Consider the following 65,718-nt stretch of genomic DNA (forward strand, 5'->3'; position numbering starts at 1 on the left):
GATAATCTGACCTAATGGAAGCATGTAGATTGAGAAGAGCAGCGGACCCAGGATAGAGCCTTGTGGAACACCATATAGGATATCATGTGTCTTTGAATTATAATTACCACAACTAACAAAGAATTTTCTCCCTGCCAGATAGGATTCAAACCAATTTAAGACACTGCCAGAGAGGCCCACCCATTGACTAAGGCGATTCTTAAGAATATTATGATCAATGGTGTCAAATGCGGCACTCAGATCTAAGAGGATGAGAACAGATAAATGGCCTCTGTCTGCATTTACCCGCAAGTCATTTACTACTTTAACGAGTGCAGTTTCTGTGCTGTGATTTGTTCTAAAACCTGACTGAAATTTATCAAGAATAGCATGTTTATTGAGGTGCTCATTTAACTGTATAATGACTGCCTTCTCTAGAATTTTACTTAAGAAAGGCAGGTTAGAGATGGGTCTATAATTTTCAAGAGCAGAGGGGTCGAGATTATTTTTCTTAAGTAGAGGTTTAACTACCGCAGTCTTAAGACAGACTGGGAAGACCCCCGTATCTAATGACGAATTTACTATGTCAAGAACATTATCAATAAGCACGTCCGATACCTCTTTGAAAAAATTTGTTGGTATTGGGTCAAGGACACAGGTGGAGGGTTTCATTTGAGAAATTATTTTATGTAAATCAGGTAAATCTATCCTAGTGAAAGAATTTAATTTGTTTATTATGGAGTACTGGGGTTTAGGAGGATCCTTAGTGTTGGGGAGATATACTATGTTATTTCTAATATCATTAATTTTTTGATTGAAAAATACAGCGATAGCCTCACAGGTTTTACTGGAGTACAGTACTTAGGAGGCATTCCTTTGAGTTACCTGGGTTTAACAGACAATCAATCGTCGAAAATAAGACTCTGCGATTACTAGCATTGTTATTTATAATCTTAGAGAAATAGCAGCGCCTCTCAAGACGGACTGTGTTATTGTATTCTGTCATTTTAACTTTTAATATTTCATAGTCAATAGTTAGTTTAGTTTTCCTCCATTTACGCTCAGCTCTACGGCATGTTCTCTTTAAATCAGACACTCTTTGGGTCTTCCATGGTATAACAATGCTAGAAAATTTTTTAACTGTCTTTTCAGGTGCAACTATGTCAACAGCAGCCCTCACTTTAGTATTAAATCTTTCCACCTTACTATTTACATTCTCCTCGCTATTTTAGTTGGCACTATAAAGGGACTGATTGGTCAGAATGTTTGTAAGTTTTAAAGTTGCTGATGAGTCAAAGAAGCGTTTTTTAACAATATGCTCCTCATGAGTGTTTTCTATCATCATTTCTATATTAAAAAGTAGAAGAAAATGGTCTGATAGACCCGTATCAATGACCTGTTTTATATCAACTTTTAGTCCTTTAGTAATTACTAAGTCTAACGTATGACCTGCTTTATGTGTAGGCTGATTAACGAGCTGTCTCAAATCAAAAGAGTCCAGAAGGTTCATAAATTCTTTTACTTTTTGGTCACATTGATTATCTATATGAAAATTAAAGTCGCCGACTATTAAGAGTGTGTCATAGTTCGTAATTAAGATTGACATCAAGTCAGAGAATTCCTCAAAGAAAGACGCGTTGAATTTTGGAGGTCTATACACGGATAATACTAGAACGTGAGAATCTCCCTGAATAACAATGGCGAGATACTCAAAAGACTTGAATGTACCGAAACTGACATTTTTACATTTTAACCTGCTTGAGTAAATGTTTGCTAGTCCGCCACCTCTCTTTCCTTGGCGATCTGCACGAGTAAAACTGTAATCCGGAGGCGCAGATTCGATTAAAACAGCTGCGCCATCTGAGCTAAGCCACGTTTCACTTAGTGCAATAAAATCTATTTTTTTATCACTAATAAGATCATTGATAAAAAAACGTCTTGTTAGGTAAAGCTCTAATATTTAATAGTGCCATATTTAATGTTTCGGAGGAGCAGAGATGAATACTATGTGCATTATTGATATATGGAACAGGAATTAAGTTATTTTTATTAGCGACGCTCTGTGTATATTTTTTGTTTAATCTATAATCTGTTTTTATAGTTTTAATACATTGTTCATCTAAACTAGTAACTTTAATTAAATTATTGGTGTTTATAGATAGATAGATAGATAGATAGATAGATAGATAGATAGATAGATAGATAGATAGATAGATAGATAGATAGATAGATAGATAGATAGATACTTTATTAATCCCAATGGGAAATTCACATTCTTCAGCAGCAGCATACTGATACAATAAATAATATTAAATTAAAGAATGATAATAATACAGGTGAAAAAAACAGACAATAACTATGTATAATGTTAAATATTAACGTTTACCCACCCTGGTGGAATTAAAGAGTCGCATAGTTTGGGGGAGGAACGATCTCCTCAATCTGTCTGTGGAGCAGGACAGTGACAGCAGTCTGTCGCTGAAGCTGCTCTTCTGTCTGGAGATGATACTATTAAGTGGATGCAGTGGATTCTCCATAATTGATAGGAGCCTTCTGAGCGCCCTTCGCTCTGCAACAGATGTTAAACTGTCCAGCTCCATGCCAACAATAGAGCCTGCCTTCCTCACCAGTTTGTCCAGGCGTAAGGCGTCTTTCCTCTTAATGCTGCCTCCCCAGCACACCACTGCGTAGAAGAGGGCGCTCGCCACAACTGTTTGATAGAACATCTGCAGCATCTTATTGCAGATGTTGAAGGAAGCCAGCCTTCTAAGGAAGTATAACCGGCTTTGTCCTTTCTTGCACAGCGCATCAGTATTGGCAGTCCAGTCTAATTTATCATCCAGCTGCACTCCCAGATATTTATAGGTCTGCACCATCTGCACACAGTCACCTTTGATGATCACTGGGTCTATGAGGGGTCTGGGCCTCCTAAAATCCACCACCAGCTCCTTGGTTTTGCTGGTGTTCAGGTGTAGGTGGTTTGAGTCGGACCATTTAACAAAGTCATTGATTAGGTCCCTATACTCCTCCTCCAGCCCATTCCTGATACATCCCACGATAGCAGTGTCATCAGCGAACTTTTGCACATGGCAGGACTCCGAGTTGTATTGGTAGTCCGATGTATATAGGCTGAACAGGACCGGAGAAAGTACAGTCCCTTGTGGCGCTCCTGTGTTGCTGACCACAATGTCAGACGTGCAGTTCCCAAGACGCACATACTGAGGTCTGTCTTTTTATGCCGTATTGCCTAGATTTTCTATGTGCATTAAGATTGGTTATTACAGTATTTATGTTGTGCACTTCTATGGAAGATTTTATTAAACAATTATCATGACCAAGCACAGGAGTGGCATTTCGGAAGGGGTTAAAAGCAGAGATAGATAGTCAAGACAAACGAATTACCTTGGATATGTTTTTGGAGACAATACGACTCTCCTCTATCACACCTAGTTCCAGCATATGCTTGGTTTCCAACTCCACTTCTGCTGTTTTTGCCTCAGGAAGTCGATATGGGCGTACTTGGACGATCTCCCCGGGCTCAGTCACAATGTCATGTGCAATCAGGGAGGTCTGTCCAGGTTTCTCACTCATCACTTCTGGGACAGACAGGATAACTGCTTCCAGCTGCTGGGTGGTCAAATTAGGGCTGAAGTTGAGGTGCATTTTATGAACAATGAGTGAATGAAGCTGTCTGGAGGAGGGGTCTGGTTTCCTATCCTTCCACAATTTCAGCAGGTTCACGTGATATACCTGTTTACTCGGCTGACTATTGGGTAGTTTCACCAAATAATCAACAATCTCATTACCTTCATAAAGGCTTTGCCAATATGCCAAATTTAGAGTGGGAGTTGGGAACAAGTACCATGACTCGATCATGGTACTCTGGCAGGCTTTTTTTGTGGTCTGCACCCCTTTTTGCCATCTTGTGTGCTGCAGTTCATAACAAGTGTCAGAAGTATTGCTTGGGGTTGGGATAATCTCTGTGGCTGAGGTTCCTCTAAACATTAATAGGCTCCACAGTAGCAAAGCCACAGTAATTGATGAGACCTAGCCAGAAATGACAAAAGCAGTGGATATCGTGAGGCTGATTTGGTTAACATATCTCAATGTTATGTGGAAGGTTGGGACATAGCCTTTGGGACTCCCACATTGGATTTTTGGTTCCCATTTTCAAAATGTAGGGCAGGAATGTTTGTTTCAGTTATTGAGGAATTCCATTTCTCAGCTACCCTGGAAAAGTCTTTGTCAATGTAATAGAACTGGGACTACCTGATAACTGACCACCAGATTTTGATAGAGCAATGTGGATTCTGTCCTAAAACAGTAGACTGACACGATGTTTTTGCAAATACTTCATTTCTTAATGTGCTGTATGGGCTTATAAATAAAGCTTATTACCACATATAAAATAGTGTCTTATGGAAGGTCTAGCAAGAGTAAGAAGTTCCTGGGGCTCTGCTGCCTGTGATCCAGTCCCTGTATTTGCAGAGTGATAGTTAATTGAGACTATTCAATTTGAGTGTTGAAAAGGACCAAGGGTGTGGCTAATATCTCTCAAGTTCATGATTTTCATGATCAGGAAATCAAGTGCACCTAAAGTTTGAGAGTTATTCAGTTTGGCAATGTAAGGGCTGTATCTATACCTCTTGTAGATGATGTTGTCCTCAGTCTCATCAGCCTGTGATCTTCACTGCTGTTTTGCATGGTTTATAGCATGTCAGGTTTGAGATGAGAATCAGCACCTCTAAATTCAAGGTAACAGCATTCTTCCAGAAAAACATGGCATGCTTCTAGCAAATAAATGGTAAGCAGTTGTCCCAAGTGGAAGAGTCCAAGTACCTTCAGATGATGTGAAGGTAGAGTTGCATGTTCCTTGTAGCAATATAACAAGCTAAAAGAATTGCAAACAAAAGAGGGATTTCTGTTTTCTCATCCAGCAGTTTTTTTAGCAGTGTACTTGAAAGTAAATTTTTAGATCTTTCAGGCTGCTATCTGGCACTCTAATGGAAATGTCAACTAAATGAACATGTGTGCTGGATATTCCTAATAAATAAAGCAAATGAATATCCTAAAGTACTATTTCACAAAGGTGCTAGTGACACAGCAGACTACATAAAATAGCATTGATTTCAGTATATCACATACAACACTTCAGCTACCCAATTATAAAAAAAAATCCTTTAATATTAACATCATACAGTAAATGGTAAATGGGTTAATTTCCCAGTCAATCATTCAGTCAATAATTTATATATAAAAATATTGCTACTGCAGGTGTTTTGAAAGTACATAAGCAGGCTTTTTTGGAGTCAATGCCTTCAGGTGTTTTGAAAATATATATCTGAAAAATAAGCTTATATTTCAAGAATAAATGCAACAACCAGCAGGCAGCACATTGATTTTAGCAGTGCTTTTCACTGATTTGAAATGTACCAGCTAGTCTGTATTCTTGCTGTACCTAATATGATCTCTTTTAAATAGGCCATGGTGATAGTGTGTTTACTGATTGGTTTCAACTTGTGGTTTCATGTACATGACTAGGCTATAGGTAATACATAGATTGAATAATATTTTATTATTTTAAGCACAGCAAAATCAATAAAAAATCAATTAATTTTATATTTCAGACTTTAAAACTGCCATTTTGTCCCACATACATCAGTTCTGTCTTGATTCATTTTTGAAAATCAATTTCTTTGCTGCTGGCTGCGACAAACCTACAATATAAGGGGTAGCTACCGCAAACCTTCACTGGCATGCAAAGTTAGTAAATCAGTGGAGATTTGACCCTGAGCAGCCAACCCACATGCAGGCATTTCTGTATGGGCTACAGCCAGGTGCTGACTAAGGCCAGATGAGAACACCGCCCCCCAGATAGTAGAGCAAATTGCCTATTTATTTTCTGAACGGCCTTCTGGAACATATAAACCAACAGGTCTGGGGACAACAGTTTAAAAACATGCTTGAGCTAATTGAGATCATCAAAGGACTTAGGGTGGCTGTACAATCTCAGAGGTCAGGACCATTCCTTTGTCAAACCTGGACAGAACACGTTCCGATTTATTGGCCAGACTGTCACCACTCGGAGCAAGCACCTAAGTCCCCGGATTCGTGGCTGTGTTTTCTGCTTGGTAAAAAGGGGAATGCAGGGGGATCGGGAAGGAAGGGTATTGTGCACTCACGAACCCCCTGACCTTTCCATGTGTTGGAGTCGTAATTGTCAATGGCCACAAAACAACTGCCTTGCTTGATGCCGACAGCAACATTTCCATTGTTGCCCGCAACAGTGGTTAAAGGGTAAGACCAGTCTAACCTGAAAACCTGCTGGTACAGATCTACCTCATGTTTCATCAATTATGGGGGGTCACTAAAAAACCTGACCATAACGGTCCTCCTAAACCCTCCATTCCTGGTGATCCTGAGGAGAGACTGGTCTAAAAGTAAAAGCGGTTTAACGTTATCCACTCCAAAACCACCTCTGAGTGTAATGATGGATGGAAAAAGTACATCCCAGACTGCCTCCACGGCATGTAAACAGCTGGCAGAGAGTGAAGACATAGCCACTCAGTGTGACATGGTGATCCCTGTGCAGTCGCGAAATAAAATGTCATCACCCGTCGTGGTAGTGATGTGTGATGAAACCATACACCTTGATGATGGCCCAGATCCTTTCTCCCAACTGCACTTCCAGTTTAGAGAGACACACTGGCTTCCTTTAAAAGGGAACAACGGAATGACAATTCCCTTAAATTTGTGAAAAATGCAGTGGTTCTCGTTAATGGCCAATTCACTCATCATCCGATTCCACAGTGCCCTGAAGAAGTCCTGATGGATCAAGGGACGCCTTACACCTCAGAGATGTTACACAGCTAAGTTACTAAAAATAAAACATTTAAAAACCTCTTTATATCATTCTCAAACCAATGGTCTAGTCAAGAGGTTTAATCAAACTCTCAAACAGATGCTACATATGGTAGCCAATGAGGATGGAAGGAACTGGGATCAGCTCCTCTCCCTTGTCCTTTTTGCATATCAGGAAGTCCCACAATTCTCCATGGGGTTCTCACCATTTTGAGTTATTATATGGATGACAACCCCGAGGTATATTAGATATCTTAAAGGAGGGTTGGGAGGAGAAGGCCTTTACCCTTTACCTCGGAGATATTAAGGGAAATGGCCAAATTACTGAGGATAAAGCATTTAAAGACCTTGGTGTATCATCCTCAAACCATTGGTCTAGTGGAAATGTTTAAACAAACTCTTATACAGATGCTTCGCGAGGTGGTCAGTGAGGGTGGGAGGAACTGGGTTCAGCTCCTCCCCCTTATTCTTTTTGCCTACTGGGAAGTCCCACAAGCCTGTATTTTTCACCCTTTGAGTTATTATACGGACAACAGATATTTTAAAAGAAGGTTTGGAGGAAGAGGGAATCCCTTCCACAAATGTTCTAGAATATATCGTGCAGTTACGTGATAGACTTGGAAAGATTCGCCCAATCCTAAAAAGTGACATGGAAGAGGTGCAATCAGCACAGGCCCGATATTACGACCAGGGCAGGTTTTTGCGAGAGTTCCGCCTGGGAGATCGTGTCATGGTTCTTTTTCCTACCTCTCACTCCACATTACTGGCCCGTTGGCAGGATGTTAAGGCGAGGAAAGGGCTTGTTGACCAAATGGTTAAACAACTCAATTGTCAACCGAGAAAATGGGTCTATCACATGAACATGCTGAAACTGTCAGCCCCGCTCACTCTTTGTTCATAAAAATAACAGTTAACTTCACACTCAATTTGACACCCCAACAACGACAGGAGCTGTAATCAGTTATCCTGTCTGTCCCAGAGGTAGTGAGTGATATTGTGCCAGAATCTGTGGTGATAGTTCAAGAATGGCTGTATCGTCTTCCTGAGGCAAAAAGAGCAGAAGCAGAACTAGAGATTAAGTGTATGCTGGAACTAGGAGTTACAGGGGAGAGTCATAGTCCCTGTTCAGCCCTATTGTCTTGGTCCCCAAGCCTAATGGGAGTTGGAGGAGTTGCAATGACTTCCGTCAGCTTAATCAAGTCTCACAATTCAATGCCTACCTGATGCCACGAGTGGACAACCTCCTTGAGAGGCTGGGGCAGACAGAATAATTTTGACCACACTTTACATGACAAAGGGGTACTGGCAGGTTCCTAACAGATACCACAAAGGCAAAGACCACTTTTAGTACCCCTAGTGGGCACTGGCAGTATCGTGTCCTTCCAACATCTGGTGGATAAAGTGCTCTGTCGTGATAACTTCTATAGTGCTGCCTACTTGGATGACGTGATCATCAATTCCAGCACATGGAAGGATTACCTACAAGTGGTGTTGTGAACATTAGGTGAGGCTGGTCTTCAGATTATTGGATTAAACAAAGCCAAATATTAAGGCTACCTTGTGGGCTGGGGCACCTTGAGGCTACAGTGTTCCATAGTTGATGCCATATTAAAATGGCCCCCGTCTGAGGACCAAGAGGTAAGTCCAAGCTTTTCTTAGCTTAGTGGGCTACTACTGTGGTATGGAATGATATTGCCGAAGCTGCATCTAGTGACTTAACATTAGAATCCCTGAAGACTACGAAACAATCATAATCCTGGGCCACCGTAAATTCCTTCACAACTCTTTTCATCAACATCTTTTGTTTTGCGAATGTGTCGAACAGCACAAGAAGCAAGCAGCCTGCTATTCCTTCCCCCACCAACAGAGCTCAACTCCAGCAAAAACTTTTCTAGCTCAAGTGTGTTTATTTGCGTCTGAGGTGCCTGGAGTTGTATAGGGTAAATAATATATCATTATTTGGAATTCATGCATTTTATGTGTGATCTGTGTCTACAACAACCTGTTTAAGTGTAAAATGAAAGGAAATGCTAAACACATACCTAGAGCAGAAACTTTTTCCATGTTATACTAATAATGATATGAAGTGTTTAATGTGTGAAGACTTTAGTCCAAATATCAAATAATGCGATTTTATTCAAGAATATAACCAAAGTAAAAAATGTATTCAATTTACATGTTGTTGTCAATGAGTTCAAAACCCCAGCTCAAATGTCAATCGACAGAATGTTGATATGTATTCTTTGATGGTGCAGAGGTAAGAACTGCTGCCTTAAAACCAAAAGGTTCCGGGTTCGAGACCAGGGTACCTCATGCATAATGCCGTGTGTAGAATTCACACTAAAACATGGCTTACGGACAAAAGCGTTAATGTGCGTACACACAAAAAAATCCAGATGCATAAATCTGTGCGAACGCCAACTTCCACATTCTTCTGTTCCATTAATCCCAGTCAGCATGAAAAGTAACACACGGGCACGCCCCTGCTACCCCACCCCAACTCCTCCCAGAAATATGCCTCTTTGAATATGCAGATCAATATAAATAGCCCTTAAACTCAGTGTTCTGTGAAAAGGCAATGGCAAAAGCACAGGGGGAAATAGAAGAATTTTAATGAATACCAAGTGGAGGTAAGGAAAAACGTACTATTTGTTAAACAGTATTATAAACAACGGAAGTTGCACATTGCCCGAAATAAAAGAGAAGTTGTCAGATATCAAAGTCGCTGTGAAAAGGCGAGTCGTAGCCCACTGTCTGAGTGTCATATGAAAACTTATTAGGGTACAGAGAAAAGAAAAAAAATAGGGACACAGTGGGAAAAAAGCTTGAAATGTCAACTTTAATCTCAAAATTTCCACTTTAATCACGTAGTTTATTTTGTCATTAAAGTAGAACATCATAAACTTCATCTTTACATCATTTAATTTACTAGTTTCTCAAATACCATCGTAATTAAAGTAGCACGTTAAATGCTTTGTTTTGCATGTGTTCTTCTATGTGCTCTATGTGTGTGAATCACTATGTGCTTCTTGAATGGGCTTTCTCTTCCTCCAACAGGACACAGAATCCATTACATTCGTGATATTACAGCTCTCTAAATAATTAAAATACTGAGGTGTATACTTGATATCATTTTCATGATGATAGGAGTTAAAACATGTTATTAAACATGGGAACATGGTAGCGCAGTGATAGTGACGAGCTGGTGCCCCATCCACAGATTGTTCCTGCCTCCCGCAAGATGCTTGCTGTGCCATGAGCAACCTTTGATAAAATAATTTATTGCAGCAGTACTGTCTCTTTTAAACATACTAATCTCCAATTCCTGTCATTCCTTTCCTTTCTCCAAGTAACCAATTGCCACACAATCAGCTCTGTAATAGATGTTAAGCCATCTTTAAGCTTATAACGCCGATTCTTCAAAACTTTTAAGGAACATTGAAATATCTTCGTAGTACATGTTTAATTATTCTATCTATCTATCCTTCTAGTGTCACACCAGCCCTAGCAAGAATACAGCACGAGGCAGGAAAAATCCCTGAACTAGCTAGCGCTGTGAAACCGTGTCCTCACATGTTTAATTATTAACAATATAGATTATTTAAATGATGTTAACATTTTATCTGTATAATGTAATAAACATACTGTATTTTGCTGCATTTCATCTTAAAAATGATATCATCATCATATTTAAATACGTGCTTTATAAAGTGGCTCAGGTTGTGCAATATTATCACTGTATCGCAAGTTTACAGTGAGGTAATTGTACTAATATGTACAAACAGTTCTACAAGGAGCACTTGATGGACTGATTGATTGTGTTTATAGTTCTTGGGATGAAACTGTCTCTGAACTGTGATGTTCCTACAGAAAAGGATCTGAAGCATTTGCCGTATGGGAGCAGTTCAATAGACAGCATGGCTGAGGCAGCGTGTGCTTGATGCTGTATACCGATAATTCTCTTTCCGATCAGCTGCTGTAGAGCTGTGATTCCATACTCAGATACAGTGGGTTAAATACTCAGTGGTGCAGTGAGAGTAACAACGCTAAAGCAGCTATGGTATTTGGAATAGTTTGGCCATTCTGTGGACCATTATATTGTTATAGATTAATTACAATCAGATGCCTTAAACTAATAAACAATATGCTGTTAATTTCAGTGTATTTGATAAAGCTATGTCAGAGATGTAGATCTAAAAAAGAAAGGGAAAACACACTGGAACAAAAGCACTGCTTTGATGCTGGGTGCCACCAGTTTAGAAAACCGAGCAGAGAATTTGTGTACACCAAGCATTTAGCTGGCATGAAAATGTGCGTGGCTTTATGCCAAGTTTAGGTTTTATACATTGTAATTTGAGCGTAGAAACCGGAGTACGCAACATTTTTGTGTGTACGCATCATTTATGCATGAGGCTTAGCATTTTGAGTATTGAGCTGCTGTTATTATTACTATAATATAATAAAAGCATACATTTAATTTGAGTGTGCAACACCCAGTGTAAATTTTGGCTACTTGTAAAAGTTAGTGTTTTTTTAATTATTCAGTTTTATTTTGTCAGTGACGTTCACGTGGTACAACAAACTTGCTTCTCCCACTCTGACTTGATGGCATTTATCTCCATTCTTTTCACAAGAGCAGCAGTGTCCCAAGACCGCTATTAAACTATCAAGCGGCATTTGTGCTTTGGCAACAAAGACACCTGTGTATGCATTTAGCTTCAACCTATCCCCCGTTTCGTTTGAAACTTACCTGTTTGTTCTCTGGACGCCTGAGCTGCCTGTGGCCTTGCCTACAATGTGGACTGGTAGGATATTTGCCTGGTTAATGTTTGTTTGGAGTCTTCTGTCGCTCGTTATCCAACCTGTGACTGGCCTCCTCCAGTACCCAACTGCTGAGCTTCTTTGACTGCGTCTGCTCCAGTCTGTGCCTCAGCTGTTGGTGCTGTATTTCGACCCGGATGTCATACTTCTCCCTCGTCTGAGATACATTCATCAAGGGTCCCACCGGAGATTCCGAACAGATGCCTCAAAAGGAATTAACTCTTTTTGGTCTGCTTTTCGGCACCCTCCACATAACACAGATAGGAATGCTGACCATAGCGTGTTGGCCAGCTTAGCTCGGTCGACTAACACCACTGTCAAATGCGACAGCAACATTGTTAGCTTTGGTCTACTGAACATCTGCTCACTCACAAGCAAGGGACATCTCCTTCAGGATCTCCTCATTGACCGTAAGTTTGACTTTCTCTGTTTAACCAAGACTTGGCAGCAACCTAAAGACTTTTCACAACTTAATGAATGCACCCCCACCCCCCCGGGGTTTGTTTACACTTGTCAACCCTGTGCCTCTGGCCATGGAGGAGGTGTTGCGATAATTTATCGCGAGAAGTGTAAAGTCCTGCCATTGCCTGCTCCTGCTGTTAGCTCTTTTGAATCAACTGTGTGTCAACTGTCTGGGCCAGTTCCTACCATCTTTACAAATGTTTACCATCCTCCTAAGTCAAACAGCAATTTTTTGAACGATCTTGCTACCTTCCTTAACCATTTATCTACAATTACTCCAAATATAATTCTGCTGGGGGATTTTAATATACATCTGGACAATATCAATATCTCTCTCACTAGAGACTTTTTATCTTGCCTGGAGAGTTTTGGATACCAGCAGCACACTGATATTCCTACCTATTGTAAAGGACATATCTTGGACCTGATCTGCTGCTCTGGTGTTGTTCCTCTCGATCTTACAGCAGATGAACTCACTATAACCGATCATTTTCTCCTTTCATTCAATGCCAAACTTACCTTTTCTGTTCCTAAGCTTTCACGTCTCATAGCCTTTCGTAACATTAAGAATATTAACTTGAATTTGCTGTCTTCTAGAATTGATTCCCAAACAGACTTTTATAATTTATCCACTCCCATAGAACTGGTCTCATATTATAACACTTGTCTTAATGGTATTCTTAATTCTCTTGCTCCGCTAAAAACCAGATCTGTTTCTTTTTCTTTTTCTGCCTCCTGGTTTATGCCTGAACTTCAGCTTCTGAAAGCTAAGGGCAGGCAACTTGAAAGGTTATATAAAAAATCTGGACTCTTTGTCCACAAAGAGATGCATAAAAATCATGTACTCTATTACAAGGATTGTATAGCCCAAACCAAATCTAATTATTACACTCAGTTAATTACTTGTAATACAGGTAACACCAAGTCTTTTTTTTCTTTACTTAATAATGTTACACAACCTCCAGACTCTTTACCATCTCACCTTTACTCAACTGCTTTCTGTAATTCTCTTATGTCCTTTTTCAATGAGAAAATCCAAAGGATACATCAGCACCTTGGTCCAGATCCTCTCTGTATTCCTTCTGAACTACACTCGCCTATTCACTTTTTCTCTTCTTTCCAGCTTCCCACTTCCTCTGAAATCTCAGATCTCATCTGCAAATCTAAGTTATCTACTTGTCAGCTGGACCCCCTGCCTTCAGTTCTGGTTAAAGCATGCCTCCCCTCTTTAGTCCCTCTCATTTCTGTTTCTATTTCATTTTCTTTTTTTCAATTCTTGAAAAAATAGTAGCTATCCAACTTCACACCCACTTATCTCATAATAATCTATATGAAAAGTTCCAGTCTGGTTTTCGCCCTCTTCATAGTACAGAAATGGCACTTGTTAAAATTACCAATGACCTCCTTATGGCTGCTGACTCCGGTCTAATTACTATTCTCATCCTCCTTGATCTGAGTGCAGCCTTTGATACTATTTGTCATACCACTCTCCTAAATAGATTATCTTTGATTAGCATTACTCACACTCCACTTGATTGGTTTAGATCCTACCTCTCAGGCCGCACTCAGTTCATACAGCTTAAAACCTTCACATCCCAGCCCACTGCTGTTACTTCAGGTGTGCCCCAGGGCTCTGTCCTGGGGCCTCTTCTTTTTATTATTTACCTTCTTCCCCTTGGCAATATTTTTGTAAATATAACATTAATTTTCACTGGTATGCTGATGACACCCAGCTCTACCTTGCTAGTAAACCCACCTCCTCTTTTCCACCACCTTCGCTTATTGACTGCATTGCTGAAATTATATCCTGTTTTTTTTTCGAATTTTCTTAAATTAAACAGTGACAAAACTGAGGTTCTCCTCATTGGTTCAAAATCATCATTATCCAAAACCAACAATCTTTCTCATATTATTGATAACTCTGTTGTTTCCCCATCATCTCAGGTCAAGAGTCTGGGTGTCATCCTCGACAGTACTCTATCTTTCCAATCTCACATTAATAACATCACCCGGTATGCTTACTTCCACCTACGTAATATTAATCACATTTGCCCCTCCCTCACTCTTCATACCACTGCCATTCTTGTTCATAGTCTTGTCACTTCTCGGACTACTGCAATTCACTCCTCTTTGGTCTCCCTAATAAATCTCTTCATAAGCTTCAGTTAGTCCAGAATTCTGTAGCACGCATCATTATTCAAACCCCATCTATTCACCATATTACTCCGGTCTTGCAGCAGCTTCATTGGCTCCCGATTAAGTTTCGAATTGATTTTAAGATTCTGCTATTAACATTTAACGCCATTCATAATCTCACCCTTCCATATCTGTCTGACCTTCTTCATGTTGCCATTCCCTCCCGTAACCTTAGATCCCCTTCCTTCAACCATCTAACCGTCCCTCTCGCCCGTCTAACCACCATGGGGAGCAGAGCATTCAGCCGTTCTGCTCCCAAGCTCTGGAATTCACTACCTACCGAGCTCAGAGATATCAAATCATATTCATTCTTCAAATGTAAACTTAAAACGCATCTGTTTAAAATGGCTTTTTCTTTTTCTTTATGATTACAGAGGTTTTGTTTGGTTTTAATTTTTAGATTTTCTGATGTTTTAAGTTGTTTATAATTGTGTCTTTTATTTATTTATATATTTATTGTTTGTTTGTTTGTTTGTTCGGTGTCCTTGAGTTCTCTGAAAGGCGCCTTGTATAAATAAAATGTATTATTATTACCTGTGCAGAACGTGTGAAAAACAACAGGTTTGCTACAATTTCAGACATCTAGCAACATTTTGTTGAGAGCTGTGTTTTGAGTTGCCACCCAAGGGCAAAGACTTTCCATGCCTGTGGTCATAAAGCTTATGGAGCCATTTCTGGGCAAAGGCAGAACCGTAACAACAGACAGCTTTTTCACTGGGCTTTCGTCGACTAATAGACTTCTCTGCTTCACTATGCAACTCTGCTTGGCACCATAAGTAAAATGGGACTTCCACCTGCAGCTATAGTCACTTTAGTATGTGAGCAATTCGCCACGCTAGTGTTTAGATCTGGCAGTTTCATGCTGATGGTGTATACGCCCAAAAGTCTGCCTGCATTTTCAGTACCATGCACCATAACATGGAGTAAAGGCAAGATTGAAAAAATAACATGTTCAAATAACATCTTGTGTACAAATGGCATACTGTTTTCAAATAGTCTCAAATATTTTTCATGTATGAATTTGTGTGCGCATGCATGAGAGAGGCAGAGACAGATTTGACCTCATTCAAGTGGTTGCTAGAAAATAAAATAAACAGTTTTGCAAAGATATAACGAAACAAGTGTGCTTTTATCTATACTAATAAAAGGCAAAGCCCTCACTCACTCACTCACTCACTCACTCACTCACTCACTCACTCACTCACTCACTCACTCACTCACTCACTCACTCATCACTAATTCTCCAACTTCCCGTGTAGGTGGAAGGCTGAAATTTGGCAGGCTCATTCCTTACAGCTTACTTACAAAAGTTAGGCAGGTTTCATTTCGAAATTCAAAGCGTAACGGTCATAACTGGAACCTCTTTTTTGTCCATATACAGTAATGGACTGCAGCTCGCTGGCCGTGGGAACTGGCCGTAATCACGTGAACTGACTGTGAAGGAGAAAGGATGGCCTTATATGGCGTTCGTTTATAAAACAGCGGACAGGCTGTGTAAAGGCAGCTTCACAAAAAAACAGATCCTTAACAAATTGTTATTGGTATATTTTCCCTCAATTTAAAAAGGTTTTCTTTTCTTCTTAATTAAAATTTAAAAGCAATACTTCACCGCTGCGAAGCCCCTCTAGCGCTGACATCCGAGGTTCGATTCCCGTAAGGGAGTGCAGTGAGTGTGTACGCCTGATGAGCCAAGAATTAGGGCGAAACACGTGTCGCGTACTCTTTGCATTATTTGACAGTAAACTATTTTCCACCATTCTATGATCTGCTTCTCACAACTGAAGGCACCGTGGCTGATGTTAGCTGACTTGCTGGCCAACCATAAGCGTTACCTGGTAGGTAACCACCCATACAATCAGATTGTGATTCAGACTACGAATGCCGTGAATGTAATTACCCCGATCTACATGCTGTCAAATAAACGAACCACACATCGTGCTGCAATGTTTGGGGCTTCGCCTCTAGCGCTGACGTCCGAGGTTCGATTCCCATAAGCGAGTGCAGTGAGTGTGTACGCCTGATTAGCCAAGAATTAGGGCGAAACACGTGTCGCGTACTCTTTGCATTATTTGACAGTAAACTATTTTCAACCATTCTATGATCTGCTTCTTACAACTGAAGGCACCGTGGCTGATATTAGCTGACTTGCTGGCCAACCATAAGCGTTACCTGGTAGGTAACCACCCATACAATCAGATTGTGATTCAGACTACGAATGCCGTGAATGTAATTACCCCGATCTACATGTTAGAGAAAACCTCAATGAAGAAGAAACAGTGTGTAAGAATACATATTAACACGTGCAATTAAACGTGTGCATTTACGGGGTGATTTCTCAGGCTTAAAAGCTCGCCTTTTATTAAAAAGGTAAATGCAAACTGTTTTCCTTCTGAAGGGCACAAACCACGTTGGATTTCAGCCGTTAAACGTGCAAAAATGTCGGTACACCAGATAAATAAGCGCAACATATTATCAGTTGTATTGTATGCTTACAATACATATAGAAATGTGTTAATCGTTAACTAATAGTATGGGATGGTGTTTTTCGACTCGCGCCTTGATTTAAACGATTCCATGTCTTGGTGGGTTTGCGTCGCTTATTGTCAATATCTTTACACCTGTTTTTAAGACTTATTGACTGAAACGGGCTTTCACGAAAAAAGTTAGGGCTTTGCTACAGGATACACCCTCCACAAGTTAAGGAAGTAAAAATAAAAGGGATATATTTCTGTTTTTTTTAAACCTTTTAAGTTTGTGTAAGCATACATATTAACACGTGCATTTACGGGGTGATTTTTCAGGCTTAAAAGCTCGCCTTTTATTAAAAAGATAAATGCAAACTGTTTTCATTCTGAAGGGCACAAACCACGTTGGATTTCAGCCGTTAAACAAGCAAAAATGTCGGTACACCAGATAAATAAGCGCAACATATTATCAGTTGTATTGTATGCTTACAATACATAAAGAAATGTGTTAATCGTTAACTAATAGTATGGGATGGTGTTTTTCGACTCAGCTACAGATGCCGATGGAGACCAGAACTGCTTTGGAAAAATATGAACGCCTTGGGGCCGATCTGGAAGAAAGTAGCGCAGCGCCTTGATTTAAACGATTCCATGTCTTGGTGGGTTTGCGTAGCTTATTGTCAATATCTTTACACCTGTTTTTAAGACTTATTGACTGAAACGGGCTTTCACGAAAAAAGTTAGGGCTTTGCTACAGGATACACCCTCCACAAGTTAAGGAAGTAAAAATAAAGGTATATACTGTATTTCTGTTTTATTTAAACCTTTTAAGTTCATATGCATAGCCCCATTTGGCTGTTTTAGTTTTTTTTTTCTTTCTTCAGTAATATTTAATCTCCTTAAAGATAAACAACATATGCATTTTACTTTTTTTGTATCTCTTTAGTAATATTTTAATGTAAAAGGATAACCAGTATTTAAACCTTTTATGTTACTTTATAAAGTTATTTTACACAATGTTGAAAAATTAATAAGAAAGCTACATATTTTGGCAGCCGCTGCTTTAATTTTCAATGAAATAAAAAAAGCTCTCCAAGAGAAAACCTCAATGAAGAAGAAACAGTTTGCACTATCTAAAAAGGAGAAACCCTCATTTATAAAGGTTTGCTGCAGATGACTTAACTGAAAATAAATGAATAGTTCCTATGTGTATAATACATATTTATCTATTTGACTTATGCCTTTATTCCAGCAACTTGCAACATCTGAGGTACAATTTGTACATTACTTTTGTTTTATGCAGCACAGGCAGGTGAAGTGACTTCCTCAGGGTCACACAGTGGTGTCAGTACAAGGATTTGAACTGACAAGCTCCGGGTTTGCTGAAATATTACTGAAGAAAGAAAAAAAATGAAAATGGGCAAATGGGGCTATGCATACAAATGTCCATCCATCCATTATCTTTAATGGATCTACCGCTATATCCTAAATACAGGAGCCAATCCCTGCCAACACAGGGTACAAGGCAGGAAACAAACCCCGGGCAAGGTGCCAGCCCACCGCAGGGCGCACACACCCACACACACCCACACACCAGGGACAATATAGAATTGCCAATGCGCCTAACCTGCATGTCTTTGGACTGTGGGAGGAAACCGGAGTACCCGGGGGAAACCCAGACAGACACGGGGAGAACATTCACACTCCACGCAGGGAAGCGAACCCGGGTCTCCTAACTGGCACCTTTCACTGCGCCACCATGCCGCCCGCATACAAACTTAAAAGGTTTAAATAAAACAGAAATATATACCTTTATTTTTACTTCCTTAACTTGTGGAGGGTGTATCCTGTAGCAAAGCCCTAAGTTTTTTCATGAAAGCCCCTTTCAGTCAATAAGCCTTAAAAACAGGTGTAAAGCTAAACTTGCAACACTGCTATTCAATTACACTTGCCTAACGCCTCTCCTAAGGGGAGATACTGTGGGATCTGGGCATCAGTCAAAGCACCAATCACAGGCCCGATTAGAAAGCGGGAAGCTGTGATTTGTTGTCTCCCTCCCATGTAACAATCACAGCCCGTGTTACAACGCACTATGTATGTATGTGTATATGTATATATGTATATGTGTGTGTGTATGTATGTGTGTATATGTATGTGTATATATATGTTGATATGTGTATATATATATATGTATATATATGTGGATGTGTATATGTGTATATATATATATATATATATGTATATATGTGTATATGTAGATATGTATATATATGTATATATGTATATGTATATATATGTTTACATAACCTCTTTAACACACTACTCCGCTGCGAAGCGCCGGCATTTTGCTAGTTCAAGAATAAAACTGAATAACAAAAAATTCAAGTGACAACAAGATACCAAGAAGGCATGATTCACCAGTGTTTATGTGTCTGATTATATCCCTTCAGCGATATCTTTTACAAGTAGCAAAACTTTACACCAGCTGAAACAGAATGATATCAAAGGCTTCTTCTTTTTGGGAGCATACAATATACAGGGTGGCTACCCCAAACCTTTTTGTGGCTTTTGGTCCTTTATTCTGACTAGGCACATCAAAGTCAAACAGTGAATAAAAGGATACATTACATATACTCCCTCAAATGGATTAAGCATGATCGATAATGGGTAAATGGATGGATTCAATTTCCAAACACTGGTAACAATCCTAGTCAAAAATGCAAAAAATACATTCAGTATTAAATAAAACATTTCAAGCAGAGTAGCCACTCTTTACAAGTGTGCATTGCTTTTATTGGATCAATATTTTAATCATATGCCAACTTTTGTCTTTTATCAGATTCCCTACTAGGCATTTTGTCTGTCACCTTCTACATTCGGGTTGACACCTATTCAGTGCATACACATTTGCTCAAATTTGATCTCTTGAGCTACAAAGAAAACCCAGGAACAAATAAAAATGACAATACATTGAGTGCTTCTCTGTAGTGTACATTGCACCTGTCTGGTCATATATGGTCTTTAAAATTTGTTAAGACCAGTGGGTTCCTTTTCAGCATATAAGAAAACTAAAAGGCTGCAAAAATGTGCAAAAAATTGTAATTTTGTTTTATTACTAATAATGTAAACACTACAGAGAATGTTGAATCCTATACTTTTTTTGAAAAAAAAGGAAGACAACAAGGCATTTCAAGAATGGAGGTGAACTTATTCAAAGTTGATCGATTGCTTCAAAAATCTGCCAACAGTGTAGCACTACAACTGATGACTTATGCATGTGCAATGCTTTATTTTTTATTTAATATATTAATAATAAAATTATTTTAATTACAGATTACATATTCTGGGATATAATAAAGCTATGTTGACATTCATCAACTCAGTATATTTTCTTTTTATAAAGACCGAATACTAACAATAGCTGACATTATTCATGTCCTTTTTGTCTTCAGTGCTGATGTAATTAAAATAGGAGGCTGGAGTTGTTGTTTAGCTGCTGCCTACAGTACATGGCTAGTTTGGCACGGCCTCAAGAGATGATATCATGCTAAATGATCTCATCCACATGCTGTTAGGTTCAGACTATGCCACTTACTGCAACTTGAAGGCAACAGAAAGCAAGCACTGCCCAGAATTGTGCTTCAGTATTTTTTTTCTATTAAATAAGGGCAGGCTGCAGTAAATGGAAGTATATCATTAGGAATTATTTTTTATTACATACACAGATTTTGAAAACTCAAATAGAGGTTTCTGATACCCACTTTAAAAAATAAAATTTCCAAGAGCAAGCATGATGGTTGGATAAAAAAAAAGTGACGTTCCTTAGAATTAGTGATTGTTAATTAGGTGAAGGATAAGTGACCTGGCCAGAATGACATGTCTGGTATTTGGGTAATTCACAGTGAGACCTGGAGCTTTGGAAATAAAGGGGAAGCCCTGTCCAGTTTTTAATAACAGAGCTGACCCTCATTCTTATTAATTTAACACAGTATATGTAGAAACACTGGTTTTAGAAGAGTTTATGCCTTTCCATTTCTAAGAGAATTGATTTGAATTTTTCCTTAGCAAAGGCACCTAAGATGCACACAGCTGACCAGGCAGAATAGCATAAGACAAACTAGAGAAGTATATTACAAATAACAAACTGGCTGTGTTAAATAGCATTCCTTCAAAGCTGCCAGGATTTGTTTTGGCTCATTGGTGACATTATAATTGTTAGAATGGATTTGGTAAGTGGATGGATATGGAGTATTTCATCAATATTAAATGAAAGGAAATCTGTTTGAATAAATATCACATATTTTTGATATTTTTTTCATTTAATTATTTAAGAAAGTTATGCAATACCCAGGATGAACCATAGTAGTTTAATATCACAATCCTTGTTTTCTGTAGCACAAATGTATTGTGTGTTTTTCACCCATCTACTTACATTGTAAAACTGCCATTTGAATTCAGCATTTTGTTGACATCAGACATGTGAGGTAACCCTAATAACACTATGGAAATAAAATAAAAAAGTGTTTATTAGTAAAATAATGACACAAACACAAATCTTCGCAATGATTCCAATTTGTATTGAACTCCCTGTAACACACTAAGCAGTTCAAGCAGGTTGCTTCACCAGCATACATAGACTTCAGTTTACAATCTTATTACTTATATTAACTTAACATGAAGTTTGTAGTTGGTGTTGTATCACCATTAGGGAATCCATTCTCAGGCTCCTGATTACCGGGAGCCCGGGATTCAGGGACATTTTTCATTCCCGCAGAAACTGCTGTAATTCCCTTGAAAACGAGAACAGCCAAGCTCGCATATATAGCGTGTAAAAGTGTAAAAATCGAGCAAGAAATAACAGAGTTAGGCCTATAGCTGAAAATAATTAAGTGTCACGGTTTTTTGACCCACGGTGTAGTGTGTTGCTCATTAATTCATTCAACAAAGACCAGCAGCAGTCAGTCTCCCGGCTCCCACTAAGACTGAGCACAGTGGACCAGAAGGTGTCTGCACTCTGCAGCTCACGAATGCCGGGATGGGGCAGAGTTCATTGACGTCTGTGCTGTTCACAGCTTTGAACAGACACTTGAAATTGCAATGCGTCAGTCTGTTGCATCCGCATTATCTCTGCCAAGAAACTTGCCATCACAGAATGATGACAAGAAACTGGATGCATCAGTAAAAGCTGAAATGGCTGTGTTTCAGAGCAATGGCAAGCGCGGGCGTTGTTTAGAACAAGTGTATCAGTATCTGATGATTGTGCCGCTTACTTAAGTGGAGGCAGAGCGTGCTTTCTCAGCGCCTGGCGCACTCTACACGAAGGTGCACTCTCACCAGGACGACCGCACGCTGGACACGTTGTGCTTTCTACGCTCTTATTACCGCAACTAAAGATACATGTACTTATTTGACAGCATGAAGTGCTTGTAGATAAGGTTAGTCTTTTATTTGTGTCAACATTTTGCAGTAGTTTTATTAAAAATAAGTGTCGGTTGTTCTAAAACCGTTCACATGTGAGATGCCCGTGCACTGTATCATCCCCAGGATTCCCGAATTCCCGGGAATGGATAAACCCGTCCGGGAATGGATTCCCTAGTCACCATGTGATTTGGTCTAGAATATATTTCAATATAAATGACAACTAGGAGATATCTGTTGGATGTTTTAAGTGCTAGGTTAAAACCAGTAAATTGCCATACACAGAAATTGCTGGTTATCTTGAAATATTAACTAAAATATATTGCAAAGTATATTATAACTAGAATTTACAGTATATTTAAAAACTAGCTGTGTTCACCCAGGAAAAGTTTCCAAGTCAATGGGCCTCAGTTATAGTGCCACTGTATTAAATAAATACTATGTAAGTAACTAAATACTTCTCTGTATACAATATAATTATTTTTACAAGAGGGTAAAATACATATACAGTGGATATGAATAAATATCTGACAACAAAAGTTAATATTTACTTTTTCTCACTCAAAAGCATCGTCCTGTTCTGTTCTTATCACATTCTGAAAAACATCATCTATAGAAAAAATCACATTTTATTCTATTCAGTTGTGGTGTGGCTCTATCAGTTAATTTGCAGTGTGTTTTGTATTTCTTTTTTATTTTCTCATTGATTTTTTTTAATTTCAAAAAGCGCTAATTACTGATTGGTATTAACAATTTATGCTGGTGTTAACCTGTGCTGACCTTTTTAAAAACACAAGGCTGTGCACTGATAAAAAATATAGTATAATCCATTTATCTCAGATTTATGGATGCATATGATGGACACAGGAAAATGAAGTGCATGTAGGGCCAACTGCATCTCCCCGTCATTGTCTAGGTGCCCAAACCTTACTTTATATATTACTAGCAAAATACCTGCGCTTCGCAGTGGCGAAGTACTGCTTTAAAATTTTTATTAAGAAGAAAAGTAAACCTTTTTAAACTGAGGGAAAATATACCAATAATTATTTGTTAAGGATCTCTTTGTATACCACGTTGTCAGTTCGGCCCTCCGGTTGTAATATGACCAAGCTGTGCGCTGAGCTTACTCTTGCGCATGCAATGTATAGTTGGCTATGTGAAAAGCAATCTTGCCTCAAATCAATGCCAACCTTTTGTAGGGTCTGTCCCTGAGACTTATTAATTGTTACTGCAAAGCAGAGCCTTACTGGAAATTGGAGGTGTTTGAATTGAAATGGGTTTCATCGATAACTTCGCATCCAGCTTTTGAGAGTTTAAACATTCATAAACATCAAAGTGTCCACTACTCAAATCGTCACCTGTGAATCTAAGATGTTTAAGAGGCATTGGCGGTTGTCCAAAGGTGTAAAGTATTTGGCCATTTCGGTACACTTGAAAGTGACAACCGAACAATTCAGCGGCAGCCATCAACTCACATGCAGAACCATAGGTGAAGGGCTTAAGCATTTCACTCTTATAGTGCTCCTGTGTAGTATAATTATCTTCTGTACCGTCATCAGTTCACACCTTGAACCTGTCCCAGTCATTCAATACACAAGACGCAATGTTCCTCCGGATATCATGAGTGAGCCTGATATGGCCGTGCAATATGTAACACAGAGAATGGAAAAGGCAGTCGCCATCTCCGGGCATGGAAACCACTCGGTAAGTGACAGTTCTTTGATCGATGGTGATCACCTCGATAGACATGTTAAAGGGGGTATGGTTGGAACGATAAAGGAAATGGGTACCTGAACAATGTAAACTAAGTCTAAAATACCTACACAATAACTATAATCGTAATAAATGAACAATAAAACAGTGGAGAAACTGTGGATTAAATAAAAAGGCTGCAGTTATCAGCAGGGAGACGTGAATACCGTGGCGAAGCAAGGAAAGGAATGAAGAGACCGGAGCGACGGACGGCCTTATATAGGCAGGCAGCCAACTACTTGGGAGGCGTGGGGATGGGGGACCCAACGATGCCTCACATGGTGACCGAGCTGCAGGCTATGGATGCTTATATGTACGTAAGTAGGATTCAGTTAGCGTTGGGAACCCGCGTACCAAATTTCTTGAAGATGGGCCCATAAGTAACAATGTCCGTTGGAAAGTTCAATATGGCGGCCGACAGTGGCGTCATACCACAGAAATAAGTACGTACATCAGTTTCGGTTAGCGCAGGGAAGTCGCCTACCAAATTTTGTGAACATGGAGCCATAAATAAGAAAGTTTAACATGGCGGACGTTGTTGACCGTTATGACCGTTACGCATAGAATTTCGAAATGAAACCTGCTTAACTTTTGTAAGTAAGCTGTAAGGAACAAGCCTGCCAAATTTCAGCCTTCTACCTACGCGGGAAGTTGGAGAATTAGTGATGAGTGAGTCAGTGAGGGTTTTGCCTTTTATTAGTATAGATAACAAATTTAACATCACAATAGGTAATAATAAGCAATACAAAAGTGTTTCCTTTTTAATACCTTACATTTTTGTGTGCTTCTTGGCAGTAGTGAAACTTAAAAAATTTAATTTGGGTTTGTGAGTTTTAAGGTTTTTGTAGTGGCAGGAAGGCAGGGGTAGGTGTAGAAATTAAAAAAAGAAACATAACTCTTTAAAGGTTTAACGACACTGCATAAACTAGGTTTGGCAACACATTTCTCAGGATTAAAATAAACAGGAGAAAAGTGTCTTTTTTAAATGCAACATGTCTAAACACAATTCAAGGTGAGACACAGAGATACACTGTAAGATAAATTAGGTAATCAAGTGTCACAATGAAATTATTATTTGAATTGATTGAAAAAAAGTCGAAGTTGCTCCTTTTGATGAAATACTGCTAATGAAATGATCTATGGAATGAAAAGAGAACAGAGGTTAAAGGAAGAGAGAGAAGAAGGCAGGAGGAAGAAGGAGCCGGTGTGAGCGTGCTCAAGATCAGGAGAAGGCAGTCAGCTAGGAAGGAGAACCCCTCGAGGGGAGTGGGTGGCCAATGCCCAGGGGCTGAAAGAGTGATCGCTCTGGCTGAGCAACTTAGGGAGCCAGAGTGATGCATGTAGGAAAGGACGACTCACTGAGTAAGTCCAGGAAGACAGCAGGGATCGATCAGGTTCAGATTAGGAGCCCCAGTGTGAGCGCCATGGACTTTGGTCCAAAGAGGGAGCCTTGCTATAGCCATGGAATGGCAGGGACCCAGACATGTGGAAGGTTGGCTGTGTTTGTTGGGAGGTCGACTCCTTTGCTGCGAGGCCCATATGGGATAAGTAGAGGAGACGTCAGTTTTATGAAGGATAAGAACCAGGATTTTAGAAAAGAACAGTTTCCTGCCAGATGGTTTTTAACCTTGTTTTTAATGGATTTATTTATTTGAATTTTAACCTCCACACACTTCTTTTATGGATTATTTATTTATTAACTTTGCACTACACACACGTTTTGGGACACTGTTTCTTTAACTGTTTTCTTTTAATAAAAGCACTGAGCTCTGTTTCACCTTCCCCTTACTTTATGTGGTGTCCTCATTTGTTTGGCTCATCCATTGGAAACATTATCGGCAGTGAGAGATTCTAGAGGCTCCCTGTAGGACCCGGTAGTGGTCAATTACCACCTGGAGCACTTTGGGGTGGGCTTTAAAAGAAACCTGCAGCCACTAATCAAGGTGCCAGAGTCGGGAGAACGACAAACGACGATGACGACAATGACTATGCTGCCTGGGAGGAGTGGAGGATATTTCTTTGGTTTTGGGTTGGTGTACTTGGGACTGTGCTGTGTCTGTAGGGGTCACGGGGAAGACATGCCCCACAGGTGAAGAGAAATAAAAGTTTTATTTATTTTTATATGTGCCTCCGGTGTGATTCTGTGTCGGGTCAGGCACCTATATAGCGCCTTTGTTAGATTGGCACCTCAGAAGGGACTCTGTGCCTGTTTCAAGGCAGGGACCCAGTAAAGAAATTTGTGTGACGACCCGGCACAGCAGCGTAAGGCATGCGCACGGTGCAGGAGCACGAAGAGTACACCCTGCGACAACACCGGAAAAAAAAAAGCTCCAAAGAACACCGCACCTGATGGGGAGGAGGAAGTCTGGGAGGGCTCACAGGCCAGTGGCCTGGTGTGGCCACGATGACCAGGACCACGGGATCCACAAGGAGGTAGGTAACGGACCCAGGGATGATTGGCCCTGGGAGAATTATTCCGTTTTTGCATCTGCCTACCTCCTAGGTGCCGAGGAGGTGGATCCCAGTTGGTGACCTGGAGACCCCTGTCCATGGCGTGACGGCACAGTGAGCTCTGACGGGAGCCATGTCAACCTGGGACCCCTGTTCAACACCAGACATCGGTCGGGTGATGAGAGCCTGGATGACCTCCCAGGTGTGGGTTTTCCTGCGGAGGAGCAGGATTTCCTCCCTGTGGCAGGTAAGGGGGTGGAGGGTGTGTTTCGGCTCCCCGGCGATAAAAGAATACAGGCGGGAGGACAACGAACCTCCACCCCGATCCCAAAGAACACCCGAGGGTACTGGCAAAGAAAGAGCAGGGCCTCAACGGCTCACGGTCGCCTGACGAAACTAATATCCTGTTGGCTGCACGGGACCTGGAGGATGTCCTCCAACCCATACAGACCTTATTCCAGGTCTTGGGGCTTCTGCAGGAGACGCTGGACAAGAAGGTCAGCGTGCCGTTAGGAGCCATTCTGGGTTGGCTGAAGCGGCACGACGCTGGATTCTCCAGCTTGTGTGATGCGGCAGTACAGGTAGGTGACCCTTGTAGCGTACAACAAAAGGGGGGGCTGAGCGAAGGGGGAATTGGTCAGTTCCACAGGCCGAGTAGCCACGCCCCCAACACAGGATGCCACAGTGATGACTGAGAGCGCGGCTGGGGCAGGGCTGACAAAAGAGCCTGCTGGCAGCTGACTGCTAAATGCCGGCTGTCAAACCGAGTCAGCCCGCAAGCCGGCGCCGGTCTTGCAGGCGTCCAAAAGGGTGCTGACGGCATGGGGTCCCTCTTTTTCCCATAAGGGGACCCAGACTGTCGGTGCACCCCAGAGCAAGAGGAGGACCCGGAGAAGGAAGACGGGGACTCCAAACAGTGTGCAGTGTGAGGCTGTCTACTTGAAGGCAGCGGAGGGCTAAGCTGCAGAGGGGCGGAGACACCACACACCCTCAGCTGGGCGGACATCGGGGCAGGGGTTTCCATCCTGTTTCCGGACCCGCAGGGATCGCATCAGAGGGGAGCAGAGTTGCTACGAGTGCAACAGCCATTGCCACAGCTGGAGGTCTTGTCCATGAAGGACGCCCAGTGGACGCGGGCGTCGGGGCAACATCTCCTAATCTGTGTTTTTCATTTCAGAACGGTGCCATGGACCAAAGGACGCCGACTCCCCATCCTGGAGGAGACCAGCCCTCGTGGGACAAGCTGGTGTGCCCGGCCAGGACGCCCCTTTGGCACTGGATCCGGGGGAGTGGCCATGGGATGCACGTTACAACACTTGGTGGCAGTCCTCCTGGGTTGCATCGGGGCCACAATTATGTTACACTGGAGTTCATCCCTGTTGGGCTCCGTAGTCCAATGCCAGGGGGAACTGCATACCAAACGAGCCCGTGTGGTCTGGAAAGCAGCCACACCCGGAAGTGCAACCTAATTAGGCCAATTACCACCTGGAGTGCTTCTGGGTGGGCTATAAAAGAAGCCTGTTAGCCGTAGGAGAAAGCTCAGTTACACAGTCTTCCTGTGTAGCAAGCTTTTGCTCCAAAATGCAGAGGGGTTTACTCTCAGACTTTTCATGCCACATGGTTGGTTTTGTTTTGATTTACTTCTGCATTTATGTGAAAATTCGAACAAGCACATAGAAAATATAGTCTTATCACAAGTAAAATAGTACCAGAAATATGCAATAGAATGATTATTTTCAGATACCTTTTGTTGTCACAAACATAAATTGGAAATGGAAGGCGTGGATCAGCACTGACAATGCTGTGTATTCCACGTAGTTCAAAGTACAATGAGAATTTAGCACCTATTCAGACACCATTTTAACTGTCAGGCAACATTTTTACTGTCATTTACATCATTAGAAACAAACCATGTTATTCATTTTTTAGTTTGTGCTAAACATGAATGCATACACTATTTTTTCATCTGAAACTACTTTCCAATTACAACCTTTCCAAAACTTGGCCAGGATTAAATCCCACCCAAAAGACATGCTATCATGTACAAATCTCCCACTGCAATATACAGTAACTGATTAAGACTTTGCTGCATCTATATTTTCCTATATTGTCTGAGGTTTTCGACAAGTTCATGCTCAACAGAACCCTCAACCAACTTCTACACAGAGATGGCTTAGGGTTGTACTATAGGAGTGGTTCTCAAGCTCAGTTCAGGGAACCCAATGTGGTTGCCGGTATTTCAATCTACCAGTTACACAAACTGTCTTTCTCTTGTCTTATTCTGCATTCAGAAAACCACAGTAGTGAGATTTTTACATTTATATGACATTTAAAAATATTTGTATTATTGCTATAGCTTTAGATAATTTGTCCTCTTTTGTGGTTTTACTTTTAATTTGCCTTTTTTTCTCAGTAGTTTGCTCTCTTAAATGTACTCAAATAATGACAATAAACAATGAGCAGAGTAGACATCTGGTCAAGCAATGCTGAATGCTGAAGGTCTGTACAGGTAACTGCTTTGGGACCAGACCCAGTAAGGTGCTCAAAAGTAAGTAATGGGAAAGCAGCATGAATATCGTGATGAAAGTCTCAAAAACCAAGCTAAAAAAATTAAATTGTCCCTACGTAACATATATAAGTGCTTGATGCTGTTGTGTTACAGGGAGAGTTTTTCCCCTAGATTGTATTTACTGTGTTTTATGGTAGTTTTTCTTAATTTTTAATAATTATTTTCTATGTTTTTATGATATTTTGTTAGATTTGTTCATTACTTGTTATATTTCACTTTAAATGTGCTGCCGTGCCATGTGGTATGTGGGTGGAGCTCCAGGATGTGGGGCCATCCTGGTGTCACTGCTGCTCGTCCCTCCTTCTGGTTTTATAAGTTGGCCAGAAAGAAGGAGCCAGAAGTGGAGTTCTGAATTTGTTTGGAGCTACTAAAGAATTGTTTTTTCATTTGGATATTCCATGTTTCTGTATTATTCTGCTTCAACCTTTGGATTTTTTCCTTCAGATTAGAGTATTGGGACTTGTTAACTTTCATTTGCTTTTTAGGGATCTCCTTTCTGCTCTTTTAAGAATTGTTATTATTTTTGCCATTTTTTGCCTTCTTTCAATAAATATTTTTTAATAAATATCCTTTAATTTGTATGATTGATGTCCCTTTTAAGGCATTTTTCTGAAATCTGGAACTTTTTAAGCCAGTTCCCCATTATAGTTCTGTCTAGGCTGAAGTCTGCAGGTAGTAGCTGGGAGACGTGCTGGCTTGAATGAGCTTTCTTCTGGGCTGGTCAGTGAAGGTTTCGGACTACTTATTGAATCATTTGGCATTGTCATACTCCCTTTTTGCCACGTCTGAAACTCTGTCTCATAACAGGTACATTCTAATAAAAAATTAACAGACTTAGTTTTGTTTTTTAATCCATTCTTATATTTAATTTTTTAAGGCTTTGCTGAAACTTTAAAATTATAAATCTTTTCCGGGATTAGCTAACACAGATAATATGTTTCGGATTCCTGTTTTTTATTTGGAGACCCTATTTAAAAGTTTATAACTTTAACATTATTTTAGATACCATTTATTTTTCTAATGGATGCCACCATTTTGAGGGTTTTGCGACACTCATTACCTTGGTACACATTCAACAGTGCATTGAAACAATGTGATGATGTCATCACCATTGCAAGTATTTAAAAATCACCTTGCAGCTGTATGTCTTCTGAGATTTAACTTATTTAGGATTACATGCTTTCTTCTGTGAATTTTTGGAAATAGACTTTTTCTTTGTACTTTGATTTTGGGCTAGTATTTCTGGTTTTGTTGTTTCCCTCTTTGATCATTGGTTTTAACGTATTATTGCTATATATACATTTTTGTCTTATCTCTTCTGGTCCTTGCTCATAAAAAATGTTTGGCTTTCAATTCAAAGTCAGAACAGTTTTGCAAGTTCTAAATTGATGACAAAATGTAAAAACAGTAAAAACAGAAGTTGGTTGGAACAAGAACCTGCAGCCACATGGAGTCTCCAGGACTAAATTTGAGAACCACTATACTACAGTGACTGAAAGCAGACGGGAACCAATGTGTAAGATAGGAAGATAGGTATGTGAGTATATTATGTAGTAATTATGGAAGGGGTAAAGGCTACTTCTGGCCACTTTATGTGGTAGTCAATCAGGGTCAAGGCATATCTACACTCCCATGCAGCAGTGTCAAAGGTCCTACAATGTCCAAATTAACTTTTTTCCATGGGCCATCTGGAAAAGGTGTAAGCTATAAGGGAGCGATGTGTGGATGAGCTGTTTTGTCATTCAACTGGCATGTCTGACAAGAACTAATGTCAGTACAAACATCAGCATCCATCTTTGGCCACCAGTAAAGCTCTCTGAGTCATTGTTTGGTGCCTACTACACCTTGGTGACTCTCATGTGCAATTGCAATTAGTGACAAACGAAGGCTAGCTGGCATAATCAGACGTGAACCACCAAACAAAAAGTTGTCATTGACAGAGAGTTCTAGATGGAGCTTGCAGTATGGCAGGAGATCAGCATTCAACGTCTTCGGAGAAGGAGGCCAGCTCTATGCGATCTGTGTACATAGCTTAGTGAGGTCTGGACATTCAGCACAACCAGATTCCAAGTAAGCAGGGGACAGTGTCTTACGTGCCACAGACAGGAGGGTGACAAACTGGTTCAGCATCGTCTGCAGCTGCAGGAACAACATTTAAGGGCAGACAAGACGCAGTCAGCAGGAGCATTCTGAGAACCTGGGCGATATATTATATCATATATCATATATTTTTTCTTTCTTCATCTTGTAAAGCACTTTGCACTACATCATTTGTATGAAAACGTGCTATACAAATAAATGTTATTGTTGTTATCATAGTTGTATTATAAAATAGTCTCTTGTGGTCCCTGGATCCTCTTAAGAAATGTATGGCACTCAATGACTATGTTAGCTTTAATCATAAAGAATACTTTCAAAGCTTCTACAGCGGTATGTGGTTCCTGTGTTAGGCAGGGTGTAAAAAATTTGCTGAAGTTCAGTCCCGAGAAAATGAAGTAGCACTGCTCTCTTCCTAGCGTCAGGCCAAGCATTCCCAGTAGCGTCGATGACAAGCAGCAGATACAGTAGTTATTGAGCATATGAAGCCACGTTGCAAATGGCACTGCAAGCTTAGGCTCGGAAGAAAAAAGCTTGGAAAAGGCACATTAGCAACATCTATTTTTCACTGCAAGCATGCACAATATAAAGAAGAGATCCTCATCGCCAATTTTGTTATGACTGGAGCAGTGTACAATAATTAGCCAGCCATGGGTAACTCAGAACATTCACTTCTTTATTTTACAACCAGCACACACTGATATTCAATAAAACAATGACATTCTTTTCCCCAAAACTAATTTCCTATCCTTTCATCAGGCAACCCACTTTTAAATACTCCCCTTAGCCTTCTGGCAGAAACTATAACTGAACACAACAGTTATCAAACAAAATTACAAAGTTATCAAACTACAAACTATCAAAGTTATCAATCTACATAGTGGTTATATCTAAGATGCGGTAAACCCTTTACAAAATGGCAAAAGGACTGATCGCATTTCCCATGCAATGTAATTTAATAAAATGTCTATTAAATTAGCAGGTTGCAAACTATGCTTAATGAAGTCAGAGAAGCTAACATGTTACCAAAAACATTAAGCTAGATATGAAACTCTTTCTGAAGACAAATAAAGACACATCATAAGTTTGCATCTTGCAGACTGATCTTGCTAGTGAAAAATGTTGTAAAGGTCCTGGGGGTAAATTTTAGGAAAATATAAGTGAAAGTGTTATACCACAATATCCTAACTTGATTTTTTAAACCTTTCACAATTATTTGATATTGTGTATTGTGGCACCCGGCTGGGGTTCATGCCCGGATGGGATGCCCAGGAGGACTGGAGGAGGGCTTGTGCCTCCTCCAGAACACGAGGGGGCGTCCTCCCTGGTTGCTTTGGGGACCACGGGTACAGAGCTTGGAAGCTCAACCCTGTAGGGGCCCGTGGTCACCGCCAGGGATGCCCCGATGCCTTGGGAGCCCTGGACCTCAGTACTTCCGCCACACCCGGAAGTGCTAGGGGGAAGAGTATTGGGGACACCCGGAGGACTTCCGGATACGCCGACAGAGCTTCCGCCACACAGGGGCGTGGCTACAGAAGCCCTCAGGATGCACCTGGAGTCCTTCCGGTGTGAATAAAAGGGGCCACCTCCCTCCAGTCAAGGGCAAGAGTCGGGAGGAAGAAGACGAAGCTTGGTGGAGAGGAGTGGAGGCGGACCAGAGACTAAGAAGACATTGTGAGTGTGGCCAAGGACTTAAAGGGGTGTTTGGTGCTAAGGCACTGGGATTGTGCACTTGAACTGTAAATAGAATGTATAATAAACGTGTGTGTGGTGATACCATCATGTCTACCTGTCTGTGTCTGGGCTGTTCCCCACAGTATATATCTTCAGTATTCAATCTTGCAATCTATAGATGCAGAAAAAGGTTATGATTTTACTGTATTTCACCAATTTGGTTTTGGACCCAAAATTTATATTTGGATAAAGTTATACATTACTTTAGCCAAAAAGTTTTTGCTTGTGCAAATAATACAAACTTTGACTATTTCATATTAAAGCACAAAACCAGACAGGACTATCCTCTATTGCCAATGCTTTTTGCAGTTGCTATCAAACATCTGGCTATCTCTGTTTGATAACATATATAGGGAATCATAAAGGAATTAATAGAATGAAAACAATCTCTCTGTGCTGTTGACATGATTCCTTTTTTAGAGATCCATACTTATCACTTGTCAATCTTAATAAATCTATTGGATTCATTCTGCCTTATTTCATAATTTATATTAGACCGTACTTTTTACAATTAACTCTCTTGCACACCATACTAAATTAATTTCTGTTTTGTTGACTCAGAACTACTCAAATATTCAGGAAATAGAGTCATAAGAAAATGTAAATTCTGCAATATGGTGGAAAATTAAAGTTGTTGAGATATCATTTCAAAACTCATATTTCTGTCTCAGGGAATTCATCTTCTTCTTCTTCTTTTGGCTACTCCCATTAGGGGTTGCCACAGCGGATCATCCTTTCCACAACCTGCATGTCTTCTTTCCACCATATCCATAAAACTCCTTTTAGACCTTCTTCTTTTCCTCTTACTTGGCAGCTCCATCCTTTTCCCAATATACCCAGCATCTCTCTTCTGCACATGTCGAAAGCAACGCAATCTCGCCTCTCTGACTTTGTCTCCCAACTGACCAAATTGAGCTGACCCTCTAATGTACTCATTTCTAATCCTATCCATCCATGTCACACTCAATGCAAATCTTAGCATCTTTAACTGTGCTACCTCCAGCTCTGTCTCTTTTCCTTTGGATCTCCTTTTACTCTATTCTTCCACCTCAGCTTCAGATGAGACAAGACTATTGCCAAGAGATTTTTTTCAAGTCCCATCCTCCTCTCAACCATTTCAGGTTAACGGTCCACACCCGTGGTCCTTTCACCTCTCATTTGTGTGAATGCTTTTGTCAGACACAGTTCCTTTGCTCTCAGCTCTTTTTACGATCAAATTGGCAAATTGGTTATATGTGTATCAATAGACTATACTGAAACAGTTGGTGGTGATGTTGTGGAAGATGAAAACATCTACTTACAATATCCTGTAGAATATCTACAACAGTTAATACTGTCCAGTCTTACACCGGCCGAAATAAACTTGCAGGCAGTTATATGTTGCATTGTTACAATATAACTCCAAACACAGAATAAAAATCCAGTGCAATATTGATAAAAAGTTAATTCCAAATATTGTTTTTACTGAAGTTTTACAGTAAAAATTTAAGTATAAAAAGTATTTGCGTATTAATTTCAAAGCCAAACAGAACAAAAACATATAATGCAACGAAACCTCTAAAATGAAACATAATTTTTTTTAAATTTATTACATTTTACTATTTTTTACTATGGTTAATTACTTGCTGTAATGTAAAATAGTAAGATCTATTATGCAAATGTAACAATTCCCATGAAAATAATAATCTGTTTAAATTGTACATCTGCTTCCCCATACACAAATAGGCAGAGCCATGAAGTGGCTAGCACATAACATCCGTCCGGGGGTTGGCGAGTGAAGCGAGCAGGGTCAGAACCCCCTAGTCTTTAAAATTACACTTTCAAAATTCCTTGGTATGTTATTCCATGTATCTATGGTTATGTCTGCATGAAAAAATACTTTGAAAATTACGCTTAGCCATCTTGCTTTTGTTCCTCTGTGTTCTTGTTGACGGAGTTATTTTAAAGTAACAGATCTAATCGAGTTATATCATTTTTTTCTTCTTATTTATGTACTGTATATGATTATTTCTTGTAAATAAATGACATAATTGGGCTTCAAACATAATTCTACCCAGATGTGTTTTACTTAACGAAGATTAATTAAGCTTCTTTAATTTAATACTCAGTCCCTTAATTGCTTTGTGATGTATGTATTTCATCCACAAAATCATGCCTAAATATCATATTTATTATACAAAAGGCACTAAAGATCAAAGTTTTGAAGCAAGCTGGTCTTGTTTTCCAGTTTCAAACAAAAGGGGGAAAAGTTCAGATATGCCTATGCTAGTGGAAACTTGCTTATAAACATCAGTCATGACAAAGGTTTCTCAGACGCTGCTTTCTCTGTGTTGTCAATGGGGTTAGCTAGAAATTCTAAATTTAGGGCCATTTTGAATATGCTGGCATGTTGACTTATAAATCCTCTGCCAGAACTTATTTTTTCTGTTGCACCATGGTTTCACATAATAGAGGGTTATTGTTTTTGTGATAGTATTGAGATAAAAAGAAAAAAAATTCAATGTGAAGGCCTTTTTAGCAGAGTTACACTCATCTATCAGTATGTTTCCATTAAATTATCATTGTAGTTTTTTACAGTTTGAATTATCTGTGAATTTACTTTTACTGGCACCACTTATTCATTCAATAATTAACTTTAAAGGAGCAAGTTATGGGCCTTCAGAAAAGCCAAGAAATAATTATCTTGTTTATGCCAACACAGTTCTAAACTGTTTAAGCAGCAATTTCTGAAAAAAGGGAAAAGTACATGGTCTTATAGTGTGTGCATGATAAATTACAATAATGCAGTCAGTCTATTATCTTTCTTCAGTACTATGGATGAAGTTAGGAGCAATTTTGTTTAGAAATAAAACATAAAAACTTTTTTTTCTGTGTATATTTTAAGTGCATGATGGCGCAGAGGTTATTACTGCTGCCTCACAGCTCTGGAGTACTGGTATTAAACCCAGTACCCAAGCATCCTGTATGAGGAGACTGCAAGCTCTTCCCATATGCCCATGTTTCTTCCAAGTACTCTCATTTTAATCTCAAAGACGCCTTAGGTCAATCGATGATTCTAAATCAGTGTGGAGGACTAAGTAATAATGGGTGCATGATTGTGCCCTGCCATGAACTAGCACTGTGTCCAGGCTTTGCTTCCCACCTGAATATGCTTCCCATGATTCTGAAACTGGTAAGAGGATTTCAAAATAGTAGTAGAAGTAGTAGTAGTAGTAGCAGTAGTTTGTCACAGTACAGAGAATTTCTTACTTTCATGTCCAACCAACACGCAATTTATATGTTGCCACTCTGCAGATGGAGTGATACCTTATACATGTTAACATTCTTAATTGTATTGTAATGAATTTACTCTGCTGCTCTGCACTGTTAACTGCAGAAACTTTTGACATATGAGTTTCCCCCTTTATTGAGGCAAACAGAATCATTAACCTAAAGGGGGAATGGGGTTGCTAAATTGGCCCCAGTGTATGTTTGAGAGTATGTGTGTGTGCGTGTGTGTGTGCGTGCGTGCGTGCATGTGTGTGTGTGTGTGTTTGTTCATCCTGCAATGCACTGGTGCCCTGTTCAGAGATTGTTCCTGTTTTACACCCTATGCTTGCTGGGATACATTCCAGCTACCCCTGACTTTGCTTAGAATAAAGCAAGTTTGAAAGATGGATGCAGTATAAATGAATAAGGGTATGTGCTTGAAGGTGCACTGCAAACACCTGAGTTCTCAAATGAGATTTTATTTAAATCTTTCATTTTTCCTTGCCACAATATGTTCCTTTTAGTCTGGAAAGACCCCATAAAAGGTGAAGTGATTTTGGAATATGACAGATACAGTATGACTTCCCAACATATACTGCATGTTGTATATCTAGGTGTGTGATTGCATGTGAGCTGTTGATTAATCCGACCACGTTAAGCAAGATATTAGTTCATTGCAAGGTGCTCTCATGCACATTCCCCACTCACTCAACAGGAGCCAATTTATAATCATCAGTTAATCTAAGTTGAATGTCTAGACAAACAACTTCCCTAAACTTTCAGAAAATAAAACACAAAACCAGTCAGCAAAAGTAAAACAATTTCCTAGTACTACCAAGCCATTATTATATGATTTACTTTTCAAACATTTCTTTTAGCAAATTATTACTATATTCAGCCCATCTCCTCTGCTACCCTTACATTCATAAAAAGAGACAAAGAGAGACAGAGAAAAATAAACAATTACATCATGGATGTAACCACTGGACCTTGCCCAGTGATTTTAGTCCAAAAGGAAATTCTGTGTAAGTATGGATCACCTGATTTTTTTATTTCGTAAGTTCAGATGAAGAGAATACAGCTACAGATTTCTCTTAAAGTCCTTTCAGATGTGATCGTTTCATTCAGATGGGGCTGCTGTTTGCAGTTGACCATTTAAATTCACAGCTACAAGAGATCATTTTGCTGCATTTTGCTGCTGGCTAACTGATGAGCAGGGCACAGCCATGCCCTGGTCAATGGCACTCACATGTCCCTGTCAGTCCTCCCTGGCTGAAAGTCTATTCCATACATCTTCTTTTAATTTTTCTGTACAATCTTTGAAAGTAGATGTGGTTTGATATGTACACGATCAAGCCATTATAGACACTGTTCCTCTATTAATGAGTGAGTTTTCAAGACCTCATGCTTGGGGCTTAGAAGCCAAATATGGAATTCATCAAAAAGTTCTACAGAAATTAGTATAAAAGTAAAATTAAAAGGAAGAATAAGAACACTGGAGTTCCTCACTTTGATGACATATCAAGACATGTTGACATGTCCATGACACTAATTATGTAATTGGCTGTAATGTATACATATTAGAAAGCATACAGTAAATATACTGTATATAATGTGTTTCTAGGTATCATTGCTAAAGTTTTTAATGTAAAATCTTTAAGTAAAAGCTATAGACACGACAAGCAGAATCTCAACAATTACTACTCAACCTGAGAGATCAATTTTGAACCTTTATTTCTCAATTAAAGAATTACAAAAAATAAACTGTCTCTGATCAGAATATCACTCCTGTATTTGTAATATCCACCATACCATGTGGAATCTAAGGAAGCATACTATGCAATATTTACTGTTAATTTGTGAAATCCTCAGTCAACAGGCATCATTTGCTTTATATGAAATTTTATGGCTTTCCCCAAGTATATGTTTTGTATAAATATTTTTGGGTGCATGTACTTTAGCAGTTGAAAAACTTATGATAGATTTTAGTGAGGTTTAAATTTTTGAAGTAGTGCTCCCAAGGGTATGATTTAAGTCATTGTTGATTTACACTGTTTCCAAACAAAAATTTACTATATATGACAGAATTGGTTCTCAATACATGATGGAACTACATACAAGTATTTTTTTCATTTTGTTGTTTAATTTAAATGCATGAATAATCCTATGCAGTTTAGGAGGTGCATGCTTCACTGATAAATGTAATTTCTGGAATTTGTGATGTGCAAATTATTTATAACAAAGTTTTGAAAGTATGCAGTTATTGAATAGCTCTATATTCAGTCTGACTGGTAAAAATGGCAGCATTTTGTCATGAAAGTGTCACAGCAAAAAATACTTTTTCCCATTTTAACAGGTTGCTGGTGCCCCGTGCAGCCTGAATGGAAGGACCTTGTATTGCCAGTGTCCACTAGGGGTGCTAAATGCTGTTTTTTCTCTTGTGGATGATGTTAATGGAATTTGCCAGTATCCCTTCGTCATGTCAAGAGTAGTCCCAGCCTCTCGAGGAGCTCGTCCACTTGGGGCAAGGGATAGGCATCAAATTTGGAGACCTGATTAAGATGTCTAAAGTCATTACAGAATCTCTACGACCCATCTGGCTTAGATACGAGGATGATAGGACTGGACCAGGGGCTATGGCTTTCTTCAATGATGTCCATGTTGTGACACCCAGCTGGGGTTCCTACCCAGACGGGATGCCCAGGAGGACCAGAGGAGGGCTTGTGCCTCCTCCAGAACACGAGGGGGCGTCCGCCCTGGTTGCTTTGGGGGCCACGGGTACAGAGCTTGGAAGCTCAACCCTGTAGGGGCCCATGGTCACCGCCAGGGGGCGCCCCGAAGCCTTGGGAGCCCTGAACCTCAGTACTTCCGCCACACCCGGAAGTACTGGGGGGAAGAGTATTGGGGACACCTGGAGGACTTCCGGATATGCCGACAGAGCTTCCGCCACACAGGGGTGTGTCTACAGAAGCCCTCAGGATACACCTGGTGTCCTTCCGGGGTGAATAAAAGGGGCCGCCTCCCTCCAGTCAGGGGCAAGAGTCGGGTGGAAGTGGACGAAGCTTGGTGGAGAGGAGTGGAGGCGGACCAGAGACTGAGAGAAGGCATTGTGCGTGTGGCCAAGGACTTCAGGGGTGATTGGTGCTGCGGCACTGGGTTTGTGCTCACGATAAGTGTAAATAGTAGTTGTGAATAAACGTGTGTGGTTTAAACATCATGTCTACCTGTCTGTGTCTGGGCTGTTCCCCACAAAGTCCAACATCCGTTGAACCTCTAGCTCCACCTCAGCATGTTTCGCCTCCGGGAGATGATAGGGCCATTCTCTGACTACCACCCCGGGTCTATCACGATGTCATGCTGAATCAGCAAGGTCCAGCCTGGTGCTTCACTGACCACTTCTGGGACAAGCAGGATCGCACTTTCAAGCTCCTGTTGCTGGTGGGAAGTCAAATTGTGGCCAAGGTTAAGTTTGGCTTTTTCTGAGAAAAGGGAGAGGGTAGGGCCGGAAAGAGGGCGTTGTTCCCTGTCCCTCCATGGGCTCAATAAGTTAATATGATATACCTGCTCGCTTGGTTGACGGTTTGGTTGACTCACCAAATAGTCAACGAGCCCTTTTCTCTCTTTAACCTCGTACGGGCCTTGCCAATGGGCCAGCAATTTCGAGTGAGAAGTGGGCACCATAACAAGCACCATTACACAATCTCCCGGCTGTAATTCGCGCAGGGAGGAGTTTCTGTTATAGTTCCAGGCCGGCGCTGCTTGAGCCCTGGACATATGTTCTTTAAGCAGGGGTTGAATTTCCTGTAATCTATCGTGTAACTGCGTGATATATTCTAGGATGTTAGTGGAGGGAAGTGCCTCCCCTTCCCAACCTTCTTTTAGCAAGTCCAAAATGCCCCGGAGTTGGCATCTGTACAGAAGTTCAAAAGGGGAAAACCCTGTGGAGGCTTGTGGCACCTACCGGTAAGCAAAAAGCACTAGGGGTAAAAGTTGATCCCAGTTCCTACCATCTGCACTGACTACCTTGCGGAGCATCTGTTTGAGGGTCTGGTTGAATCTTTCTACCAACCCATCCATCTGAGGATGATAGACCGACGCTTTGAGATGCTTAATGTGGAGTAACTTGGCAACCTCCCTGAATGTATCTGAAATAAAGGGTGTACCTTGGTCCATAAGGACTTCTTTAGGTATGCCCACTCGGGGGGGAAAAAAGATGTTTTTTGTATTAGCAGCTCGCAGGGGAACCACTTCTGGATATCGAGTTCCATAATCGACCATAACTAATATGTATTTATGGCCTCGCACCAAAGGTTCTAGGGGTCCTACCAGATCAACACTGATCCTCTCAAAGGGCATGTCTATAAGGGGAATCGGGACTAGAGGAGTGCAATCCCTCCTGGGTATCTGATGTAGCTGACAGACTGGGCAAGACTGACAGAAACGTCGGACCTCCTTGTTGATCCCGGGCCAATAGAACCAGAGCTTTACTCTCTCCAACGTTTTCTCAGCCCCGAAGTGGGTGCCTAAGAGGTGGGCGTGAGCTAGTTCCGGTAGGTCCGCGGGACTAACAACAACTTCCGTACCTCACCTTCGTGTTCAGCAACTCGATATAGCGGACACGATGGCATTCCAGGCAAACTTCAGGGAATCATCATTCCACTGTTCTCTTTTAAAGGATGCCGGCGTATACCGAAACTGATAGTCCATGCCGGTGAGTGGGTCAGGTGTCTGGTCCGAGGAAGCACCCATCCAACCCAGAACCTTATCCAGTTGAACTTCCGGGTCAAGGTCCGTTGCTGAGGAGGACCGTCCACGTCATCTATAGTTGCTGAGGAGCACGGCATGGGAGCAGCTGGGAGGGTCCCCTGACCTTCCTTAATCAGATCCAACCTAGGCTTAGGAGTGGTTGCTGCTCTACTTTCCAACCAGTCTTGTCCCAGTATAACCGAAAAGAGGGGTTCAGGTAACACAGTGATGAGCAGTTGTTTTGGGTTCCCCTTCCAGGTTATGAAGCACTTTGCGGACCTGTAAGACCTGGTCTCACCATGCACACGTTACGCTCATTCTTTGAACCACCCGCTGTCGTGGTAGAACATAACGGCAAGCAACAATGGTAATGTTACTCCCGGAGTCAAACAATGCCACTACTGAGTGCCCATTTATCAACACCACTCCCGTATTGGTGACCGCCAGAGGATTTCACAGAGCACAGTACCTCTCTCCCTTGGCCCAGCTGCAGTTCATCGGCTTGATATTGAGGGGGCAGGTGGTGAGGATATGCCCCATCTCGTTGCACTTGAAACAGCGCGGCGGGCAGGCATCCTGTCTTTCGCCTCCTCAGTGCGACGGGTGGGCTCAGGGGTGGCGAAATGTCCCTGTCGGACACCTCGAGCCGCTTCTCAGACCCCCCGAGTTGGGACACCGCCAGTTAGTGCTCTAGGACCACAGGAAGACCATTCATATCTTTGAACAGGTGTCTCCGGACCTGCTGGGCGAGATAGTCCGGCATGGCATTGACTAACCCCTCGCAGGCTACCTGTTCGACCACCTGGTGAGCCTGGCTGACATCTGGCCTTAGCCAGCGCCCGAGCTTGCCCCAGAACTTGAACGCCTGGGCTCTAGCTGGGTGGTTGGGGACAAATTTCCACTGCCACCATTCCCTCACCTGCTGGCCGGAGGTTACGCCATAGCGGTTAAATATTTTGGCCTTCAGGAGGTCATAATGGGCAGCTTCCTCCTCAAGGAGATCGTGACAGGCCCGCTGCGCAGGGCCATTCCATCCACGGCCATTGATTCAGAGTGGCAGTCCTCTCAAAAATCGACATATAGGACTCAATATCGTCAGAGAGAGGGACAATAGGAGGTAGTGGAGGCCATGCGGGCTCCGGCTTTACCGCTTCCGCCACCACCAGCCGTCTCTTGGTTTCCGCCAGCTCTGTCTTCGTGGCTGCCTGGTGCAGCTTGACAGCCTGGAGCTCATTTGCCAAAGTTGTAAGAACAGCATTCAGGTCCTGCCCTTCTGACATCTTCTCAGGCCTTTATCCTGCCGACTACGCCACTGTAATAAGAGACAAACACGAGCATAAAGATTTGGGGTTTTTAGCCCCGTATACTGTAAAGTAAGGTCAACAATTTTCAACTCAAAAATCATCAGACAAATGAGGGTGGGCAGATGGACAACTTATAGGGTCTGACCGGAAAAAAAAAACAGTGGGATGCTGGGAAAATCGTGGTGATGAATGAGTAACTGACGTCATCAAACAGAGACCAGAGGGTAGAAAGGGACCCGGAAGTGTTGCGGTTCTTTAGTCATCCGGACAAGATTATGGCAGCAGTGCTTTGTTCTTTCTGTGGTGCACATTGGGTCCTTAAGCTACTCCCCATGCACTCGTGCGTGACAATGTATACCAGTTATATTTTAATAATGACAACGAGAGCTAGACTAAATATTGTTTTTTTGGCATAATCGATGAGCATATACTGAAAGCCACTTTTACTCTTGGGAAACGGGCCAACAATATCTAATCCCCCCCTCTCAAAGGGGACTTCTAAAATAGGCATTGGTACAAGAGGTGCCCTGGCAGGTCTGTGAACGGAAACTATTTGGCAATAGGGACAGGCATTACAGAATTGCTTCACATCCGGGCCCATATTCCCCCAATAAAAGTGTTTCGAAATGCATTCCCTCGTCTTTTTTGCGCCAAGGTGGCCCCACAAAACATTACTGTGAGCAATTTGTAAAACCTTCTCCTTATGCCCACTTGGCACAACCAGCTGCTCAATACGCCCATCACCCAAGCAATCAGAAATCAACTGGTACAGGAAACAAATTCTTAATTCAGAAATGTGGTGTTTTAAAGTTCGGGTCCTCTCTCTCCAGATAATAAGTGTAATTTGTGTCATGCGCTTGTTTGAATCCGAAATCCAAGGTGTTATCGCCTCACTGCAGGTGAGCAAACTTCATCTGAATGGCAGCTGCTGCTTCTTCTGTGTTTGATCCAGCATCACACTCGCCTCCCACTGCTATGTCATTTTTGTCTGGGTCCGTACTGAGTGTCAATCTGGGGAGGCTGTTGGTGCAAGCAACAGTATAGAAAAGCCTGCCAGCTCACTGGCCAACTCAAACCCGGCTCCTTGCCTGCGGTGAGCCCCTCTCTGTCCATTACGAGGGGAGATGTCCTGCAGGTGGCCAAGACCTATGGGAAGAGGGTATTCTTTTTTCCTATTAAGAGTGGCCAGGGTGAGGTATCTGAAATGGCAGCCCAAACCTTAAAGCTTTTCCCTTTAAATTTCAGAGGGAGTAATATAGTCTCGTACGTTTTAATATCTCCATGGATGCAGCAGATGTGCACTTGCTCCATGGTCTTATAATGTGTCTGTCAGAGTAAGTCACGACAGAGGTCACTACCAGAGTCCAACAGTGCCGAGGTTTCCTGTCTGGCCAACGTAATAGAGACTTTAAAATTGTACTCATTTAACATCTTGGGGGAAACTTGCGAGCCGCATACCTGGGCCAGACTGATGATCATGGTCTGTGCAGGTAGGAGATGGCACTTATGAGCCAGATGTCCTGGTTTTTCACAGCGAAAGCAGCTGCGCTCAGTCCCACTAGGGTGTTCCTATGATGGCGTTTTCCAATTGTGGTGCTGGCTAGATTGAAGTAGGGGTCAAGCCTGGGTAACCCCGTTGTTTCCAATTGGCTTGTGCGCCCTCCAGTCACAAAGGCTCTTGTTTATCCCGGGCAGCATTGCATCAATAGCTAGCTTCTCCACAATGCGCTCAAAAGAGTCTCCACGGATCCAGCTTTGAATCAGGTCCACTAAGCCCTGGATATATCCTTGTACAAGGCGATCCTGATCAATATGCCTCAAACTAAACTGGCTCTCTTTGGCCACTGGGCTCACAGCCATGTGGAGGAGGATGGGAGATTCTGTACAATTTGGAGGGCTTCTCTGGTTGAAAACGGGACCAAAATAGCTGCCCAGACACCCCTGTCCCAGCGCATCAATTTTGCCATGTGTTCAAAGCAATATAGGAAATGCTCAGGGTCGTCTGCTGGAGCCATCTTCGGCAGGACATCTCATGGCAGCGCCAGGGCAGGGGCAGCCACCGGAGGCTCATCTTGCTTCAGGGGTTGCTGTACGTCTTGGGGATCCATCAGTGCAAGGACCCCACTTCTGGTACCATGTGACACGTGAGTCACTGTCTTGCACCCCAAAACACAAGGTTGAGTCTCATTACTTTAGGAAAACTAGCTTTATTCAGCTTGAAACAGGAACAGCACGGTTATTTTTTGTAGCGGGATTTACCACTCTCCTATACACAGACACAGCAGTCAGGCAGGGTCGTGGCCAAGTAATACTGTTCCGTGCATTTATAATGTTCCTTGCATCACCCATTGAGGACAGGCATTTATAGTGTGACCATGTTCGGCACGGAGTTGCTTCCACGGCGCTCCATTGCAGTGCGGTGAGCCTGCGGTTGCCCTGGCAATGGACAAGCAATCTTCCATAGACGTGGCAATTGCGCTTCGGGCCGCACTTTGGAGTGTCATCAAGGTGATCCCGAAAGAGTTCAGAAACCTCACTTTATATATAGTGAGTATAAGTATAATATACTGTATATATATATTATATACAGTGGTGTGAAAAACTATTTGCCCCCTTCCTGATTTCTTATTCTTTTGCATGTTTGTCACACAAAATGTTTCTGATCATCAAACACATTTAACCATTAGTCAAATATAACACAAGTAAACACAAAATGCAGTTTTTAAATGATGGTTTTTATTATTTAGGGAGAAAAAAAAATCCAAACCTACATGGCCCTGTGTGAAAAAGTAATTGCCCCCTTGTTAAAAAATAACCTAACTGTGGTGTATCACACCTGAGTTCAATTTCCGTAGCCACCCCCAGGCCTGATTACTGCCACACCTGTTTCAATCAAGAAATCACTTAAATAGGAGCTGCCTGACACAGAGAAGTAGACCAAAAGCACCTCAAAAGCTAGACATCATGCCAAGATCCAAAGAAATTCAGGAACAAATGAGAACAGAAGTAATTGAGATCTATCAGTCTGGTAAAGGTTATAAAGCCATTTCTAAAGCTTTGGGACTCCAGCGAACCACAGTGAGAGCCATTATCCACAAATGGCAAAAACATGGAACAGTGGTGAACCTTCCCAGGAGTGGCCGGCCGACCAAAATTACCCCAAGAGCGCAGAGACGACTCATCCGAGAGGTCACAAAAGACCCCAGGACAACGTCTAAAGAACTGCAGGCCTCACTTGCCTCAATTAAGGTCAGTGTTCACGACTTCACCATAAGAAAGAGACTGAGCAAAAACGGTCTGCATGGCAGATGTCCAAGACGCAAACCACTGTTAAGCAAAAAACATTAGGGCTCATCTCAATTTTGCTAAGAAACATCTCAATGATTGCCAAGACTTTTGGGAAAATACCTTGTGGACTGATGAGTCAAAAGTTGAACTTCTTGGAAGGCAAATGTCCCGTTACATCTGGCGTAAAAGGAACACAGCATTTCAGAAAAAGAACATCATACCAACAGTAAAATATGGTGGTGGTAGTGTGATGCTCTGGGGTTGTTTTGCTGCTTCAGGACCTGGAAGGTTTGCTGTGATAGATGGAACCATGAATTCTACAGTCTACCAAAAAATCCTGAAGGAGAATGTCCGGCCATCTGTTCGTCAACTCAAGCTGAAGCGATCTTGGGTGCTGCAACAGGACAATGACCCAAAACACACCAGCAAATCCACCTCTGAATGGCTGAAGAAAAACAAAATGAAGACTTTGGAGTGGCCTAGTCAAAGTCCTGACCTGAATCCAATTGAGATGCTATGGCATGACCTTAAAAAGGCGGTTCATGCTAGAAAACCCTCAAATAAAGCTGAATTACAACAATTTTGCAAAGATGAGTGGGCCAAAATTCCTCCAGAGCGCTGTAAAAGACTCATTGCAAGTTATCGCAAACGCTTGATTGCAGTTATTGCTGCTAAGGGTGGCCCAACCAGTTATTAGGTTCAGGGGGCAATTACTTTTTCACACAGGGCCATGTAGGTTTGGATTTTTTTTTCTCCCTAAATAATAAAAACCACCATTTACAAACTGCATTTTGTGTTTACTTGTGTTATATTTGACTAATGGTTAAATGTGTTTGATGATCAGAAACATTGTGTGACAAACATGCAAAAGAATAAGAAATCAGGAAGGGGGCAAATAGTTTTTCACACCACTGTATATACACAGTGCATCCGGAAAGTATTCACAGCGCATCACTTTTTCCACATTTTGTTACATTACAGCCTTATTCCAAAATGGATTAAATTAATTTTTTTCCTCAGAATTCTACACACAACACCCCATAATCACAACGTGAAAAAAGTTTACTTGAGGATTTTGCAAATTTATTAAAAATAAGAAAACTGAGAAATCACATGTACATAAGTATTCACAGCCTTTGCTCAATACTTTGTCGATGCACATATGGCAGCAATTACAGCCTCAAGTCTTTTTGAATATGATGTCACAAGCCTGGCACACCTATCCTTGGCCAGTTTCGCCCATTCCTCTTTGCAACACCTCTCAAGTTCCATCAGGTTGGATGGGAGCGTCGGTGCACAACTATTTTAAGATCTCTCCAGAGATGTTCAATCGGATTCAAGTCTGGGCTCTGGCTGGGCCACTCAATGACATTCACAGAGTTGTCCTGAAGCCACTCCTTTGATATCTTGGCTGTGTGCTTTGGGTCGTTGTCCTGCTGAAAGATGAACCGTCGCCCCAGTCTGAGGTCAAGAGCGCTCTGGAGCAAGTTTTCATCCAGGATGTCTCTGTACATTGCTGCAGTCATCTTTCCCTTTATCCTGACTAGTCGCCCAGTCCCTGCTGCTGAAAAACATCACTTGGCCTGGTGATGAGCGGTGCCTGGTTCCTCCAAACATGACGCCTGGCATTCACACCAAAGAGTTCAATCTTTGTCTCATCAGACCAGAGAATTTTCTTTCTCATGGTCTGAGAGTCCTTCAGGTGCCTTTTGGCAAACTCCAGGCGGGCTGCCATGTGCCTTTTACTAAGGAGTGGCTTCCGTCTGGCCACTCTACCATACAGGCCTGATTGGGGGATTGCTGCAGAGATGGTTGTCCTTCTGGAAGGTTCTCCTCTCTCCACAGAGGACCTCTGGAGCTCTGACAGAGTGACCATCGGGTTCTTGGTCACCTCCCTAAATAAAGCCCTTCTCCCCTGATCACTCAGTTTAGATGGCCAGCCAGCTCTAGGAAGTGTCCTGGTGGTTTTGAACTTCTTCCACTTACAGATGATGGAGGCCACTGTGCTCATTGGGACCTTCAAAGCAGCAGAAATTTTTCTGTAACCTTCCCCAGATTTGTGCCTCGAGACAATCCTGTCTTGGAGGTCTACAGACAATTCCTTTGACTTCATGCTTGGTTTGTGCTCTGACATGAACCGTCAACTGTGGGACCTATATAGACAGGTGTGTGCCTTTCCAAATCATGTCCAATCAACTGAATTTACCACAGGTGGACTCCAATGAAGCTGCAGAAACATCTCAAGGATGATCAGGGGAAACAGGATGCACCGGAGCTCAATTTTTTTGAGCTTCATGGCAAAGGCTGTGAATACTTATGTACATGTGCTTTCTCAAATTTTTTTATTTTTAATAAATTTGCAAAAATCTCAAGTAAACTTTTTTCACATTGTCATTATGGGGTGTTGTGTGTAGAATTCTGAGGAAAAAAAATGAATTTAATCCATTTTGGAATAAGGCTGTAATATAACAAAATGTGGAAAAAGTGAGGCGCTGTGAATACTTTCCAGATGTACTGTATACATATATAATTGGTATGTGCACAGAGAACAGCTGAGGGGCTCTAGTGGCTGCAATTCTATTGCTACTCCAGGGATTGGTGCTATGTCCTAATGTCTTTTTTCTTTCTCCCTCTGAATTCACTTCTGGTGTCTATCCACCTGGACCCACCTCATCATGCCAGAAGGACTGAAAAACGGAGCCTCTGTCATCATTGTCAGTTCTAACCTGAGCTTGCATATGAAAAGATGTCTCTGCAATTAGTTTTTTTTTGCTTTGTAGTTCAGTTATATGTGGTTACCAAGCTGGTACTCCAATTCTTTATTATTGTCATTTCTTGTCTCTAACAATATATATCTATAATAATAAAATTACATTTTATTTATATAGTGCCTCACCCATTCTCAAGTACATGTACAGTATTTGTGCTTATGATTCAGCTGTTCAGTATCCTTATGGGCAAGTGTGAATGGTCATGTATTGTTATTGATGCCTAATTTGTACCTATTTTTGACTAATACTTTGCCTTATAGTCAATGAAAGATTTGACTTTCCCTTAGGCTTCTGAGTTTCCTTTAATGGCATCTGTTGCAGCTAGTGTATATAAGGCACATTTGAATCCAGTTGTACAATATATTACAAAAAAGTCTGGAAAGTGAGGAGAAGCAGTTGCAAGTAAAAAAAAGAACTTACCTCCTCCATACTTTAGAAGTCATTGTCAGAATTCATCTGGCATTGAAGAAAATATTTTTTCAGATATTACAAATATGCTGCAGACCACCAATAATAATTGTTACAAAAAGATCAAACTAATTATACAGCACATAGTGCTACTGTCCTGGCCCTAATATAAACATTGAAAAAGAAAGCTTAAAATGCTATTCCTGTAGAACTTGGTTCACACAACAGACTCTACAATGTCAAAGTGGGTGCCTGCTAAAACAAATACTAAAACTAGTAGGCAGAGTAAATCACTGTAATACTATAAAACACCAAAGCCAAAGGGTATTCTGTTAAAATACCAGATAAATGGGACAGATTATCACACTCAGTGTTTCTGCATTAAAATTGTGTGTAGAAATGAAACCCAAGTAATCCCCCACATAATCAAAAAATCCAGCAAAAACAAATTAACTAGAAAAGTTGAGTCTTTATGCTTCCTTTAACATATGTGCCATGACAGTACATGTTGATACTCCACTGAAAAGGGCTGATGACTTCATGATTGTACGTCAATCTTGTAAACACAAAAGTTGCCAAAATAGTGGCATTCATCTAAAAAGCAGAAAATAAATCTTCATTGTAGAATGCCTGGATGGGTAAGAGGCTACACTGTGTGAGAGCTCAGGGAGAGACACAGAAGCAGGCTGTCAGGTATGTGAGACCACAGTAAGCAATGATCTGTAAAAAGAAACAAATAGCCCTTACAGTATTCAGATTTATAGCACTTAAAAGAATCTCAGAAATGCAAAAAACTATTAATATCGTTTAGATGTACCTTAATTACATATGTACTAACAATGTTGTTTTGAGATCAAGAATACATTTGTAGTTTTGACATTGACTTAAGACCAAAAGTAGCTGAGTGGATACTGCCTTTTTTATGTGTTTTGTGCTCGTTAATATACTTTTAATATCTGTGACATTGATGTACATTTTTTCATTTACAGTAAGAGGCTATTCAGTATTTTTTATATAAATTTACCCTTTTAGTAGGGTGTTTATTATTTTTCAGCTGCCCAGGAGTAAAGTGAAGCATATGACTACCTAAAGGGCTTGTAAATACTTTGCAGCTAGCAGAAGAGTAAGTTAAGTATCTCATCAAGCATCATCCATAATTGAACTAAATAAGTAAGTGGGAACTCTATAAAGGATTATAAACAGAAAAACTATAATGGATAATTCCATTAATTAAATCTGTGACCATTCGGACCAGAAATGCGTGACAGCAAAGGATATACATTCTATGAGGTTGCACAATAATAGACAAACATATCATAATAAGAGGAAAATCATACTGGAAAACATACAGAAACATAATGGTAGTCAGTTCAGAAAATAGGAGTGAGGCACAAAATAAAGAACAGAGTCAAGACAAAACCAAAATTCAAAAAGAGAGAACATTAAAGTTTTGTTTCAATCTCTGTGGGGAACAGCCCGGACACAGACAGGTGGACACCGATGGTTCAAGCACCAACACACGTTTATTGCACATATTTACAGTGAAGACAGCACACGACCCACTTTCACCCCCAAAGTCCAGGCCTCTCTCAATGCCTCTCTTTCTAGGTCTGCCTCCACTCCACTCCACTCCTCTCCTCTCCTCTCCTCTCCTCTAAGCTCTGTCCTTCTACTCTCCCGACTCCAGCCATCGAATGGAGGGAGGTGGCCCCTTTTATACCCACCCGGATGTGCTCCAGGTGCCTCCCAATGAGTGCCTGCCGGCACTCCCTGGTGTGGCGGAAGTGCCGGCTGTGCACTTGGAAGCACCACACGGGTGTGGTAGAAGTGCTGAGGGCCAGAGCTCCTCAGGCATCGGGGCGCCCCCTGGCGGTGACCACAGGCCCCTATAGGGTTGAGCTTCCAGGCTCCTTTCCCATGGTCCCCATAGCCATCAGGGCAGTCGCCCCCTCGTGGTCTGGAGGAGGCGTAATCCCTCCTCTGGTCCTTCTGGGTGTCCCGGCTAGGTACCACCCCCAACCACTTGCCACATCTCATACTATTGGAATTTACACCATGCTTCCACTTCCACAATTATAATCAGCAGCCCAGTCCAAATATTGTTTTATTGCTGAACTGAGAAAACTTGAAATGTACTGTATTTTTGGAAAACAACTCGAACACATGCTGCGTGATGACATAGTGTGTGGTGTGACTGATCCCTTGCTTCACCATCAGCTACTAGAAGAGTTGAACTCGACATTCAAGAAAGCGGAGGAGTGCGTTCTGGCAGCAGCAATGGCAAACCAGAATGTGCATATGCTGAGCACTAAGAACACAGTAACTACTCAATGCGGAATGGGTACACAGAATAACAACAATAATAATAATAACAATAATAATAATGCTCCAATGAGCGCTGCTCATAATATCAGACCATCTGCAATGCAAGAAATTGATGGAAGAATCTGTTTCCGATGATGTGGGACACATACAGCTACTGCATGTAAATTCAACACTATAAAAAAAATTGAGCAATTAGGCTACTTTTGCTTGAAAAGGGCACAGTCTACTCAACTTCTTTCAGATCCAGAGACTACAGCAATACAGACCCAAGAAACAAATATTGTCAAAGTGCATGCCCAGTATAATTATGTTGTATAGTACACTGCTGGAACACACATCCTGCAAGAAACCTGCATATATTATATATATACTGTGATATATATATATATATATATATATATATATATATATATATATATATATATATATTGATTTTCTGTATCTGCCTATAGCTTAATTTGTGATGACACAAAAAACCTGTGGCCAAATAACCCCCTCCACTGGTGTGTACAGATGGTATATTAAGGCAGTGGTCTCAACTCCAATCCAATGCAAGGAAAGATCAAAGTTCATTTTCATTATCATGTCTTGTTGTTTGAGGCCAGGGTTCTAGCTTTTTAGGCACTTGGAATAGAATTGAAAGGTGTACACATAACTCGCATGTTGATTGTCTTGGAGAGGTGTGCAGAAGTGTTCCAGAAAATTTGAATATGCAGAGAACTACCTACCCATTTCATTTGAAGTGGATTATACAGTTTCACTCTCATTCTATCAAGCTTGCCCTGTAGCGTTCACTCTTAATTGTTGAGAAATTGGATTATCTTGTTGAGCAAGACATTTTTGTACTAGTGGGAGACTCAAAATAGGCAACAGCAGTTGTCCTTGTCACAAAAGTTGATGGCAGCTTAAGAATCTGTGGTGTCTACAGGTGTACATTAAACACAGCAGTAAAACCTGATGTTTATCCCCAGCTGTCACTGAGCTGTTCCTCACACTCACAGGGGTTGGCATCTTTATTTAATTAGATCTTAAACTAGCCTACCATTACCTATTTCTTCATAACCTCTCAACTGAGCTGCTAAGAATCAACACACAGGGGGGCTATAACTGAGCGCAATGGCTATAATTTAGGATCTCTACAGCTGCTGCCTTTTTCCAGTGTTTTATGGATAATCTGCTTGCATGTATTCCAGGTGTGCAGCCATACCTGGATGACATTTTAATGTCATAGGAAAACTCCAGAAGAACACAATGCACGTTTAGAGATAGTGTTAGACTTCAAAGGGAGAAATGTGCTTTTGCTGCTACTGAGGTGGATTTTCTTGGGTTCACAGTTCATAAAGGCATCCATCCCACCAGTGAATAGGTTGAAACAATTAAGAATGAACCTATTCCTTACAACAAGACACAGCTTCAGGCATTTCTGGAACTGTTAAATTATAGCTGCTTTCTTTTGAGTAAGACCACAGTTCTGGAACCACTACACAAGATTCTTGACAGGTCAACAGCATGGTACTGGACTGCTGCCCATGACTTGGCCTAGCAGCAAAGCCACTACTACAAATAGATGGACTGCTTGTGCACAACCATGTTAAGAAGCCTTGAATGCTGGTATGTACTGTAAATCCTCTGGGTATGGCCTTGGAGTTGTACTGAGCCATGTAGAACCTGATTGTGAAGAGTCCCCAAACAGTTTAGCTTCACGGATACGGTCACCAACTGAGCACAATTATTCTAAGATAGATAAGGGGGCTCCTGCTTTCATTTTTGGGGTAATAAAATCCATCAGTTTTTGCTGGGTGTCAGTTTAAAACCAAACGTCTTTGCAATCTATTGTTGGGTGTATACAGCTATTAGTTGTGTTACAGGCCAAGAAAATAATAATAATGATAATTCTTTACATTTATATTATGCTTTTCTCATTACTGAAAGTGCTTTTTCATAGTCAGTTGGGAGCCACTTCTACCTTCACTAATGGGTACTATCTACATGGATGAGGCGACAGCAGCCATTTCTGCACCAGTACACTCACCATACATTATCTATTAGATGGTGTAGTGGTGAGAGATAGACAGCCTTCTAGAGACAGGGGATAATTATGGGTCAAGAATGACAAGACCTGGTAGGCAATTTAGCCTGGACATCAGGATACACCCTACTCTTTATGAAGGATGCTCAGGGATCTTTTTTGACCACAGAGAGTCAGGACCTCAGTTTTACTTCTCATCTGAAGGATGGTGCCATTTTTACAGCACAGTGTCCCCATCACTGCACTGCGATATTGGGATCCACATTCAGACCACAGGGTAAGCACCCCTTGCTAGCCTTATCAGAAACCCAGGTTTTTCCTAGATGGTCTACCATCCAAGTACTGACTGGGCCCAAACATGCTTAGCTCAGGTGGATAACCTCTTCTAAAGTGCATGTTGTATGGCTGCTGGATAAAGAGTTGACTGCAGCTGACACTTTCAGATGCTTGCCCATGGCACACCCTGATGCTGATTCCCTACCTCACCATGAGGTCTGCTCTTGGAATAGTGCCTAATACACTTATTCATGCTAACCAACTTGCCACACATACTTGGTTCTGTTTTGTGTGTTGGCTTATGTAGGGTTGGCCCCATGATGTCCCAAATAATAATTTCAAACCATTTGCCAATAAACATGATGAACTATCAGCTCACAAAGGTTGTGTTTTGTGGTGTAGCCATGTTGTAGTATATGTTCAAGCATGGGACTATAGTCTTACACTACTTCATGACTCTGGAATAGTCCACATGAAGGCCCTGGAAAGAAGTTATGTATGGTTACCAGGAATGGATAGAGAGATAGGGAATTCTGTGAAGTGTTGTGCTAAGTCACAACAAAAACCATCAAGGGCACCACTCCTACCTTGGCAATGGCCAGAGGACAGAATGTAAACCACAAGCAGAATGGTGTGGGAAAACTCACACAGCAGACAGTAATGGCACATAATGACAGTAAGCAATGTAATGTCAGGATTGCATATTCTCTCTTTAACCGTAATATGCCCAGGATTACATCATTTGTTGTTTACAAGCATAGCAAGCCCCCAGAGGTTGGTAGTAATGAATTACATTTACTCTGTTACATTTACTTGAGTAACTTTTTAAAAAAAATTGTACTTCTAAGAGTAGTTCTACTGCACCATACTTTTTACTTTTACTTGAGTACATTTGTGAAGAAGAAATGCTACTCTTACTCTGCTACATTGGGAAAAACTCAAATCGTTACTTTTTTCCATTAGATACGCTATATTTTTGCCAGAGAGAAGCTGCCAGTGGATCTACTGCATGACTGTTTCACCAATCAGACGTAGCAATAATAATCACATGGCTTTGTTTCACAAATCAGACGTAGGCATGCAGTCATATGACCACTCCTCACAGACAGCGGACAGGGAAAGAAAGAATACAAGTGGAACCTTGGTTTGCGAGCATAATTCGTTCTAGAAACATGCTCGCAATCCAAAGCACTCATATATCAAAGCGAATTTCCCCATAAGAAATAATGGAAACTCAGATGATTGATTCCACAACCCAAAACTATTCATAAAAAAATGATTAATACAAAATATAAAGTAAAAATACATAAAACAAATTAACCTGCACTTTACCTTTGAAAAGAATCATGGCTGGTGTGAGTGAGTTTCTAAACTCTTGTGGGATTTCACCCAATGGGACGACACGTGGAAGAGTGTCCCAAAGCAACCGCAGACACCCAGCGCTGTAGCAGCTCTGTAGCAGTTCGCCATAAAAGTGAATCCGAAAAGATCGTGGTCATGCTATAAGCGCCTGCCGTTGATGGGTGATACAAGGAACATTATAAATGCACATATTACTTGGCCATGACCCTGCTTGGCTGCTGTGTCTGTGTATAGGAGAGTGGCAGATCCCGCTACAATATATAACTGCGCTGCTCTTGTTTCAAGCTGAATAAAGATGGTGTCGCTAAAGTATTGAGGGTCAGCTTCGTGTTTTGGGGTGCAAGACAGGGACTCACACGTCACAGCACACAAACGTGGTCAGAATGCTGTAGTAAACAGTATATGCTCGTATGGATGTTGACTATATGAGTGAGGCACGCCGATTGACGATTGCCCACAATCTCGCAGCGAGAGAGAGAAGAACCATCAGCTCAGCCATGATCATGTGACGCTTGGCAGACAAAGTGTATACGGACTACTCATATTGCAAAACCTCGCTCGTTTATCAAGTCAAAATTTATTAAAAATTTTAGCTCGTCTTGCAAAACGCTCACAAACCAAGTTACTCGCAATCCAAGGTTCCACTTGTACATGAAAAATGAGAGCCAACTCCTGCTGAAGCTTAACCATCACTGAGTGAAAAACAAGCATGTTTTAACCAAACATGCACAGACACAGACAGTCAAGGTAAAGTGAGACTTCTTGTACGTGCACAAGCTGCCTTACTCTAATGTTATTTTCTATCAGCTGTGCTATTTGGAGGGCAAGTGAATATGCAGTATTGTACTGTCAGTGTACAGTATATCTTGTCACTGTAAGTTGAATGCATTGTTCAAACATACATGTTACCTACTCTAGGTATTGGCTTCAAAAGCTTTGTTGTGAAAAACAAGAGATTTGGAACTTTGTGTTATTTGTGCATCTTTATTTTGTAAAGATGTTATTTATTTTATAATTTGGAAATAGCAGAATTTGCATATTTTATACTTTTGTCTGTTTTATTACAACATTTTTAAAAAATAAATCATTTATTGTGATCAAACAGTTACTCAGTACTTTTCACCAAATACTTTTTTACTCTTACTTGAGTAATTTTTTGGATGACTACTTTTTACTTCTACTTGAGTAATATTGAAGTAACGCTACTCTTACTTGAGTACAATTTTTGGCTACTCTACCCACCTCTTCAAGCCCCCTTCATTTACTCTTACCGCACTGTTGATGTGTTTGATCTGCTCATAGCGTGGTAAATCAATTTAACCATCTTAGCATTAGACCCAAGCTTCACTTGGGCTATAAAAACAGTGTTAAAAGCGTTAATCCAGAGTGTCATTCAGGCAAAGGTATAGACACATCTTGCATAAGACCTGAGGTTTACTCGGTTTGTAAAAGTGCCAACAGCGTTAGTGCCAAGTGTTACATGGGCAACAGTATAAGAGTGTCTTATGTAAACAATGGGGTCTGAGCATTATCTGGGCAATGGTATAGATGCGTCTTCTCCTAGCTTCATACTGGTGCCTTATAAGAACTGCCTCTCATCAACAATGGTGACAAAGTGGATCTGTTTTTAGGCTGTGAAATTGAAATGGTCAGTGAAACCAAAGGCGATTCTGGGAATCCTAAAGTGACACTTGCGTCGCTCACACATGTGCAGTGTGTGCTGTTCATATTATTATTCCATCCATCCATCCATCCATTGTCTCCCGCTTATCCGAGGTCGGGTCGCGGGGGGCAGCAGCTTGAGCAGAGATGCCCAGACTTCCCTCTCCCCGGCCACTTCTTCTAGCTCTTCTGGGAGAATCCCGAGGCATTCCCAGGCCAGCTGAGAGACATAGTCCCTCCAGCGTGTCCTGGGTCTTCCCCGGGGCCTCCTCCCGGTTGGACGTGCCCGGAACACCTCACCAGGGAGGCGTCCAGGAGGCATCCTGATCAGATGCCCGAGCCACCTCATCTGACTCCTCTCGATGCGGAGGAGCAGTGGCTCTACTCTGAACCCCTCCCGGATGACTGAGCTTCTCACCCTATCTTTAAGGGAAAGCCCAGACACCCTGCGGAGGAAACTCATTTCAGCCGCTTGTATTCGCAATCTCGTTCTTTTGGTCACTACCCATAGCTCATGACCATAGGTGAGGGTAGGAAAATAGATCGACTGATAAATTGAGAGCTTCGTCTTGCGGCTCAGCTCCTTTTTCACTACGACAGACCGATGCAGAGCCCACATTACTGCGGATGCCGCACCGATCCGCCTGTCGATCTCACGCTCCATTCTTCCCTCACTCGTGAACAAGACCCCGAGATACTTGAACTCCTCCACTTGGGGCAGGATCTCGCTACCAACCCTGAGAGGGCACTCCACTCTTTTCCGGCTGAGGACCATGGTCTCGGATTTGGAGGTGCTGATTCTCATCCCAGCCGCTTCACACTCGGCTGCGAACCGATCCAGAGAGAGCTGAAGATCACGGCCTGATGAAGCAAACAGGACAACATCATCTGCAAAAAGCAGTGACCCAATCCTGAGCCCACCAAACCGGACCCCCTCAACGCCCTGGCTGCGCCTAGAAATTCTGTCCATAAAAGTTATGAACAGAATCGGTGACAAAGGGCAGCCCTGGCGGAGTCCAACTCTCACTGGAAACGGGTTCGACTTACTGCCGGCAATGCGGACCAGGCTCTGGCAACGATCGTACAGGGACCGAGTAGCCCTTATCAAGGGGGCCGGTACCCCATACTCTCGGAGTACCCCCCACAGGATTCCCCGAGGGACACGGTCGAATGCCTTTTCCAAGTCCACAAAACACATGTAGACTGGTTGGGCAAACTCCCATGCACCCTCCAGGACCCTGCTAAGGGTATAGAGCTGGTCCACTGTTCCGCGACCAGAACGAAAACCACACTGTTCCTCCTGAATCCGAGGCTCGACTATCCGACGGACCCTCCTCTCCAGGACCACTGAATAGACTTTTCCAGGGAGGCTGAGGAGTGTGATCCCTCTGTAGTTGGAACACACCCTCCGATCCCCCTTCTTAAAGAGGGGGACTACCACCCCGGTCTGCCAATCCAGAGGCACTGTCCCTGATGTCCATGCGATGTTGCAGAGGCGTGTCAACCAAGACAGTCCTACAACATCCAGAGCCTTGAGGAACTCCGGGCGTATCTCATCCACCCCCGGGGCCCTGCCACCAAGGAGTTTTTTGACCACCTCGGTGACCTCAGTCCCAGAGATGGGGGAGCCTACCTCTGAGTCCCCAGGCTCTGCTTCCTCATTGGAAGGCATGTTAATGGGATTGAGGAGGTCTTCGAAGTACTCCCCCCCACCGACCCACAACGTCCCGAGTCGAGGTCAGCAGCGCACCATCCCCATTATATACAGTGTTGACACTGCACTGCTTCCCCTTCCTGAGATATTATTAATTATTATTAATATCATTATTATACTTTCTACACTTCTGAATTTGTACTTTTACGGTGTTGCACACTTTATAGTAGAAAGATGAGATTTAATAAAAATGTCATTTTTTGTTAAAAAATGTAACTTTAAGGAGTTTAAGGCAATATGTGAATCCAAAGCATGGTCTAACAGCCATGTCTCGGGGAAACACAAAGCTACACTCATGGTATTCCATCTGCAATCTTGCCAATACAGTGTCACACTCACATGCATTGGAAGCAGTCTAAGGGCTTAACTGAGGGTAAGACCTAGAGCCAGGGGTTGATGAAGTTCACAAATGCCTTTTCTCCCTCTTCCACAGACCACCAGAAGGGAAGCCCAGCTAGAGCTCCACCCACTTCTGCTGCCAGACCACGCCCTCCTATTGACCTAATTTCTGCCAAGGATCCGCCTCTTCCTGCCCACCACTTATAATGTCCCAACCATTTCACTATCCAATTCAGTCACACTCTGATTCAGTCTTGTCTGAATACTCTTGAGTTTCTAAAAGTATTGCTTGTTACAATATAAGGGGTGGATCCCCCAAATCTTTTTTTTTCTCTGTTTTGTCTCCTTTTACAATAGTTAATTCCTCCATTTTATTAGCCTATAATCTTATGTTTCCTGTAACGATCGCCAGAAGATACAGTTTATATCTTCGTTTCTTTTAACACCAGCTCTGTTGTCATGGTATCTGCAGTGAAGCTCCTTTGGTATATTGATCTTCTGTTGGACAAAGTCTGAAGCCTCAGGGCTAACACCTGATCCCTTGTGTACACAATCCCATTGCTACTCTTGTCAAAATGCTCAGTAGAATAATATGCCATGAAAGTCAAAAAAAGAGGATATAAATTTTCCACAGCTAATTAATGATCATCATTACAGTACAGTGAACACTAGAACAAAACATACACTAGAACACTACAAAATAAACAGAGACACGGATCTACTCTAACATGCAACACTACAGCCCACACACCATAAATATAAAAAAGTTAAGATACAGATAAGCTGTATTGTTACACAAAATAAAGTCTTCTCACTTCCTTAACATGGATTAGATCATTCTAGAGAAATGTGGAAGGGCAAAAAAGAAAGAAATGTTGTGCCTCACATGTGTATTGCTTTTGAAGAGTGGCTCCTCCATCACATCCACATGTACAGGTACATCCATAATGTCTGTGGCCTGCAGCAGTACCTATTTAGAATAATTCCACTGACTTGCCATGGTGAGCTGCTGAATTCACAGACATCTTCCATTGTAAACAATCTTAAGTCAAAATGTAGCACATTATCCATCTATTTTCCAAGCCTGCCTATTCAGAGTAGGGTCACCGGGAACTGGAGTTTTTTCCAGAAAGCATTGAACTCAGGGCTGGAGCAATCTGTTGACATGGTGCCATTCCATATCAGGTTGATTATGCATACATGTACATATTAGGGCCAATTTAGTATTTCCAATCTATCTAGCCTGCATGTCTTTGGACTGTGGGAGGACACCTGAACACACAAAGGATTTGATGTTTCGTTAAAGAGACCAAATCTGTGTGTTTTTTTTATAATAAACAAATTTTAGATAGTTAGAGTGCAAAATTAAATTAAGCAATTTATCACAAGCACTGCATTTTGGTAATTTCTGGTATTAAAGGTAGTAATACCGTACATTTAACCCCAGCTAGATACAAGAGTAAACACATAATCTTTATAAAATACTAAGTTTATTTTTACAAAATGCTCTGATGCACAAGAGAAGGCTCTGTGGAGTGCAAAAGGAATTGCCTGTGCCAGTAAAAGCAATACATTGTGAGCAAAGTCCCAACACAAAATACAAGGTGAAGTCAAAAAACAGAGGAAAGTGGTCAGAAAACCAGAAAATCACAAGTGCAAGGCACATCATAATCGCAAGAAAACTCACCAACTATGTAGAGCATTCAAATGAACGGCAGGAACTGTGGGAAACCTTTGCCTTTATAAAGCTGAGAGCAAATCCTGGTGGTGATTGGCAGGTTCTTTCAGAAACACCTATAAAACACTAGGCATATAACAAAGGCTTAGAGAGAAAATCAAAAACAAGAAATGATGCAAATAATTAACAAAAGTAACATAATTATAAATAAACAACTCAAAAATGAAAAAAATCACATGAAACAAGGATTTGAATTCTAGCCAGGGGAGGAACCCTTGCTTGTACACAACAGCAAGAGATTCATATAAAGCAGAGGTTCTTAAAATTTTTCTCTCATGACCTACTTTTGTGTGTCTTTGTGAGCCGTAATTGCCATGTAACAGCAGTCAATCACAAACCCCCCAATTCCTCCTTGAAAAATCGCCACTCTTTATCACCCATTTGCTTCATTGGAGAATCAGTGTTGATCATTGTTTTCCACCTTGGAGAATAGCTGCCAATTGTCTTCTGGGGGTGTGTGCTTCAGCCATGTGAGCAGCAACCTATCTCAAGGCTTTCTGCAAACTGTTTGTGACCCTTCCTCCTTCACTTCAATTGCAATTCATGACTCAGCGCAACCCAATTATAGACATCTTGTGATTGAGTTTAAGAAACACTGATGTAGAGCAACAAAAACAGGAATTGTTTACTCACATTATGTAAACATCAGACACACATTTAAATATTTAACGCATAATTATCCTTTGATTTCATATAATTTTGTAATTATATTAGGCTAGTCAATTTATTTCAGAGATCTGAGTTAATTTATAAGTTTATGAGGGGCTGCATAGTAAGATTATGACTATGATATTGCCCCCATCACTGTAAGTTATATTATTATGATGGTGGTTTAAATAAAACGTTAAATAGATTGCAGGGTTATAGCAGCTCACAAAAAAGATATTAATATATACATTTAACAAAAATTATAATTATAATTATCTTATGCATACTAAGACAGTATAAATACACATATAAGTTGAAGTACCTATTAGTAAGTTAACTAAGTATTGGTATTTAATAAGTGTAAAGTGATTACAATTAAACATACTTAAACAATTCTGCACAGTAAATGCCTGGTAATGGGAGATCAAAAGGCCAAGCAACAGAAACAGGAATAGGTGGATCCTTAACATTTTTCACAAAAACAGGTGCGAATGATTCAGAAAGGACTGAAGCATAAACTGGAGCCAGAGGGTCAAATGTTTTGACTCAATATACTGGAATGGATGGCTAAAAAAATGGAAGCAGGAAAAGCAGGAGTGGATTGTATAACCGAGGTGGCAGTGAATAAGACAATTGGTTAGCTGATGACAGAAATAACAAACTTAGGAGTGGGTGATTTTATAATAGCAGTAACAAACATTGGAACTGGTGACTCAAAACACTTTGTGATGAAAGTAGAGGAGACAGCCGGTACATGAGACTTGGATGTGATTAGAACTGGAGTTTTGGGTGCAGTGACAACTGGACACTTGGGTTTGGACATAAATGGAGCAGATTTGGTTTTAACTGCCCTATACATATCAGTCCAATAGGTTTTGAATATTTGGTTGGCAAATTTGCAAATAACCTTTTAAATCATAAAAATAATCATCTTCCTCCAGGTCTACTATTTCAGCAAAAAAGATGAATCCTCCATCATTTTTGTAGATGGTTTTGATACAGATGTGAGTTACAGGCAGTATTTATCATTCAGAGCCATACTATATTTTCAGAAATATTGTTCCATTTCATTAAGAGATTTCAGCACAAAATATAGTTCTTTTTTTACAGAGCACTTTTTTAAAAAGAAAGTTTTTCATTGTTTGTGGCGGTTAATTCTGCTATAATTTAGCAGCAAGGTGTAGGGCCTCAAAATGTTAAGCCAAAAAGCGGGACAGAATCCTACCAGCCTGCCGTGATAAGGAACACTCCGAGGCAGCCTGAGTTCCTACAGTACAAACTGGCTTTGGCTTCAAACGTTCAAAAATATTAGCAAGGTCCCAAAAATAATCAAAATGCCTCACAGGGGGGTGATAACCAGTAACCCCTGGCTTGTGCAAAAATAGACTAGAACATTACAACAATCTAGACGAGAACAGGCCATTCAGCCCAACAAGGCTCAACAGTCCTACCCACTTAATTCTTCTAAAAGAATATCAAGTCTAGTTTTGAAAGTCCCTAAAATCTTAACTGTCTACCAAGCTACTTGGTAGCTTATTCCAAATGTCTATGGTTCTTTGTGAAAAGAAAAACTTCCTAATATTTGTGTGAAATTTACCTGTAACAAGTTTCCAACTGTGTCCCTGTGTTCTTGATGAACTCATTTTAAAATAACAGTCTCGATCCACTGCACTAATTCCTTTCATAATTTAAACCAATCATGTCATCTCTTAATCTTCTTTTGCTTAAACTGAGAAGGCTCTTTTAATCTTTCTTCATAATTCATCTTCTGTAGCCCTGGAATCAGCCTAGTTGCTCTTTTCTGGACCTTTTCTAGAGCTGCTATGTCTTTTTTGTAGCCTGGAGACCAAACCTCCACACTGTACTCCAAATGAGGCCTCACCAGAGTCTTTTTGGCAGCGCCTGGCCAGATGACGATTACAGAACACAAGATTGTCACTCCACCCGGTGTTACAGCTATACAGGTGCCCCCTTATCGCCTACCAGAGACAACAAAAAAAGTGATACACGATATATATACAGTCCATCAGATGCTTCAATTGGGCGTTATTCAGCCAAGCAAAAGCGAGTCCAATTTTACCTCTATCAAAGCTGGACAGTGTAGTTGTGTATTGATTTTATGCTTTTGAATGAGATTTCTAAGTATGATGCATACCTGATGTCGCATGTGGACAAACTGTTGGAAAAGCTTGGGCAGGTTTCATATATCTTCACCCTAGACCTCACGAAGGGTTATTGGCAGGTCCCCTGGGAGGAGTTTAGTTGCAAGAAGACTGAGTTTGCCATTCCGCACAGGTTGTTTGAATTTACGGTGCACCCTTTTGGTCTCCATGGTGCACTGTTGATCTTTCAATGAATGATGGACCAGATCCTGTGTCCCCATTCTGCGTACGTGGGTGCCTATCTTGATGATGTGATCATTTTCAGTAACGACTGTGAATCTCATCTCATCCGCCTTCGGGTGGTGCTTGACAGTTTGCAGCTGGTGGGGTTGATGGCCAACCCTAAGAAGTGAAAGCTAGGTATGTCGAAAACCCATTACCTGGGATATTCTATAGGGAAGGGTTTGCTGAAGCTGCAAATGAACAAGGTGAGGGATGTGCTTGTGTATCCCTGTCCCGAAACACAGAGGCAGGTTGGTGCCTTCCTCGGTCTTTTGGGATAATATAGGTGGTTCATTCCCAATTTTGCACATCGGGCCGCCCACCTCACTGACTTGACAAAGGGAAAAAGGAATTGTAGTGTTGTCTGGACCGATTCCTGTGAGAGAGCCTTCTCAGACCTAAAAGCTGCGTTATCGTCGTTCCCAGTTCTGCGCAATTCAGACTTTTCAAAGGAATTTATTCTGCAAACAGATGCTAGCGCTTTTGGTTTAGGAGCGGTGCTCTCACAATACTTTTGAGAGGGAAGAATATCCCATCACGTTTCTCAGCAGAAAGCTGCTACCCAGGGATAGTAATTATTTGACTACTGAAAGGGGTACTTGGTGATTAAGTGGGCGGTGGAGGCCCGGCCCTCCGTTACTACCTCTAGGGGCAATGGTTTACCCTGGTGACAGACCATGCTCTGCTGCAATGGCTATACAAACAGAAGGATACGAATGCCCAGCTCACTCGGTGATCTATTAGTTTGCTGGGTTTTGCTTTTGATGTGCGCCACCATTCCAGGGCTGCACACACCAATGCTGTTGTTCTCTTCCGCCTGGCCGAGCCTGGCTTGGACGGTCGCTTTGCCCACACCAGTGTGGACATTGCTGGGGGGGTGTGAGGTTTTTGAACTCTTTTGGGACCCTCCCCCCCGCAATGGGACGACACACCAGAGTGTGTCCCGAAGTGCGATTGCCGCATCTGTGGAAGATTGCTTGTCCGTTGCCAGGGCAACTGCAGGGTCACAGCACTGCAGCAGAGTGCCACAGAAGCAACTCTGAGCTGAAGCACCTGTTGTCGATGGTTGATGCAAGGAATATTATAAATGCCAGGAACAGTATTACTTGGCCAGTAACCAGGCCACGACCCTGATTGATTGCTGTGTCTGTTTATAGGAGAGTGGTAGATCCCCCTACAATAAATAACCGTGCTGCTCCTGTTTTAAGCTGAACAAAACTGGTTTTTCAAAAGTAGTGAGACTCAGCCTCGTGTTTTGTGGTGCAAGAATGTGACTCATGCGTCACTATATATATATATATATATATATATATATATATATATATATATATATATATATATGGTGGGGGGGTTGTATCGTCATTGTGACCGAGAGAATAAAAGTGAAAAAAAAAACGCTAACTTTTACAAGTACTATAAATTTACACTGGTTGTTACAGACACAAATCAAATGTATGTTTTTATTGCATAATATTAACAACTAGCAAAATACCCGCGCTTCGCAGCGGAGAAGTAGTGTGTTAAAGAGGTTATGAAAAAGAAAAGGAAACATTTTAAAAATAATGTAACATGATTGTCAATGTAATTGTGTTGTCATTGTTATGAGTGTTGCTATACACACACACATAAACATATATTTACATATATACATATCTACATATAGACATATGTACATATATATATACATCTACACATCCACATATATATATATCAACATATATATATACACACATACATACACACATATGTACATATACACATACATAGATACATATACATATATACATATACACATACATAGATAGATACACACACATACATATATATATACACACATACATACATAGATACACACACACACATATATAATATATATATATATATATATATATATATATATATATATATTATATATATAGTATATATATATATATATATATATATATACACACAGACACATATATATACATCTACATCCCTGCCTACAGTTCTGGTTAAAGCCTGCCACCCCTCTCTAGTCCCTCTCATTTCTGCCATCATTCACTCTTCTCTCACTACTGGTATTATTCCCTCATCTTTTAAAACTGCTGCTATAACCCCAATATTAAAAAAACCTGGTGCTGATCCTACTAATTTCAATAACTTTCGCCCCATTTCTAACTTGCCCTTTATCTCCAAAATTCTTGAAAAAATAGTAGCTATCCAACTTCACACCCATTTATCTCATAATAATCTATATGAAAAGTTCCAGTCTGGTTTTCGCCCCCTTCATAGTACAGAAACGGCACTTGTTAAAATTACTAATGACCTCCTTATGGCTGCTGACTCCGGTCTAATCACTATTCTCATCCTCCTTGATCTGAGTGCGGCCTTTGATACTATTTGTCATACCACTCTCCTTAATAGATTATCTCTGATTGGCATTACTCACACTCCACTTGATTGGTTTAGATCCTACCTCTTAGGCCGCACTCAGTTCATACAACTTAAAACCTTCACATCCCAACCCACCGCTGTTACCTCTGGTGTGCCCCAGGGCTCTGTCCTGGGGCCTCTTCTTTTTATTATTTACCTTCTTCCCCTTGGCAATATTTTTCGCAAATATAACATTAATTTTCACTGGTATGCTGATGACACCCAGCTCTACCTTGCTGGTAATCCCACCTCCTC

At 41.2% G+C, this 65,718-nt stretch overlaps 1 long non-coding RNA gene across 1 annotated transcript; it reads right to left on the bottom strand.

Moving 5' to 3' along the window:
• Positions 1-48,675: 48,675 nt before the first annotated feature.
• Positions 48,676-60,354, bottom strand: LOC114641428 (uncharacterized). The gene is made up of 3 exons (XR_003714336.2): positions 60,301-60,354; positions 59,966-60,082; positions 48,676-49,291 (listed from the first exon to the last, which is right to left on the bottom strand). It is a non-coding gene; the product is annotated as an uncharacterized LOC114641428 (long non-coding RNA).
• Positions 60,355-65,718: the final 5,364 nt, after the last annotated feature.

Source organism: Erpetoichthys calabaricus, chromosome 4 (assembly GCF_900747795.2).
Source record: "Erpetoichthys calabaricus chromosome 4, fErpCal1.3, whole genome shotgun sequence".
Classification (NCBI taxonomy): Eukaryota; Metazoa; Chordata; class Cladistia; order Polypteriformes; family Polypteridae; genus Erpetoichthys; species Erpetoichthys calabaricus.